General features: G+C 41.5%; 2 protein-coding genes across 2 annotated transcripts; one reads left to right on the top strand and one right to left on the bottom strand.

Annotated features, from left to right (window-relative positions):
- Window positions 1-25,414: 25,414 nt before the first annotated feature.
- Window positions 25,415-32,779, top strand: LOC135497236 (uncharacterized). The gene is made up of 4 exons (XM_064786998.1): window positions 25,415-25,637; window positions 27,382-27,446; window positions 29,000-29,238; window positions 29,678-32,779. The coding sequence occupies exons 2-4, from the start codon at window positions 27,401-27,403 to the stop codon at window positions 29,930-29,932; spliced, it is 540 nt and encodes a 179-aa protein (XP_064643068.1). The 5' UTR covers window positions 25,415-25,637; window positions 27,382-27,400; the 3' UTR covers window positions 29,933-32,779.
- Window positions 32,780-37,965: 5,186 nt separating this feature from the next.
- LOC135496494 (uncharacterized) lies at window positions 37,966-39,871 on the bottom strand. Its single transcript, XM_064785854.1, has 2 exons — window positions 39,509-39,871; window positions 37,966-38,490 (listed from the first exon to the last, which is right to left on the bottom strand). Exons 1-2 carry the CDS (start codon window positions 39,869-39,871, stop codon window positions 37,966-37,968), a joined length of 888 nt encoding a protein of 295 aa, XP_064641924.1.
- Window positions 39,872-51,236: the final 11,365 nt, after the last annotated feature.

Below are 51,236 nucleotides of genomic sequence, written 5' to 3'. Positions count from 1 at the left end.
ACCATCGTGCCTGAAAGGTCAAATCCTAGTCAACAAGTGATAGAAAGAAATATCTACATTTTTCATGGTTTTGTATTAGTATCAAAACACAGTATTACATACCTGTTGTACATATTGTGTTGCCTTCATTTACCAATAGAGTAATTATGACTTTGCTGGTTGATTGCGTTCTCTCTCCTCTTATTAATTTGGCAGGAAATCAAAGCAAGTACAGTCAACTGTACCCCCCCCTCTCTGTTTTTTACTATGAATTTGGGACCAAAAAAATCCAAGTGTTTTTGCCTCCCCCCGTAACAAAAGGGCAGCTGCACCCCGTTTGTTCGCCAAGTATTGTTTCAACACTGAAAGGCTATCAGTAAAATCAAAATCTCTGCAAAGACTTTATAGAGATTTGCAGTCAGTGTGCGAGTAGCTAATACCTAGTACAAACTTGTGCAGCCTATCTATATCATTATACCATACGGGAGCGCAATCAGTCTGATTCAAGGGCTCACATACCTTGAGTACAAACTCCTGTAACTTAGTCTCTGTCATCACCATACAGGAGCTCACATACAATACAAATCTTGAGTACAAACTACTTTAATTCATCTCCTTCGCTGCCTTTTGAAGTTAAATGGCAGATTTTGCTGCAAACACATGTTACCTGGCTCTGTTGTTACCATGCAGAAGCTCAATAGGTCTGATTCAAGGGGTTTAAAACATAACTTGACTACAAACTTGTATAGCTTGTCTCTGTTAGTATTATACAGAATCCCAAACATATTCATTCAAGGCTTTACTTCCAAAATGAGTACCGGTATTAAATAATGTTTCCCCAACACCTTCTTCATGATCAAATGCCAACTGAATTTTATTTGACTAACACAGCTTCCCATCAAAGACTTACATACCTTGACTACAAACTCCTGTAACTTGTCTCTGTCACTGCCATACAGGAGCTCAATCAGTCTGATAGTTCTTGTTCCTGAGGAGCAAACATCACAACCTGGGCTGGAACCATGATGGCTTTTCGACTCTGAGGATTGAGAGCCATACGACTTCATCAAGTGGGTAATCCGTGCATTCCATTCTTCAGCAGAATTCGGTGAAGCCCCGAGAGGGGAAGTGAACGACGTCTGACAAGAACTTCGTGAATCGCTGGTCCCTTGGGCCGAGCTGGCTCTTTGGGTTAGGATGGGAGAAGTCAAACATGTAGCTGTAGGAGACCAGCAAGCCAAGTTTGGAGATGTGTTGATGTTCGAAGAGGCCATAGGAGAAGTGAGTATCACTGACGACTCAAGAGGGGACTGGTACACATGACAATTCAAATGGTGCGACAAAGCTGGTGAGGACAAGTCATTCTGCGAGAGATATCCCCGCGTCCTCAATTTAATTGACCCAGTTGTGGGTCTTAATCTTGGAGATGATTTGGACTGCAGTGAGGGTGGCAAATATGTTGGAGATAGAGATGCATATTCATCTGTTTCTTCTGAAGAAAGACGCAATTGGTTTTGCAACTCCTGCGAGCGGTTCAGCAATGATTCAACGTCAGAGTCACCCTCCAAGAGACTATCATGAGAATATGCTAATTTCCTTTGAGCGGTTTTCTTTAGTTGGCCAGAATGTGGTGGTACCAGCTCTGCCGAGACTGGAACAAATTCAAGGTGCTTCTTTTGAAAAGTTTTGTCTAAGGTATCAGAGCCATAGGTTCCAAGGCCAGCTTGGAGTTGTCTCCTACCCATCTTATCCTCTGTGTTATCTTTTACAAACTTTGGAACAACTCCAGGAATTTGAACGTTTGTTTGCCGTTTTTTATCAGAATAAAATTTCAACCGACTAAATCCACTTGCAGAGAAGTTAGTACCTACGTTCGTAATTGCAGCATTCTCTGATGGTGAATCTTTTAACCTGGGTGGACTGACACCATTGCAAGGCGAAACAAGTAGGTTCCTGTGAGTGTGGTGAGTTTGACTGTCTACAAACTGATTATTTGAATCCGTCTGCAGTGTTTGTGAAGATGATCGACCAGCACCCCCTAGTGGTGAGCGTGCTTCATTATTCATGTAAACCATGTCAACTGCAGGACGAGTTGGACACTGCGGACGGCTTTGCCTTGCAGCATCAGATTTGTTGTCTGGAAGATGTTTTATGGCGGATGCACTGGAGAATCCATGTGGTGAAAAGAATGAAGAATTTCGCTGCCTTGATGAGTCGGGTTCCTTAGCTTTAATAAAATTAGCACCATCTTGAGATGAGACTGTTGTGGAAGTGTCCATTTCCGTTTTTCTGAAATTTCTTTCTGAAGTACTACCCTCAAGTGGTGAGGTTAGTAAAGATGACACAGGGGAAGTTGACAATGATCTTGCCACCAAGTCCTTACTTGTGTTGAGAGGTCTTTGATGAAGCTGTACTTTTCTGTCTTCCTGGTTATGAAAACAGCGAATCCCTGGGTCAGAAAATGTTACAGACACTGGTTGTTGATACCTTTCCACTTTGAGACTGGAATTGATGAATCTACTTTCATGCTCTTGAGTAATGGCACTGCAAGACTGGCAATGCACCCCTTGGGCAACCTTTGAAACAAGTTCTGATTCAAGATATTGTGGGGACATTCTGTACTCTAAATTGCCCTCAGAGCAAAGACCAGTTGAGTCCTTACTGCCAAAGCTTTGTGTTCTATATGTTCTCGGCAAAGACTTGACATCAGCACACACAGAATCACATCCATTTTCTGACAAAACTTTGGAAGTCTGTTCTCCAAAATCAGATTGAACATGACTTTTTGAACTTTCTAGATCCTTGTGGAGTGAATTTAATTCTAATTGGACTAAATCAATCCTTTGTTTCACCGGTGACTTCAACTTGCCAGTCTTAGGATAAGGAATATATGAGCGAGGTGAAGTATCTCCATTTTTAAGAGATTCCTCTGAAATTTCTTTACAGCCACGCCCCAAAATGTCATCCACACCCCTGCACTCCTCCAGTTGACTGATTTTAGACAGATCCCACTCCAACTTTGAATCCCCAATAGTAACATGCCTATCCTGCTCATTCAAGGAATCCAACTCTACATTTATATCCAACAGACGTTTCTGAACTTTTGCAATCCTTAGAATCTGACGACTGAGCTCGACTTGGTCAGGGTCCATAGTGTCATCATGGAAATCGAGCTGAGAAATGCTGAAGTTTGGCTCATCATTGATTTCATTCACCAACACCTCCCTTTCAGAACATTTCACGACTTCATCACATTCAGTGTACATATCACCGTCACCTCTATATTTACCACTATCTCTATTTATCACATTGGCAGAGTGGACACCGTTGTTAAGGTTACCATTAACATTCTCACGAGAATCTGTCGAATGGTTACCATGGAAATGGTTATTGCTTTTTTCTGCTCTGCTGTTGCATGCAACTTTTCTAGGGATTCGACATAAAAATGAATCAATCTTAGGTGATGCGACATCATTAGCAGAAAATCCATGTCCGTTTCCCTGGTTACGGATACACAAATCAGGATGTTTATGCCCAGCATCACTTGAGCGTGTTTTACGATAATACTGATGATGAGTTTCAGAGTGATAATTGTTGGGCTGGGTCAGGGTGTAGGGTGAGTCACCTTGTCCTGGTTGTAATGGTGATCGAGGACCAGGGGCATTTGTATCCTGTTGTAAGAAATTAAAAGATCTATCACAATTATGTTGAGTATTTTCCATCCGTGGCAAAATTGTCTCAAGTCTTTGAACGTGATTCCAAGAAGGCATAGAGCCATTACGAGTATCTCCATGGTTTTGGCTCGGGCTGCAAGTACCACTTTGGTTGCCTAGGTTATTTCCTTGGACATTCTCGTGATACGCCCCCTGGTGCCTGGTCAGGCGCTGGACTTGCCCCGGGACAAACACATGAGAATGTATCTCATACTGTATATGAGACCGGGTGTTGGATGGTTGTTGACTCCTCCTGGGTGTAGTTCTCTGCACCTTTGATTTAGGTGTTGAGGTCTGGACCAATGGACCTGAAAATACACAGAGATCATTGGTGGCGGCCAGGATATGACTTCCTATAGCAGAGGAAGAACTTAAAATCAAAAACTTCTGTGAATATTCTATTCTATTAAGTGCATTACTAATATTTTACCTTCAGAAATATATAATAATACACAGAAGAAGATATAAAAATGTATTTGATGATTCTTTCATCAGGTGGTCATGGTTGTGGTTTTTAAATTCTAAAAAAGCTCTGTTAATTTCAATTTTGATACCAGAGCACATGTCCAATTATACACCTACTATACTATATACTCGATCAAAATATATACCCAAGTGACACACATATGAAGATGATCTGCCCTCCCACTGGAGGATGATAAAAGTACAGAGGTTGTGGAATATTTGACTCAAACATAGAGAGTGAATGACACTCGTCAAATGATAACTTTGATTCCACTGAAGTGACAAACGTTTTCACACTGATAAACTGTGTGTACCAGCACAATAATATTTTTAAATTCGGGATGGGAGCTGAGTATTAGGTAAAAATAATGAAGTCATGGCGTACAACTTGGATAACGCCTTTGTTATATCCATCTTGTGCACAGGTCCAATTTAGGATTCGACATAATAATAAGATCAATATGAAAATCTTTGTAAATTTTAAAATCAAATCGTAAGCATTGTAATTTAACCTTGAAGTTGAAGACGAAATGGGTGTCGGAAAGGGTGTAAAATTTGCAATATATGCTGACGAAGTCTTGGCGGTGACTGAACATGGCTAAATCACACGAGGCAAACTGCTATGTCATGGACACTGCTTTCTCTGTTATTAGGCTGGTGATAACATACTGGAGAACAGAAATATTTGTTGCCTGCCGGATTTATTTTTTTGCTTTTTTTGCGAGTCGGTCTTTCTCACAAAAATATTCTGTGGCGAAAACCTCTTGCTTGTCACTAATGTCAGCAAGAATTCAATTTTAAGATCCTAGCCAATAAGACCAATAACATGTGTTCTGCTCACTCAGAAATTTCACAAGGGTGTTTTGACTATTTTATTATTTATCACAGTCAGGGAAACCATTGACCAACAAACTACTCACTTGAAACTGGGCCAAATTATTGATTGTGTTAAACTAATTGAGTCACTTGAAACTGGACCACACTATTGATTAGCGGCCTTACAGTTGCCAGATATATGAGCTGGTTTCATATACATGTAAACTCATGGTACACAAACATGTATACTTCCTCCAGACAAGCTGGAGTAAACCCATGGTATACATCTGTACTTAACTCTAGATTCAGATGTACATGTAAAGTGGTATGTTAATTCATGATACACATACATGTATTCTTCCTCTAGACAAGCTGGAATAAACCCACGGTATATATCTGTACTTAACTCTAGATTCATATACATGTAAAGCAGTACGTAAATTCATGGTACACGTACACTTCCTCTAGAAATGCTAGAGTAAACCCATGGTATACATCTGTACCTCATGGTATACATGTACATCTGTACAAACATGTATACTTTCTCTAGACATGCTAGAGTAAACCCTACTTTAACTCGTAGAGTAGCCTCGAACCTGTGCCAACCCCTGGTGGTGCCAGGGGTCACCAGGATATCGACCCAGTACCAGTTATTGTTCAGTTTGTGAGCTTCATTGATATCTTTACATGCTTTAATTCTCAGGATTTTTACAAGCAAAAGGGACTGAAGAAACCCTTGTTGAATGTGAATGGTTGCACTTGGGATCAGGTGATCCTTAGATTAAACCCTGGGTGAACCCAACATTTCTTAACATTTTCTTGTTTACTTTATTTATTGATACATGCATTATAAATGTGACTGAATTCCACCACCTCAAGTACACACTTAAAATCTTCTGAATCACAATTTCTATTTGACTTTGAACTATATAAATGGTGGCCGTTGTTTCATACTGGTGCTCAGGGACTCATCAATTAGATTTTCGTATCCAGAACAATGTAATAGCATGTTCATACCTGTCAGCACACATGAACTGGTCTCCCAATTACTCTCTGGAGGTGAGCTAAAAATTATTGTACAGTAACTGTGGCTGACAAAATGAAATCTGTGAAGATAATTGTGTTGTTTTTAGATTTAGTTTGAATTTGCTGAAATGGATAAGTATCTGCATCAAGTTTATGTTTTGAAAATATGAACAGGAAAGCACTTGCTTCCTGAATCCACACCAGATGATTGACTCTGCTAGAGTTGTATCCTAAATGGATCCGTCAGTGTGTGGGTGGAGAGTAAGCTGTATGTTGTCATAGTAATGAAAAAAATACTTATTCCAAAGTTATTGTGTTGCTAGGCTTAGCTGCAAGTTGTAAAGAATGTCTTCGACTGTCCTATCGCTGCCTCTTGCGTAGGTGGATAACTTCCTTTCTTAGAAATAACTATCTTGACATATCTTTACTGATTAGTTAGTTTCTGATTGTAAACTCTTGGTGGTCCTAAAAGGAACATGGCCTGGTCTCTCCGAACCCCACCTACTCACACCCACGCTTATCATATTAAATCAGGAAGTTTTGATTAGAGAAGTTAGTGTTAAAGTAAATTCTGAAGTGCTATGACCTCCTGTACTCCGTGAATGTATCGACGTCGATTGCAAATGAAATAATGTTCCTTGATGAAGTCTAATGCATGGATTATTTAGAAACTGTAGTTTGTAATTCCTCTCTGCGAAACAACCAAAGGATGTATGGACTCCCTGACAGAGCAGTAACCTCTCTATAAAACGACACCATTGGGACTGACAAATATGACCCGTTCCAGAAAAACCAGTCGCATGTTGCTCTGAGCTCGGCAGGTTGAGACGGACTGTTTGTTCATTTCACTATTGTGTGCCTTTTGTGAAATCTGATGACACCAATTTCTTCTAAGTTCTATTATCTCCTGGTGTCATCTGGGCTCATCTTATGTGTGACATGCAACTGGTTTTGCTAGAACGGGTCACAAATGCTGTCATTTTAAAAAGTTTGTTTTTGGTTTTAACCCTTTGCCTACTAAGCCACTACCCACCTGGGACACGAGAGCACTTTTTCCATAATTGTATTTACCTGTGAGAAACACCATGAGTACTCGCCATTGTGTAGTTCTAATGGCCGCAGAATGTTTGGACTGGCAGCCAGAATCATTAGAGTATACGAAAGTTGTTAGCAGCTGGCAGTACTATGCATTCACTTAAAACGCTTTTTTTGGAGTCGTACCCAGTACGCGTGACGCGTCCTGGGATAGAAAATTACTGTGTACGGGGTAAGCATTATGTTGGCAAAGGGTTAATGAAATGTCCTGGGGACATTGAGCTCACCTGGGAATCATTTAGTTGCAGATGAAATGACATATGGAGGTTAAATTGACTTTTAGATGTGACAAAATGTGGCACTGTCAATGACGCTTTTAGAGTTTGAACTCTGTGAACTTGATAAACAAGGTCACAACTGACCTAAATTGGGTCAACATGTACAGATGCCCAATCGGTTTCTACAAATTTAAATAGTCTTGGACAATTAATGACGAAACATGCAACCTTTGCAGAAATTTTAGAGTTTGACCTCTGTAACCTTCAAAAGTAGGTCAAATCAAACCCTGTATATTATGTCATGTAGTCTCATTAGAAGTATTGTTCTAGCTATCAGTGTTCATGAGATATTGACAAAATAAGGTTTTCAAAGATGACTGCCTGGAGCCAAGAAAGTAGGTGTAATGGCCATGATTTTTTTGTGTCAAGTCATGTTGTCATAAGACATCCACACAACAAGTTTCAACTTTCTAGACTCAATACTGAGCAAACATGCCCCTATTGTTGACAGACGGTCGGACGGCGGACAAGACGTAACGAAGTAAAAAATGCCTCTATAATGCTTATTTTTGGTCCAATTTTGAGTTGAGAACGGAGATTTTTCCATTCAAGCTATCGAATTTAGCATTTTCTCAAAAGAAGAGTCTGAAATCCGCCTTAACTCAGATATTTGACATCCCTGTTCAACAGATGGAGGCAATACCACGATAATTTAGGAGCAATTAAAGTTTGTCCACTGTGGCTGAGAGTGACTAAAGACAATGACATGCAGTTTTTCAGCAAATTGACAGTTGACCTGGACTGGTCTGAATTGAGAATCTGGTCCCCTCCTATTTCTTATAACTAGCCAATCAAACTACATCTAGGCTCACTTATGGCTTTGTACCCCCTTTAACTATAGTGCATAAATGAGTGTTAAATTTATGAGATTTAAAAACCTTGGTGGTCAAGAAAATAACTGTGAGCCGCCAAATTTGTGTGCGGGTGTTTCAGTATAGTGGTATTTAACGTCCCGGAGAGCGAGCAGGAGGAGACTGAACTCAGAATTGAAGAAGACCGAGAGAAGTTCAAACAAATCTGTGATGCCATTGATCAAAACGAGGTAACATTTGGTAAAATCAGGAGAACTGGCAGAAAAACCGAAGACTATCCAAAGAAAATGATAGTAGAAATAAAGGACAGTAAGGCAAAAAACCGTATACTCGGGGCAAGTGGTGCCCTCAAGGATCACCAAAACCCAGTGATGAGGAAGATCTTCATGAAGAAGAACCAGACCCCATTACAACAGAAGGAAGCCAAGGCATACTACGAAATGATGAGAGCCAAGGAGAAAGAAGAGGAGAGGAGGTAGAAAATGCACAAATTTTTAGAGACAAAGTACATACACGCAGTTATAATTTATTTTCAGCACCTACTTCAGAAGTTAATTTAGATGCACGTTCAAAATTTGGATTCAAATGCCTCTCATTAAATGCAGATAGTCCAGTCAATAAAAGGCCGGAACTTGAACTGTTAATAGAAAGTACTGATGCAGACATAATCAGTGTGACCGAATTAATACCAAAAAATTCACGATATGTAGTACAGGCGTCGGAGTTCAATATAAATGGTTTCACCTTTTACTCAAACTTAGGAAATGTTACAGGTCCCCACAGAGGAGTTGGCATTTATGTACGAAACTTCATCTCAACGGTGGAAGTTAATCTAAAGGAGAAATTTGATGAGAGTGTATGGCTTGAGATAAAATTGCGTGATAATGACACCTTACAAGTCGGATGTCTATACAGATCTCCAAATTCTACAGAATTAGCTAATGAAAAACAGAGAAATGCGCTTCGCTCAGCTAGCAATCGTAAATATAGTCATTATCTAGTAATGGGAGATACAAACCATCCTGAGATCGACTGGACAAATATAATGTCAAATGCAAGCCCAAACCATCCAGCAAGCCGCTTCCTAGAAACCATTAGAGACTGTTTCTGGTTTCAGCATGTAACGAAACCTACTCATCATAGAGGTGAAAACCGACCAAATGTATTGGACCTAGTCTTCACAAACGAACAGGACATGATAAATGAAATCCATATGCTTCCACCATTAGGAAAAAGCCACCATTCTTGCATTAACTTTTTATACAGATGTTATGTCCCAGGGGACCACTCAGAGTGCATGAAATCTGCTTTCACCAAGGCAGACTTTGACAGTATGAGGAGAGAGCATGCGGACATAGAATGGGATAAACATATCAGTAACCTGGATACTAAAGATACTTGGACCTTCATAAAAGACAAAATACTGGAGACGACAAAGAAGTATGTGCCACTAAGACGACACAACCCAACAGCCAGACGAAAACCATTGTGGTTAAACCCTAAAGCCCTAGCTAAGGTTAAAAAGAAAAGGGAAGCCTATAAGAGGTATCTAGAAACTAAGGAGGGTAAAGACTATGATATGTATGCTAGGCTAAGGAACCAGGTGAAGTGGGAGGTCAGAAAGGCAAAAAAGAATCATGAAAGGGAAATTGCAGAAAATGCTAAAAGAAACCCAAAAGCTTTCTATCAATATGCCAGATCAAAAATGAAGACAAAGTGCGGAATACCAAATCTGACGAACAGAGATGGAAACCAAACTGAAAATGATCATGAAAAGGCAGAGGTTTTAAATGATTTCTTCACCAGTGTTTTCACCATTGAGGATAAAAGCAATATACCGCCCCCTGATCTAGAGCCCATGGACCCTAATGATATAAACCTAGAACTTTTCATAACTCCAGCAGAGGTACGGAAAAAGCTTGAAGAACTCAAGGTATCTAAATCACCTGGACCAGATGGCATCCATCCGAGGGTTCTAAAGGAACTTAGTAATGAACTGGCAATACCGCTAAGTTTACTTTTCAATAAGTCATTGAATGAAGGAAAACTGCCGTCCGATTGGAAGAAGGCACAGATCACAGCCCTACATAAAAAAGGAAGTAAGTCTGACTGCGGAAATTATAGGCCGATAAGCCTAACATCAATAATATGCAAAATCATGGAGGATTTTGTAAGGACCAGGTTAAACGACCATCTAAGAGCTGCTGTATCCAAATCTCAACATGGCTTTCAAAAGGGAAGATCTTGCATTACACAGTTACTTGAATCAATGGATAGAATAACCGAAATCCTTGACAAAGGACATCCTGTAGACGTAATCTACCTAGATTTTTCAAAGGCTTTCGATTCAGTACCCCATGAGCGGATTGAAAGTCAAGCTGAGAAATTATGGAATAAAAGGCAAGATTTATGATTGGGTCTGTGACTTCATTACTGACAGAAAGCAAAGAGTCATGGTAAATGGATCTGCATCGGCATGGACATCATTTAGGAGTGGAGTCCCCCAAGGCAGTGTTCTGGGCCCAACATTGTTTGTCTACTATGTAAATGACTTACCGGAGTGTGTTGAGAACTTTTCTGAAATGTTTGCAGATGATGCCAAGATTATTGCAAGGATTCGAAGCCCTGCAGATAGTATAGGATTGCAAAGGGATTTGATCAGCCTAGATTACTGGTCACTTAAATGGCAATTAGGTTTCAACACTGATAAATGCAAACGAATGCATTATGGGCGAAATAACAATCATAATGAATACTTCCTGACAAAAAATGGTATAAGAAATGAAATTAAAGAAACTGACATTGAAAAAGATTTAGGAGTCACCTTCGATAACAGACTTAGCTTCAGCAAGCATGTAGAAACTGTGGCAAATACAGCCACCAAAGTGGTAGGCATGATCAGGAGATCTTTCGAATACCTGGATTCGAAGATGTTTGCCATCCTATTTTAAAAAAGCCTGGTGAGACCTCACCTAGAATATGCAAACGTGATTTTGTCGCCCCATTTGAAGAAAGACGTAACAGTGCTGGAATATGTACAAAGACGTGCTACAAAGATGATTCCAGGTATGAGGGACAAAAGCTACGAAGAGAGATTAAAGCTCGTAGGTTTACCTAGTCTTGCATATAGAAGGTTACGAGGAGATTTGATAGAGGCGTATAAAATCTCACATGGATTTTATAATATTGAAGGAGAAAAACTACTCAGACCAGCTGATGATAAACACCTGACCAGAGGGCATTCTTTTAAACTCAACAAACCTAGAGCCAGGATGGATACACGAAAGTATTTTTTCTCAAACCGAGTCATTGACCCATGGAACAGCCTACCAAACCATATTGTAAACGCAGAGTCTCTAAATATATTTAAAAACCAGATAGATGCCCACTACAAATCTGAGTCATATTGCCTGGACCCAAAACCAATCCTAAACCCTCGCTTCCACCCCACCGCACTCCCGCAATCAGCAGAAAAAGTTAAGAAGAAAAAACCTGCTACAGGCTAAAAAGCCTATTTGCAGTAATATATGTAATGTATGTATTTTTGCAAAACTGCATAAAATCCGCAAAAAACAAAATGCCTGTGCAGATTTTTGCTATTTTCTTTAAATCATTGGAAAGAACACAAGAAATTTCAATATCCAAAAATAAAAGTTGTAAAAACTGCATTTTTTTCAGAATTGTTTGCAAGTCACAAAAAGAGGGAGATGTGAAAAATTAAAATTTCACCGTTCAAAGTGATCATTTCCACAATAAAAGACTGGCAAAACAGTACACGACAGCAGATCAATTATGCTTACACTTCAATATTGAGTTACGTAAACAGAGAGTGATGATAGTTGGACACTTTATAACCTGATAACTCTGGATAATATTGACTTACATTTCATAAGCTTTCGGACTCAGCTGAGTCCTTGGTCACATGATCACTTGTGACGTCATCAGGCGTAGTGATCATGTGACCAAGGACTCAGCTGAGTCCGAAAGCTTATGAAATGTAAGTCAATATTATCCAGAGTTATCAGGTTATAAAGTGTCCAACTATCTATCTACCTGGATAGATGAGTCTCCATAGTGATATTCGATGCGAGTATGGAAAAGACGGCGTGAAATTAGTGCGGGATTACGAAAGTCGCCCGATTCCGAAATCATCTCCGGTTCAACCTCCATTGTAAACATGGCGTCACACCCTTCAAAAGTAGGTCAAATCAAAAACCCGTACATCATATTATGTAGTCTCATCAGGCGTATATTGACAGTAAAAATTTCATTGTTCTAGCTATCAGCATTCAGGAGATATTGACAAAATAAGGTTTTCAAAGATTGCCGCCTGGAACCCAGAAAGTAAATGACGATGTTTTTTTCATGTCAAGTCATGTTGTCATAAGACATCCTCACATCAAGTTTCACATTTCTAGACTCAATAGTGAGAAATCGTGCCCCAAGATGTGACGACATTAGCTCACTCACGTGAGCCAAAAATCCCCCTCCCCAAAAAAGCTCAAGGGTGCCCGTGGGCATCACAGTTTTGTTCTACACATCAACAAGAGAGAAACTGCAAGAAAATACGTATGTACACAACTGAAACGTTTGCCTTTCACTGTGATGTATTCTTCCCCAACCCTGGTACTCCACGATGATAGAATTCTATCAATCGGGCAAACTGTCCAGTGTTACTGCGTGTAATGAGAGAGTGCACAGACACGTTAGTGACAACCCAAAGAACATCATGCTACCAAAGACAAGAATGAATAAAGAGCACTTGAATTAAATGATAGTTTTACCTTTCTTGTCCATGGTGCAACTATATCATTTGAGATGTCCATAAATTTCCACTGATCCTTTTCTTTCGTAGCATTACGTTATTTAGCTGAATTTCTAGCCTGCAGTGAAGAATAAAGATATACATTTAGTTTTAACTTTGCGCTGTTTTGTTTTGCACTTCTACAGCCATGCAGCTCCATTTTGAATGATGTTTTAATTGAACAATGCAAGGGAAATCTTACAATGTATAACTTCCTTGAATATAGTCAAATATTATGCGTAACCAGCTAAGCTACTATTATAGTACCAAATCAATAACTGTAAGTACCATCTTGCTCATAAATGCAGCTTAAAGCTAGAACATGTAGAATAGCACAGGCGAAATAGCTTATCGGTCACTAGATACTTAGTTTTCACCCCATGATATATAAGGCATTTCAGTTCACTGGAACACAAAAAATCACATGACACAACAACTTTCCTGAGACAATGCTCATCAATGCTAAACACACTTGTTTAGCACCAAAAGCCAAGATCAATGATAAGTGAATACCATTGGCCTCCAAAATAAGTTTAACTTGCAAAATGCAAGAATGGATGAACATGTTAAATGCACAATTTACAAGGTGAGGACCTTCCAACTATTTATGTAGATAACTGTGCGACAGCAAATCAATGGCAGTGCACCAAAAATAATGCGAGTGCCAATAAAGGGGCTGAGTGCTAAAAGAGATCCAGTCCTGCCACAAGTCTTTATTTAGAATAGCTAAACGTAGTAAATACAACTAAATTGCTGACTAGCTCTTATGAAGTTCATTGACTGGAGTCACATAATCCCATAATGTTATGCAACGTTATGCAATGTTACCCAAATTCCCAGCTCAACTACCTGGGGGAACTCGAAACTGCTAAGTTTTATCAATGGAAGCTCATTCCCGCCTAAGGTTTTAACCGGGCCGTTCAAAACTCCCCATATTTATAAGCGTTTCACTACAGGTTTCAATTAAGGGTTGATCGTAGGCACCACCATTTTGGCTCAAACTTGAAATTGTAAAGCAAGTAGAACTCTGTCAGAATGAAGTGAATGTCAATTTGAAGGGTTAGAGTCAGTTCTTTGTTTTCCAGAGAACAGCCCCCAACCCTTGAAGCTAGAATTCACTTCATTTTGAATGAGTTCTAATTGCTTTGTGATTTCATGTTCTAGCCAAAATGGTGATTGGTGGTGCCTTAAACTGTCAACCCTTAAGAAACCATCCCATGGATTATGATGGTAGCAAAACTACCAGGGTGATTTTTCTGAAGTTTTCATGGATGACACCATGGCCCCAAAAAATCTATTATGGTAAAACAATGAATTAAAATTGACCTAACTAATTTTGTTTGTCCTGCTTAAACCCAAAAACGAAGGGTAAATAGTGGGAGCTTTGTATTTTTAGACATTACACAAGAATCGCCATGACAAACTCCTCAAGATAGTGATAAAATTATTTAACATCCAGTACCAGTTAAGTCAACATTTGATGTGTATAAACCGACCTTTAATGGCAAATTGTGTGTATGCCGAAATGGTCAAATTTTGTAAGGAAACAATGTACATTACATGTACATGTTGAGGAAAAATCAAAAAAATTAAAAAATTATTCCCTGGTGGCCAAAAGGTGAACACCGGTAATAGGATTAGGTCATCAATTAGGAACTGGTATCTACAAACTTAATAAAAGTAGCCTGGTTGATATTGTTCAGTGCACCATACATGCCATAGGTTAAATGGTCAGAATAACACACCAGCACCAATTGCTACTCAAACCAAAGAACCAAATGGTGTACATGTGCAGCCAGGTTGACAGTAGTGTGCCTGCAAAGAGTCAACAAAGTCAAAGTCGAAAGTCTGACTTTCGACTTTGAACTTTGAACTTTTAATACCCGAGGTGTTCTTTCGGAAAGAACACCTCGGGTATTAAAAGTTCATTTGGTTGGAATACACCCACTGGCAACTAACATTTTACCACCAATTTCAGGAACCGATTTAGACAACCAAATTTGGTATGTGTAGTAAGATTGATCCCAGTGTGCCACTGAGGCTACATCAATTATTATATCTGTATAGCGGACAGATTTGCCAAAAATTAATTGTAGGTGGGAGGAATAAAAATAGAAATAAAAACTTGTCAAGAAGACACCTTTGATAATAAAAGTAATCTGTCATCAGAATGAATATCTGCAAACTCAATTTCATTTTTATTCCAAAAATGGCAAAATCAATGTAGGAGGTCCCGCTATACAGATAAAATAATTGGTATAGCCTGAAGGGTAACTTATCAAGGACAAAAGGTCAGACTCAGAGTTGAGGGCCAAGTGGTCAAAATTACTCACGCTGGCCAGCAAACTGACAGACCAATTTCTAACACACTTTGGGCTCAGATGCTGGCAACCTTAACCTAGAATGAAATCGGGGTTCAGTAATCGCTCCCATTTTCACCACACAGGCTGGGTGCCTTACGAGGAGAATACAAAGTGATGCTGGCACGGGCAGGTCAGGGCAATAGCACCTAAAGGAAGAATTTATCCATGAAGAAGAAGAATTATCCATAAGAATGAGCACTATGTTATCAACTGCAGCAAAACTAATGATTATGAGATGTCCTTACAATCCAACACTCACTATGTGTATTCAAAATCAATTAGATCAATACTGCAGTGATCAGTCATTTGTGATCTCTCCGTTATCACTCAATACCACACATCACAGTGATGCGGCTTTAAAACCGGTCAATATCACAAATTTATTTCAACACCTTAGGATAGAGTGCAAGCAGTCAAGACAAGCATGTGGCAGTATCCTTCATTTACATCAAAATATGGTGAATACAGCAACAAGCAACACTGACGGACCACTGGCTGTCCTTTGAATACGCTCTGAATGCAATTTTTCAAGTCATGATGAAGATATAGTATTCATGATATTGAAGAGAAAACTTCCTTCTCACTCTCGGTCTCAGAACCTTTTTTGTTATCTTACTTTTGCTGGTTAACCTGCAAATTATCTATCGATAGACATGATAGAGATGCAATATGGCTACCCAGACTTTCTAGTCCACATCAGAACAAAAGAATCCATGAAATACATTGTAGCTCTGGGGTAGTTCTAATTCCTTTCACTGTACATACCTCATGTTAACTCTGAACTTGGAGTGGAGTTAGGATGGCTAGGCCAATCCTTGAACTCGCTGAATTCCGTCGTGGCATGCAAAGAGAACACTTTTCTTGTGACCGCTGGAATCCAATTGTTATATATTTCTAAAAATGTGGAACTTTTAAAGAGGTATCGGAGTGAAACTGACCCTATGGTTTCCCAGTTTGGAAATAACCACAGCATTCTATAGACAACTCCTAGCAAGCAACTGCAGTGAGACCCCGGTCAGCGACCACCCCAGTAACATGACCACCCTGCTGTGACGACCAAGAATTGCCGGTCCCGAATGGTTTCCTCTCTAACAAGCCATTAGGCGAATATGGGTCGTCGTCTTGGCTGGGACTCTTATTCTTAAGATACCACAACATGGAAAGGATGCACGGAATGTCACTAAATGAAATGGCCAGGGCCATTGTGCTCACCTCTTGTGAAGGGAAGATGGATGAAGCATTTTACAATGAAATTAATTAATCCTGCATTTGCCTAGGCTTAGACTATGACATCCCACTTAGCAGCATTTCAAGGCACCCTTAGGGGAGAGTCCACTATTAACATTTGGGGCCGAGAATCAGAAAAAGACTGCAGTTTAGTCTAAGAGTATAGGGGTACATTCGTACCAAGTTAGGGATCTGTAGCTAAAGCAGTGACAAAACGTGCCGTCATTGTAAAATGGCGGTGCCATAGGAAAACTTTGACCTCTGTGACCTTGAGAAGTAGGTCAAATCAAAAACCCACATTTATGAAATGTATCCTTGCTAGGAGTACCTACCATAAAAATGTTATGAAAATCAGACCACTATTAAACGAGCAATCAAACATTTTAACTTTGGACATTAAATTTGGCCCCCGGGTGGCCAAACTAAGAATTTTTCGAGATGCCCGCCTGGCACCCATATTGGCTATCACATTTGATATTAAATCAAGGATTTAGTAGAGAGTACATAGATATACATCCAGATCAAATTTGGTTGCAATCCGATCATTAGTTTCGGAGTAATAGTACAGTAGAACCTCCCTCAGCGGACACCTCTGCCAGGCGGACACCTCTACATTACGGACACGTCCGGCCAGTCCCGATTTTTTCTAAGTCATTTCCAATAACAAAAACCTCTGTACGGCGGACACCTCTCTATTCCGAATTGCGGACAGGGCGATAGCCAATTTTTGGTCCAATTCCCTCCCAATTACGGACAGTAGGCAAAAACAATGGTTTCCCGCGTGTGCTTGGAGAGTCAAGTAGGCCGGACAGGTGTGATATTTGCGTAATTAATCAACGTAATTACCCCATGGCATTGTGTTTTTGTATCCTAATTAAGCCGCAGCATTTGTTTACTCATCTTTTCAACTAATCACATAGGCCTATTGCATGTATTGTGTCAACGGACACTCATAAATCCACGCGGTTTTGTCAGTGTTGCGGCGAATATGCGTTAGTAGAGAAATAAGAAAAAATTAATTATTAATCAAAGGTGCTGATGGACAGAAATTATGGTGTTTTTTCACACATTATGACATTTCGAGGAGATTTTGCAATACAAGGGGCACCTTTTACTAGAGAGATTATTCACGCTCTGAGTTCCAAAGTAGCTCACGTCATTCAACGCAACATCACAAGCAAATACCGATCAGCCAACAGGTTTAAAGTTTCTACGCTAGATGTCGACACAGAGAAAACCAAGACCTGCAAGGCGGGAACTTCAAATCCACCTCTCGTACGATTTGGCATAACCTCTCTAGGGCGGACACCTCTCTATTGCGGACACCTTGGCCCAGTCCCATGGGTGTCCGCAATAGAGAGGTTGTACTGTACTGTGTTTATTTTTCAAGATGGCTGCCTGGCGGCCATATTTGATGTCCGAACGGCCGAAATTTTAGGGGTGGAATAGAGAATCCCCAGATACATGTCCACACTGGTTTAAAACCTTCCAGCTAAAATAGATAGGAAACATGCTACTGTTCAGTGAATCAGCAAACTTTGACCTCTGTGACCTTGAAAAGGAGGTCAAATCAAAAACCCGGAGGATATATGATGATGCACCTTTGCTGGAAGTACCTACCATATTTTTTTCAAAATTTCCCGACTACTATTAAGGGAGATATTGCATATTTTCACTTTTAACGTTTGGCCCCCTGGTGGCCAAACCATGAAATGAATCGGACCGAAACTTGGTCTCCAAGGTGTCATTACATAAGGGTGCATGTGTACCAAGTTTCAACTCAATAGCTCTAACAGTTACGAAACGTGCCCTGCTAACGGACGACGGACGCCACGGTATGGGATAAGCTCACCTCTGCTAAGAGGTGAGCTAAAAACGCATAAACCATCTCGATATAATTCATTACATATTTCGACACTTTGACACGCATCTTTTTCTAGTGAACATACAGACCTATATCATCGCTTATTGTGACGAACTCGGATATCAGTCCGCTAGAGAAACCCGGCCCGAGAACAACCCATTTACCGCCATTTCCTGGACACAGCACACCCTCGCCGTGCCAGGCTAATCATTCCACATTTTACTATGCTCCAATGATTACCCTGGCCCCAAATGTTTAATCACTATTACAAGAAAATTGTAATACTTTATCAATCAAGCAAAAATATCGCATTTTCTCTCGATAGAAAATTTCAAAATGTTTAGAAATTGAGATTCCATTAAAAAGATCCGTCATATTTGGTCAATTAATACCCTTTTTTGATAATGTTTGTCTGCACCATTTTGCGAAGGGCTACACACTTCGCGGCAGGCGATTTGGATATTGCCTGTTCACTCAGTCTGCAGCCAATCAACAAGCAGCCTGAGATTTGAATTTGTTGTGATTTCTTTGGCGTGCAAATTGGACACAGCAGACGGGCTAACCATGTGACATGTAGTCTGGAACATGTCATGCCTGCTGATTTACAATCATAACATGGAGCAGTTGTGGTCGGAACTTTTGAATGAATTAAAACGCAGGGACATGCTGTAACGATCAATTTGAGGTAGGTTTGGTGAAACTCCGAGAGCAAATTAGGAAAATGAGAGCAATTCTCAAGATTTCTGAACATCTTGTCCAGATCAAACTATAGTCAAATGTCAAATGGCTAGTTGGAATCATGGCGATATAAACTGTAAGAGACGACCAGTCCTGTCCGAACATGTTGTTAGTGGAGTTTTTCTCATGCAACATTGCTTTCTTCAATGTGATACAGTCCTGTTAGGTGAATGAAAGTAAAAAAACATAGTAAGATATTATTGCCAGTTATTCACATTGTGAGGACAATCATTTTGGTCAGTTTTGATTTACGGACCTTATTGTTTTACAGGTTGTTACTCAATGTAATGTAACTAAAACCGTCAGCGCTGCAATGCATCGTGATGTGACGACGGCCAACATTATGTAAACGTTGTCCCCAATTAAGAGCATGAATATAGATCATAGGTGCGTTGACTGATTAAAAAAGTGTAGGCCTATATGGCCTGTTGATAACGGTCAAATCACAAAAATCCTAAGATGCCAATCATTCATTTTCTATTGAGAACATTGACGAAAAGTAAGAAATTTTCATGGCTGCACTGAACATTTGGGTCACGTCGTTGGACGTGATGTGACGTCTTTTGGCCAACAACCATTCATTTACTTGGAATTTGCATGCGAAAGACGTCGTCAGATCACGTCATTATGAGTGGGAACATGTTCTGCGGGTCCACCTAATGCGCGCCCGGAACTCTGTTTGCGCGTCCGGAGCGCGTCCGGAAGAGAAAGTGCGCGTCCGGAACAATTTCCTGTGTAAATATGAACCTATTGTTGCATTAGATGGCTTAAATAGCATTTTAATTCCATGTAGAGAAAATAAAATTGAAAAAAAATATTTTTGGTGACTTTGTATTTTACAATTTTCAGCAAGGTGGTTAATTACTGATGCCATACTCATATCCCAACTTCCTATCGCGCCTTCTCCTGTTGTGGTCGTCTAAGTCGGTATGAGTTTGTCTGGGATTTGATGGCTGTGTAATACCCAAATCACCCCGCTGAAAATTGTAAAATACAAAGTCACCAAGCATGCCAAGGAGATTTTTTCCAATTTTATTTTCTCTACATGGAATTAAAATGCTATTTAAGCCATCTAATGCAACAATAGGTTCATATTTACATAGGAAATTGTTCCGGACGCGCACTTTCTCTTCCGGACGCGCTCCGGACGCACAAATTGTTCCGGACGCGCATTAGGTAGACCGTGTTCTGCACATAGATTTGGGAAACATAAAACCATATTTAGTTTATTCAGCTATGAATGGTGCCGAGGATTTTAGGAATTAGGCCTACTCTGAACAACATTTATTAAGTGTAGGGCCAATCATGCACGTCTGTGACCTGTACTACTTATTTAGCCTAGCCTATAAGTATAGCCCTAGTTAGTTTATCAGCTTTTTTGGCGTGGTGTAGTCCAGGAATGACTAATGAGCACTGGTCAATTGAAAAAGAGATGCAAGGCCCAATCTGGGAAACATTGCCCGCTATCAACTTCCCACGGCTATAGTATAGGGCCTAGTAGATCTTATCATCCATGCATGAGTCTGATGAGAGCCATAAAGCATATAAAGCCATGTCGATGACGACCGGAGAGAGGGTCAGAGCTGTGACGTGAGAATGTGAGAAGAGAATGGAGAGTGATATTCAACATTTCTGAACCTATGATGCCGATCCGGTGGCAACTTCCTTGATACGATTACCAAAAGCAAGAAAAAAAAGGATCAATTCATTACCTGAACGAAGTTTTTCTTCTTTTAGACGATGTTTGTGACCCCAATTAGAAGGTTTTCCGTCCTCTACACTTTTTAAAATATGTAAACAACCCCGCCATAAAATAAAACCTTCCTTCCTCCAATTAAGTTGCAGGTGGAGAGCGGTTTTAAAGCTGAACTATCGACAACTTTCCCACACACTCAACTGCTCGGGTGCATCCTGAGATACAGGTTTTTGATACTCCTACATCGTATACAAAATCGTTTGAAATATCGAGAGGCGGAGTATATTTAAAACCACTGATTACGTCAGGATGCTCAGGGTGCTACCTTAAAGCATTGACTGGAACCATTTTTGAGTAGGCCCTACCATAATTTTCTGATATTTGGGAATAGATTTATTTATTTACTTATTAGGGATGGTGTTGGTCTCCACCTTGCGTTCCTATGATTATGATACCAGAACCAGAATCAGATCCAGATCCAGATCACTTCTCTTTGTGAAAACCATCTTATTTCTGAGGCATCTGTTCAGGGCCTAGCTCGACCGGTAATGTACATATGTATTGTAAATTTTATATGACATGATGATCGCCCACGGTTTTTCGTTGTTTTTTTGGGTTTACTATCGCAGGGTTTGTGTCTCCCTTTGTTTACCTGCACATGTGTACAAACTGTTCTTTCCGGACGATCTACCCATGAACTAGGCTATATGTGAACATACTAATATGGATGAATCTAGAGGAAAAATTCTTTTCTAAAATATACGACGTGGCGATGCGTGGCCGTAATACAATTCCCGTACACTATATAGGCCTACACTGTCACTCAAATTTTGGTTGCACTTGCGCATCCGGGAAATTAAATTTTTGTTCGCGGTCACCATATGGAAACAATACCATGATACAAATATCTTCATAAACTTCATTTCGTCAGCCACAGGGTGTGTATAAAACGAAGACCCGAAGACCGATGATGGAAGACATCTGAAAAGGTAAAAAACGAAGACCAATAGTGGTAAAAAAGGAAGACCCTGGGAAAGAATCAATGAAGGCATTGAGATATTTCACTCTAATTTCAGTCTCATGCATGGTGCAACACTGTGACACCAGAGACTGCAGCATCTCAAGATAAGCTGCCAAGTCAACCAAGTGTGTTCCCTCAGTAGTTTTGCTATTTTCAATAATTGCTATGGTCGTGGCAAGTGCATCCCCTACAGCACTCAATTGAAACATTTTTGCCAACCTATTAACAGAAAGAAGGACATCTCAGAGAAAGTAACGTGGCTATGACTTGATACCCAGAAAGGAAATCATGCTTGCATTAATTTCTAAAAAATTGAAAATTTTCTATCGAGAGAAATTGTCATATTTCTGCTGGATAACGTTTTACAAGTTACTTGTAATAGTGATTAAACATTTGGGGCGAGGGTAATCGTGGGACCATTGTAAAATGTGGAATTATTAGCATGGCACGGCGGGGGTGTTGCTGGCGATTCTTTTTTGATGGAGAGTGATGGGTAAAATCTGTAGCTGAAATAAGAGTGGAACATCTCAATGCCTTCATTAATTTTTTTCCAGGGTCTTCCTTTTTTACCTCCAAAAAGTATCCTAATTTGGATAATATTGGGGAAAATGAGAAAAAAGCAAGTCTACTTGATGAAACAAATGGCCTCTCTCCTCCTCTAATGTCCTTGACACATTTGATATCAATATTAAAAAAATCCTGTACATAGAAAAACTTTGTGTGCATTTGCCTTTGGACTGTTTTTTTTCTCGCCCTGTATAATCTTGAGTGTTCACTTGCTGGCGATTCTTTTTTCAGTAAAGTTGACGAGTGATGGGTAGAACGTGAAGCCGAAATCAGAGTGAAATATCTCAATGCCTTCATAAATTTTTTTTTAATGGTCTTCCTTTTTTACCACAATACAACAGCGCAGTGTCCGTCGTCGTCGTCGTCTGTATCCTGTTTCAAAAACAGTGGCACGTTTCTTAACCGCTAAGGCTATGAACTTGAAAATTTGTACACAGGACCCCCAAGGTCAGCTGACCTCTCACAATAAATTTCGTTCCGATCTGATTTTTCGACTTGGCCACCAGCGGGCCAGAAGTGAAAACCTAATAAGTGTGAAATCTCTCTTATGAGTGACTCGTTTTCGATAAAGTTTTTATGGTAGGTTCTCCTAGCAAAGATACATCACACATTTTACGGGTGTTTGATTAAACCTAATTTTCAAGGTCACAGGGGTCAAATGGTGTAAACTGTCCGTTTGAGTATAACTATGGCACGTTTCTTAACCGATAGGCCTATGAACTTGAAATATTGGTTCACATGACTCCCTACATCATGTTACCTCTGACACTGAAATTTGGTCCGATCTGATTCTTGACTTGGCCACCAGGGGAAAGAAGTGAAAACCTAAAAAGTGTGATATCTCTCTTATCAGTGACTCCTTTTCGCTAAAATTTTTATGGTAGGTTCTCCTAGCATGGATTCATCACATATCTTACGGGGTTTTGATTTGACCTACTTTTCAAGGTCACCGAGGTCAAATGGCGCAAATCGGTCGTTTGAGTGTAACTATGGCAAGTAAATTCTTAACAGATAAAGCTACGAACTTGAAATTTGGTACACATGACTCCCTACCTCGTGTTACCGCGGATACCGAATTTCGATCTGATCTGATTCTCGACTTGGCCACCAGGAGGCCTAAACTAAAAAAGGTAAAAAGTGCAATATATCGCTTATTAGTGACTTGCTTTCGATTATACGTTTATGGTAGGTACTCCAAGCAACGATACATCACCTGTCAGACCGACTTTGGTTTGTTTCTTAACCAGGATAAATTCCAAACCACCAAATATCTATGCGGTGAGCACAATGACCCCTGGCCGTTTCATTTACCTTTTTCAGAGGTCTTCCATCTTCGGTCTTCGGGTCTTCGTTTTATACACACCCTGTGGCTGACGAAATGAAGTATGTGAAGATATTTGTATTGTTTTTAGATTTAGTTTGAATTTTCTATATTTGATATGTATCTCGATCCGTATCAATTTTGTGTTTGTAAATGAACGGGAAAGCATTTACATCTGGAATCCACGAGATGATTTATTCCAATTGAGTTGTTAGGGCCTATAGACCTAATTGGACCCGTCAAATTCAGGATCTTAAGTTCTTATTGTGCGTGGGTGGAGAGTAAAGTGTGTATTGTCGTAGTAATGAAAGACATACTTATTCCAAGGTTAATGTGTTGCTAGGCTCGGCGGCAAGTTGTAAATAATGTCTCGATTGTCCTCTTGCGTAGGTGGATAACTTCCGTTCTTAGATATAATCTTTTCTGATTAGTTAGTTTCCGATTACTCTTGGTGGTCCTAAACGGAACAAGGCCTGGTCTCTCCGAACCCCACCTACTCACACCCACGCTTAGCATATTAGGTAATGAAGTTTTTATTTGAGAAGTTAGTGTCAAAGTAAATTCTGAAGTGTTATGACCTCTTGTGCTCCATGAATGTATCGACGTCGATTGCAAATGAAATAACGTTCCCTGATGAAGTCTAATACACGGATTATATAGTATAACTGTAGCATTTTTTAATTCCTCTTTACGAAACAACCAAAGGATATGGACTCCCCCGACAGAGCACCCGTCATTTATGTCGTTTTCAGTCAGTAGTGTGATGTGTACACGCGAGAATATAGGCCACTAAAACATATTAAAACATGCTTTTGTGCAGTTTACCTATGTTTGAAATCAATAATCCTGCCTGCATCATATTTTTCGTACTGAAAAAGACATTTTTTTTTTATTTGGCCCTTTTGTTCCTTTTATAACTTATTAGTATGGCTTGCGCCAGACTAATAAGTGAAGGTCTGGCTGCTCGAGACTAATGTGATAAAAATGCCCATTACAGAGACTCTGTGACGTAGGCATATACTTTTTACAATTAAAAATGCTCTGAACATGCAAGAGAAGAACCATGCCTTCCCCGAGCTTCACGCGAAATGGACCATTCTGGGAAAACTAAATGAGGAAGGTATTCTAATTAGCATAATCTATTATTAGCCCCTGCTCGAGGTAACCTTGCACAGTTTTGCTTCTGCCCACATACATCGTGCTGGAAAACGTCTCGTACAAAGAAGGTCTGGAATGCGCCAGACTAATAAATGAAGAACTTCTCGCTGCGCGAGACTTCTGTGATAAAATGACCATTGCACGCATATATTTTTACAATTAAAAATGCTCTCCAAAGACGATATGGAATGATTTTTGTTAACATTTCTTGAACTATAATCGTTCTAATTATCACATTACATGAATAGGTCGGCGTTAGGTCGCGTGCAAAATAGTTACAACCCCACAATCGCGCTAAAAGTCCATAATAAGGCCACGTTGACCCGTTATAAAAGTTTCGCCAGAGCCACTATTTTGCCGCTACGCGGCGCGTTGGGTCCTTGCGTCAAGTGGTGCCGCTAACCCCATTATTATATCGCATGGTCCGGTTGATATGGGTTTCGTATTGATAAAACTCATTATCATATCGAACAGTCCTGAATCCCCCGTGTTAAGAACATGTTGCTGAAGTATTTGATGAACTCCAAGACACAAGTTCTCAAATATGTTCTTGTCGGTGTAGCATTCCTAGGGCTGCTCGGATGGAACGCTGTCCTCCAGAGACGTTTGGCTAGACTGGGCGCAGATGAAGGGGAATCACGACCGCGACGTTCTGTAACTGGATCGCTTGATAGGCCTTCCTTCGGTCCATCTGGTGAGTATGATCATATGGCAATCATCTGGCGATGACAATGCTGTGAGGTTTTACGGAAAAATAGTGCAATGTATAGGCAGGAACTATCAACTGGGTGGGCCAGATGAAAAAATGTTTTACAATGGCGCAGACAATTTTTCTCTATATCATTGTTCATTAATGCTTGTGCGATGAAGCGATATACATCTACTAGATCAGATCCTTAACTGTGCTCACTGATGAAGATCAAGTAGACCCCAAGTCTCTCGTACAAATTTGAAAAGGAGAGATTTGATAGTGTAAGGCTGCTTAGCCGTAGAATGTTCCCTTGTGCAGTCCGCAAGTTTAAAAGGAGACTGTGCTTTAAATTCACACATTTACTCATCCTGCCATATTGATTGATGCGAATCTGTGTTTTAGCGTTGACTATTTTAAATTCTAACGTTGAAAAACGTAAAATGCCGGCCACATGCAGGCTCTACAGATATTGTCCAAAAACAAGTTAAAAGGAACTATATGGGCGATCTGAGGTACAAGCTCTGGTACGCGTTGATATGAACACTTCAAACGTTCGTGAAACTACCTGAGAGTGTGTCTTGCGACACTTCATTTTGTCCTTGTACTTAATTTGCTTAATCATGATTGATAGTTAAGAAACAAGACCACTAATGAATATTCATAGGTTGGAGGGTCGAGGCCTATCAATTAGACGAGTGCATGTTTTTAACTCTCAAGTACATATTTGGAGAGGTATTGAAAAAATATTTGTTGTGGCAAGTCTACAGATATAAAGAAATTATTTGATGAAAAATTCTAAAATACCTTGGTACCGTAAAGTTAACTTTTAAATGGAAAATGCATAAGCCTCGTTCTGAGAGGGTATTTTGGACACGCAACCAAGATGCTCTACCAAAGTTCCCTCGGGTTGCACTAAAATATGGAATTTCAGCTCACTTCAGAAGTTTGAGGCTCTCAAAACACTGCTTCAAACACAAATCAGCCAAGGAAGCATCAACCACCAAGTTTTTTAATGAGCACTACACATATTTGCCGAGAAAAACGTTCCAAACAGCCCATTTGCGCGGATTTTAGCATCACTTGAGCGAGCTGATGCGGACTTCCTATGCGCGCTGTACAAAATGTACATGTCTCATTTTCTGTAATGTTGCCGTAACATAATGTAAACAATGGCGCTACCGGCGCTCCGGGCCGGCGATGGATGGAATTTGCCAAATTCGCACATATTCAAGTTATTCTCATGGCCTATCTTTTTAAGTCTGAGGTATTTCAGAATAGAAATTGAACCCTCGGCTTCGGACCTTGGTTGAGTTACCAAGACACTCTCGGATGGAGCTAAAATTTCGTCCAAACCCTCGCCTATCGGCTCGGGTTTCGACTGTATTTTAGCTCCACCCTCGAGTGTCTTGGTAACTCAACCACCTCGGGTTCAATTCCTTAAATTAATTTCGAATTTTGCTAATTGGGTAATAGGGGGCGTGTTTTGAGATTTTTTCTGCCAGTTGGCTGAAAAGAGTGGAAATATCAATGTCGGTCTAATTTGTCGATTATTAAAAAATTCCCGTGGTCAACTACCAGTTTATTTTTCACCATTTACTTGCCCGACTGTCCGGAATATCATATCAAAATTTCAGATTCACAACCCCACGCAGTATTTGATGCGTCGCGGTCAAACATTGACAATTTAACTGCTAAAAGTCTTAAAAAATCAATTGTGGTCTTGTCTCTTAACGCTTTTTTATTCAAGGGGGTGCCATGTTTGTTCGATGGGGCCGACGTGTCCGAACGGCGAGTCTGAACTTGTGTATTCAGGTTAGTATGAAAAAGACGAAGTACTGAACCAAATGAAAAAGTAAGACGAGATCTATGGGGCGGCCTCTGACTATACCAAAAATCCCATGATGTCAATGATGTCAATATAAATGCAGGTGCATGTAGTCTAGTACTGACATCATGGGTTTTTAAAGAATATTACTTATTCCATGACAAGTCAAACTATTGTGTCGTGTGATTGTCGTTTCACCAAATCAACACTGTTGTTAGTTCTGATCAATTCAACCAGTAACACTACAGGCAGGAGCAGATGTGCTAATTTGGTCATTTTCAGGGCCCTGCATGGGTCATGTCAGATTCAATACAATACAATACAATACAATTTGATATTTATAACGCGCCTTTCCAGGTCGCCCTGCTCAAAGCGCGGGGAAAAAACCTCCTACTAAATACCGTAGTGTTTTTTGAAAAGCCAGGATTTTAAAGCGGTCTTGAATGAATTGATGGTTGGGATTGATCTTATTTCAGATGGTAAATTATTCCAAAGTTTTGGGGCAGCCACGGAGAAGCTTCGGTCCCCATAACGTGATTTTGAGCGTGGGACAATGAGAAGCTCTGAGGAGGACGACCTGGTCTGACGCGCTCTGGTCTGATTATGCAGCAGACAAGACAGATATGCGGGCGCAACACCACATCTGGCCTTGAAGCAGGTCAAGAGAATTTTAAATTGAATCCTGCACTTGACTGGGAGCCAATGTAATTCATGAAAAGTTGGCGTGATGTGGTCGCGCTTTTTAATGCCACATATCAGTCTTGCTGCTGAGTTTTGCACTTTCTGCATTGGTGCTGTAACATCATCTGGGAGTCCATAGAGAAGACCATTGTTTACATCAAGCTTTGAAGATATAAAGGCATGTACGAGGCGCTCAGTGCTTTTACGGTCAAAGTACTTCCTGATCCGCCCAATCTTGTGCAAGCTGAAGTACGCTGCCCTACACTATACCCAGCACTATATTTCTCGTACAAGCGTCAATCATTTCGACGTAGTATGAGATGTGAGAGACACCTATCGGCGACTACGTGTAACTTTATCTTGCCTGCCTAGCTGCTGCCTAAATTGTCCCTTTAAAGGCCTGGGAACATTGGAAGAAACCTGGGGATTTTTAAAGCTTACGTTGGTTTATACCGATAGTACCAAATTAGCAAAATACCTGGCTGCCAACTCAACATAGACGAGTCACGCATATGTGCCATGCCGATTCCTTAATCCTTAATTATCTGTCTCTCTGCGGAGAAGAAATACTGCATGAGCATACCTTCATTTAAACATCCTGAGACCATAGTACCATATAAAAGAGCAGTGCTATACCTCTATCGAGAGTGCCCAGAAATGTTCGAACCATGGTTGCAAATGCATGTGGCATTGTGTCGGTCTGTTTCCCGACTTAATGCAGAGCTGGGAACAGTTCACGACGTCTAGTTTAATACACGGGAAGAATGGCGGTACATGTAAACAGTTGGCTTGACAAATTGGTCAAATAACAACTTTTACTAATCAGCGGGTATTGCAGTTGAATCTTTATCCCGGACAGGCATTGTTGGGGCATCGAATCACCTCGAGACGGGAGGCTCTGCCGAGTACGCCTGCCTGACCAGGGAGCCCCAGTACGCCAGTAAGGTTACTGGCGTTCTCAGCGCGGCAAAGATAATGGGCGTTGAGTTTGAAGTCTCGTCGGGGAACATTTTCGACACGTCGAAAGCAGCCGGAGGCAACCTTCATAATGCCGACGTGGTGTGTGCGGTGTGTCGGAGCCAGGCAAGGGCAAGTCAGGTGAGATAATTCATTATCAATATTCGACAATTGTGGGTTTAATGAATAAGAACACTTTTAAACTGGTAATCTGAATTTAAAAAATCATTGCGCTTACCAAGATTAGTACATACATCTTTCATTTATCTGCATTTGTAACCGTTAAGTAAAAATATCAAGCACTGTAAAATATACTTATGTACACAATCCATGGGAAATGGCGTTTTGTACACGCATGTACCTATACCTTATAAAAGTTGCCAACTTTGTGATTTCTCGGTCAATTCAGTGAAATATTTCGCTCGGAAATTTAAAACAAAAATCAATATCTGTGCCTGTGGCCCGGTACGTACGAACAAGAGTATGATATGTACCGTACAATGTCAATTCGAAGCCAGCCTTAGAATCCACAAGCGCTTATTTATATGTTGATATTATTTATTCTTCGGCCTAAAAATAGGTGATGATTCCTGGCCTTAAAGAATGTTACCCAGGGTGGAGCTTAGAGTACTGGGGTTACTTGATGACTGGACACTACGGACATAAAGCTCAACACAGCTGGGCATGCGTGGATAACACTCCTGAAGGCGACGAGAAGGGAGCACGTAACGACGACGGGGGCCTCATGTACCTGGTGCATGGAGTATGTGGATCACTGCCATGTCCAAATTACGTCAATGGCCGAGAACTCACGTGTGTTGTGTGTACGAAATAAGGAATCGCGTCTTTAGGATGCACAAGCCGATATGCAGTAGCGGGGCACCTGGCTTGATTTCCAATTGTAAAAGAAAGGAAAACACTTCCTCTCGAATACCGACAGGCCATTTCAGCGAATTCTGACGCAGTATTTTACCCCTCATGAATTACACCATAATTCCGTTTAAATATGGGCGACACTGTCAATGGCGGCCGATTTTGTTTTCACGCTCGTATTAATCCCGGCAAAAAGCAGCCTCAATGAACGAATGGAAAAATAATTTCTATGGGTATATGTCTATAAAGACAAAGTCAAAACACCCGGCCCAAGAAACCAGGTTTCATTCCTGTCGTTTGCGTGCCACAAGACTATAACTGTTTCGCCCCAAACCCGAGGCTGGTGTACTGTGGCCATGTACATGTATGCCGACGGTCAGCCATATCGGTCGACATTACGTAATACACGAACAAGTTAAGAACTGGCCGCTGTTCTAAAGATCCGTCACGCTTGACAGAGCACCAAAGAACGACCTATTCGTGGCACCGGAGACTTGTTGATCAACAATTCAGGACAATGGCAGAATCAAAACAAAAATCAGCTGACTTTGAAACGTTTGTGCTGTGGTAACTGGTGCCCATCACTTGTCTTGTATAATGTATTAATCCTCCACTCATGTCATGATTGACAGCTTCCTCGTTCGTTCGTTCGTTCGTGAATTCCTCCCGCTAGAATCGAGAAACCCTTATAAAAGGTCATTGTATTTACAGTCTCTGGCGATATATAGTCTGTGGCATATTAAGTTGCATAGCGAGTTGGCCCTGTCAGTGTTTGATTTTAATGAAATTATAGGAGTATTTCGAATTGAGCTTGTATTAATATTTTTGGTGTTGCCATTCAGTTTGTGTGTAGTGTAATAGGTCAGTACATCCATCCTGTATTCCCAGCCGTTCAAAATCGCATAGCACAACTCTGTCTTCGTCTGAGGAGGGGGTAGTCCGTCTCCTTGGTATAGACTGCATAGTGCCGAGATCAGATTCCCTCGATCCTTCTCAAGAGATGGGCATGTGACTAGAAAGTGTGGGGCATCTTCCTCTTCCGAGCGACATAATGGGCATTGAGGATCAACCTCTTGCTTGTTGAAGCGTACTCTGTCCTGTCGTAGGCCAAATCTACCAACCAGGAGTCTCGCTCTTGCAGTTGCCTCTGTAACTAGATACTGCTTTCCTTTACAAGCTTGCCGCAGAGGGTGGGGGCGACCTATCCATACCTGGTCGAGGATCATCCATTGGAGGGTCTTTCTGGCTTGAGCTTCAGAAACTAAGGCGTTGGTCCACGAGTCCTTAATCAACATGATGGTGTTATCTTTCCAGTGGCATTTCTTCCAGGGGTGTTGAAGTGCCTGGTGGATGTTGATGCCATACTTTTCGGCTGTTTTACATATCTTGTCGAGTCTTGTGATGGCTCCAAACAGGGAGAGTTGACGTGCGTGAGTTGTTGCCTCGATTGGTATTGTTCCAAGCAGCAGGTAGATGGCCGACTTAGCTGTGCTTTCCGGTAGACTCTGGATTAGTGCCTTTCGGTGAAAGAGATCGAGTTGGGACACTTGAGCTGCCGACAAGATGGTGGCTTCCAGACCATCCAGAAGTCTTGGGATGACGAAGGTGTCATAGATTTTCATTGATGCGGAAGGGTCTAGACCATTATAGCTGTGAAAACCCACACCCATCAGGGCATATGCTGTCCGTCTTGCCAGGGTAATCCTCGGTGAAATATCAGGGGACGTCTTTCCCTTTTGCCAGTTTAGCCCAAGATGTACAAAATCCCCCGCTATAGTAGCTGGTTTGCCCCCCAGGTGCCATTCCTGAGCTTTACTTGAGCTTGCTTGCGACTGGTGGTGTGGACATACTACTGATTTCACTGGATGTAGTTCATAAAGATTGGTGTTTGAGTGGTCGTTGCTGACTGACATCAATGCTTGAAGTTCCATGGGACTTGATGTGAGAAGGAGTAGGTCATCGGCGCAGCCAGGGGATCCGATGTATGTAGGGCCTATATGCAGTCCCAGCCCTGCTTTAGTGAGGGATGATGCCAAATCGTTGGCATACAACTTGTAAAGTGTCGGAGACATGACTGCACCTTGCTTCCTTGTCGGACTGCATATTCCCTGCTGTCTTCACCGCACCATCTCACAACCTCTGTACTGGAGTCATACAGATCGTCAATCAGACACCACAGAGATTTCTTCATTGGTGTACCAAACATCTTGAGTTTGAGGCGAGAGTGGGACACAACATCAAAGGCTTTGCGAGCATCCAGTGAGCAGATCAGCAGGTCCTGTTTCTTTTCCTTGGTTTCGGCGATGGCTTCAGTCACAAGAAGAGAGGCCATTGATGGTGATCTTCCGGCTGAAAAGCCATACTGAAGTCCGCTCTGCCCATCTGTGAGGTCTTTCTCAGTGCACATGAGGCAAATCAGCTCCAGTAGTTTACCAAAGATTGACGTTATTGTGATCCCGCGGTAGTTATCTAGCAAAAAGGAGTCCTTTCCTTTCTTTGGAATTGGGATCTTGTACGCCGTCTTCATTATCTTCGGGGCCTTTTTCGCCTTCATGATGGAGTTGAAAATGGCAGTGAGCTTTTCCATGGCAAGTTGGGAGCAGGAGAGTAATTTTAAATGTTCTGCTCGGAATCCTTCTCTATCGGCCGCTTTCTTCTTACTCATCCCGTCAATCGCTTTCTTTATCATTGTGATGTCAATTTCAGTACCGTCATCCTTAATCTTTATCACTATACGATCACACCCTCTTTAATATTGACCAATCATGTTAATTGTAACCTTTTGTCTTGTTTTATGAATTATAGTTAGTCACGTTTTTGGAACCATGGCGTTCACTTCATTCCTTGCATGAACTTATTAATTATCTTTCCATAAGATCCTACTCTTTGTGCCACCAAGGCGCACATGGGCGGAGTGCTTTTGCTGAACTCGATAAATTAATGAAACAGCTAACCACAGGTCAGTCGAAACAAACTGTGCAGATCGAGCAGTTAAAGAAGACTGTGAACAAACATGCGAAATATCTTAGTAACATAGAAACGCACGAAGAGCAGATTTCGTCCCTCGGAAAAGACGTTTCTGAACTAAAATCGATGCAAAAAACAATGGAGGAGCAAATCCGACGTAATAGGCAATTAGAAAGTGATTTAAAATCATCTAAAACCTCTGTGAAACAGTTGGAAGACTTGTGCTTGGACCTGCAGGCCGTGATTCGCAGGTTGGTCACAGACAATAAGCCTGAAGACCCTTTTAATGACGTTGACACTTGCCTTATAGTGGCTAACCTTGCATACACAGAAAATGAAGATATAGGTCTACGTACGCAAGACCTCCTAGTGGCAATAGTACCAGATAACACTCCCCAAATAGCTAAGGCTATAAGGCTCAAGCCGCGTGAGGGTAGTGGTATTACAGTGTGGTTAAGATAGCCCTAGCCTCTAGGAGGACAGAAATCGTATTTTAAGATCTAAGTCGGGGCTAGCAAAACATGCTGAGTTCAAACAGGTGTACATAGACACCTGCAAGACCCAAAATGAGCTTGTGAACGTAAATAACATGCGGACCCTACTGACAATGGTACCAGAGGGCAAGAAATATCGAGTAAACAGGAACGGTCGAATTACCGAAAGTGTCACTGAAAATCGTTCCGTGGCGGGGGAAAACATCACTAAGCCGAAACGTCGTCGTGTTGCATCCGGCGAAAACACAGAAATAAAATTGCGTCATCTGGGACAACTATACGAGGATAATATGGAAACGGTCAACGAGGAGGAGCAGTTGTATAGTGGTAGTGGATCAGACGGAGACGGGGAAGGCGAGTCATTGCCATTAGGGGCGGAAAACGCATAGATAGCCGGTCCCATGGAGGGGACATTTCGGTAGGGACATGGAATGTAAACCGCTGGGTAGAATCGGAAAATGAGGACGAATGGATACTAAGGGCAGAAATTGTTCGCAAAATGGATTGTGACGTAACCGTAGTGTGTGAAACACATTTAAAAGATGACGCAGAACTGTCCATACCAGGATATCAATGGTTTGGGCACAACCGTACAGACCTTAACCCTAGGGCTACGCGCGGATCAGGCGGTGTTGGTGTGCTTATAAGACATGAGATCATGGACTCGTATTCTATTCAAATCATCGAGAAATCATTCGAAGGAATTCTATGGCTACGTTTCACCGATAAAATGTCAGGTTTCTCTTTCTTGTACATGTATGTGGAGTTTATCTGCCTCCTGAGGGGTCCTCCCGTGGGGATACCTCTCAACAGTTCTACGATGCGCTACTTGCACAATTCTACTCCCACTGGCAAAATGAAATAACGCTGATCTGTGGTGATTTCAATGGGAGAATCGGGAGAAAGTCCGACTCTGAGGACAATGCATTACCAATTAGGTATCCACTCGACATCGGAACAAACAGGTTTGGTGATCGCTTATTGGACTTTCTGCAGGATACAAATTTGTGTATCATAAATGGTCGTTTTCCTACTAATGATAATTTCACGTCCGTCTCGGTAAAGGGAAAGTCGGTTGTGGATTATATGCTGATACCTAGCAGTTGTTTCGATAGAGTTAAGGGCTGCGACGTGACACTCATGAGCGACGTTATAAAGGAAATCGGTTTTGCATCGCGAAGAATACCGGATCACTCATTCATAAAAACTGTCATACAATGTGATGTATACACTGACGACATAGGTACGGCACCAGATTCTAACTGTTATGTAAATCACCGTAGATATGCTATGGATGGTGTACCTCTGAACTTCCTTGAGAACCCTAGGCGCAGAAATGCAATAATAAACGTATGTAATAGGCTTATCAGCGAACATTCGGAACAAAGGACGGTAGATAGCGCATATGACCAAATAGTTAAGGAACTGTGTGATGAAATGGATGATACTTTTACGTTTAAAGATATCAAAATACATTTCAAAGACAGGGGTAAGAGGCTGGGAAAGAAGCCATGGTGGAATACTCAGCTAAAGGACTTATGGTCAATCCAAAGACAAAGTGAACGCTAATATCTAAGGTGGAAAGGAAACCGTAAAACGAAACGTGCTTTACTGCTACAATTTAAAACCGATCGATCGAACTTTGACAAAACATTTAGGCGGCTGGAGCGCAATTTCCACAGAATATACTGTCTTCTCCCACTTAACCGAGCGCCAGGAAAATGGCTCGAAAATGACTAAGTCCAGAAACATGGCAGTCTGTAATATTTTACGGGTGGGCTGCAAACATTCAATATGACAGCCAATTATAGTGATCAATGGATACAGGAAGACAACCTTGTAAATGTTGTCAATTCAATAACGCCTTGTCGCGGCCAGGGCCAGTAATCCCTGCAGTCATGGTGATGATTATTGAAGTTACGTAAGTATATTAGAAGTCCATGTAAATGGTTGACCGATCCAGAGTCTTTTAAATGAATTTATTTTATCTAATCGATTATGGAATCGTTTCCTTGTGGGGAAAATCCAATAAAGGGAACTTTCGTGTCAAATGTCATAATTGTTTTCTGCCATCTTGCTTTGACCACGTTCTTCTGGTAAGATGCACGCAATCCGATGGAGTTTGTGGGTAGGCCTAGCAGGCACCCTGATGATCTTACTACGTATGGAATGGAGTATGGAGATGATGTTGACAGCCCTGACCCTGATACCACTACTGATGATGATGATGTAGATGATGCTAACCAAGCTGTACCGGGTGCACGTAGGCACCAGAAAAGCTACAGTCTCAATCAGAAGATTGACCTTATCGAGACATACCAATTGGAGCATGCTGTAGGATCACGTCATGCTGAAACTGCGACATCCTGTGCTAGACACCACCACATAGCACCGCAGACATTTAGACGTTCGATAAGCACACAGGATGACTTGTTTGCCCTCAGAGATAGATCAACTCAAGACCATAGAAGACGGAGGAGACAACGGCAACACGGAACTGATGCACAAGGTAGTTTTTCGTCAAGCATTCTATTCCTCGCTAAATGAATTTCCTTCTTTGTTGGCCTATACTGACTGGAATAAGTCCGCTTCTGTGTCATGGACGGAAGAAGGTGCGGCTCCACATGACAGTAAACTGTCGACAGTAATCGAAAAACTGTCGACAGAAAACTATCCATAGCCCTTCCACTATGAAGAAAAAATCGCAGATAGTCACTGTCTGCGAGCTCTGGAAACGAGCGAGATAGTTTCTATCGAAAGCAACTGTCGTAAGGGCCATCCACGTACGGTGGTTTTGTATGATAGTTTCTGTCTGACAGCCGTATTTACCTTCCACGTGGCTGTCTTCATTCAGCATGTTGCCAGCAAGAAGGAAACAAGTCGCCGCGGCGATTGTGGTTTACATGACACTGCGTGAGCGGAGGCAAAAGAGGAGGCACAAGCTTTGGGTACATGAATGGTTTCTTAGAAGGGAGCAACACGGTGCATACCACTGCCTCCTACGGGAGCTGAGATTGGAAGATTCGAGTCGTCTCAACAATTTTTTGAGACTCTCCGCAGTTGACTTCGAGGAGCTTGCAGTGCTTGTTGGACCCAGGATCCACAAACAGGACACGTGTATGCGGCCTGCAATTCCGGTGAGGGAGCGCCTTGCCGTGACTTTGCGCTTTCTGGCAACTGGTGAGTATGCTTATTTCCCCACTATCTCATGAATAGAGCACGTACATGAGGTACTGCACTGAGGGATTTCAGCAGAAGAAATAGGTAAAAAGGTGATAACTTTCCAAATATTGCTTTATTTCACGGTTTATTTCCCAATAAACAAACCAGACACAGTTCCACTGACATAACTGAAATTCAATGAATAACCGGTAATATGAAGTTCCATTTATGTCATTATTTTATTCACTTCTGTCACATCAGATGTTATAAAACATCTCGGATAAATTTTATAAACATCTGGGCTGGGTTGTACAAACAACGTTAGCAGATAACATGGCGTTAACACAGATTGGCGTTATCTTTCCGAGACCAACCATGGCAAAACTGGAAGTAACAACTGAATTGACTTTTGCAGGATGTAACCCCTGCTATCGAAGTTCTAGATGGCAGATTAAAATTTGGTATCAACCCTTCAAGTGAGACAGGACTAGTGTGAGAAAGATAACGTCAGTTTGGCTTAACGCCACGTTATCTGTTAACGTTGTTTGAACAACTGGCCCCTGAATGTTAAATAATTAATTTTGTCTTGGTGATTTAAAATTACCAGTGAGATGTTTTAAAAACATATGATATTTGATAAACATCTGATGTGATATAAATCGAATAATTATGACATGAAGAACTTCATAAATGAAGGCCATGTAAATTCTTAAACTTTCCTTTTTATTTCTAAATTCAGGCGATTCATTCGTCAGCCTGATGTATCTCATCCGTATATCTGCCGTAACGATATCCCGTATTGTGTCTAAAGTGTGCAAAGCCATTTACGAGGCACTCAAGGAGGAATTCCTGAAGGCAAGTCGGTACCACTGAATCGCATGACCGGCGGCCACGGCAGTGTTCTCTGGAGTTGAATTCATGTCATAATTATTTGATTTATATCAAATCAGATCAGATGTTTGATAACTCTTTTCGGTGAGATGATTATTAAATATCCGACAGATAATTTTAAAATATCGCCCACATTTTGTTTGAATTCCCAGGGAATATGAAAGCACGGTTGCGATTGGTTGGTAATTTTTGGAAAGTAACGAAGGCATTCGGGATCATACGGAGTTTGCCGAGATGAAATGAGATTTTTTAATATATAAGATGTTTTATAAACATCTCAATGGGACGATTTAAAATCATCTGATGTTTTAAATTTATCTGATAATTTTAAATCATCTGGACAGAATATAATTATTTAACATCAGATCTATAGGTAATGTCTCGAGATGTTTTATAATATCTCATGTGATAGAAGTGAATATAATTATGATATGAATGGAAAATATAGTGTTCGGTCACCTATTATATTCTGTGACACCAATTAATTATTCTTATCATTACACATGACGTTTGTCTGATCCTGAAGCATGTGTAGGAAGGAAAATTGATTCGGAATTTGCTTGTCGTCCGGGCCTGTGTTTCCCTGCTCTTTTTGGCTGAATCCCGTCAACGAAGGACTGCAAGTTGAGCTGCGAGAAGTGCTGGGCGTCAGTGTGGTTGTCATAGCTGCGGCGTCTTCATCGTCCTTCTCAGCTGCTTCAAGAATGACCCTTTGAATATCCCGTTTCAATTTCTTGCGGTTCGACTCTGATTTCAATCCCCTCAACTCAGAAGCAACAAAAGCACCAAATGTGTCCAGTTCATCGGTCTCCCTTGACATAACTTCACATGCCTTCTGAAGGATTTCATCAGACGCACGACCGACATCCTTTCGTTTTCGAGATTTCGACGGTGGCGGGTTGGGTGTGGCCACGGAAGATGGTGATCCTCGAGGTTGAGTGCAGATCTCGTCCTTGTTAAATAGTGTTGCATCTGGCGTATCATCTGGCGCTTGTTCTTCTTGTTCCTGAAAATATATATTTTTTCTGTTTGAATATTGTGGTACAAGTACATGTATAGTTACGATTTTTTAATTTTTTGCAGTTTCCTTCCGACTCCGATGATTGGTTACAACTTGCTTCCGAATTCTTTGAAAGGTGGAACTTCCCCCAATGCATCGGTGCCATAGAGGGAAAGCATATTACCATGCAAGCTCCAGCAGCGTCTGGGAGTTTTTATTTTAATTACAAAGGGTTCCACAGTATTGTGCTGATGGCATTGGTTGATGCGAAATACCGCTTTACGTTTGTCGACGTCGGATGTAATGGAAGGGTTGCTGACGGGGGCATATTCGGCAGGTGTTCATTATCTTCGGGTCTTGAGAACAAGACCCTTTGCCTACCATCACCAAGGGTACTTCCAGGTCGAAATATGAAGGTACCATTTGTATTTGTGGCCGACGATGCTTTTCCATTGCGGGAAAACATAATAAAACCATATCCTCTGCGAGACATTCCCGGTAGCATGCGCATCTTCAACTACCGACTTTCGAGAGCGCGTAGAATCGTCGAAAATGCATTCGGCATAATGTCCAGCGTCTTCCGCATATTTCGAAAGCCGATAGCTGAAGATGCACAGAAAGCAGAGGATATCGTTTTGGCTTCCTGTGCATTACATAATTTGATGATCACGAAGAAAGACTCGCGCGCACGCTACGCTCCACATGGTACAGTCGATATGGAAGACATGGCTACTGGTGTCATTACCCCTGGAGCATGGCGAAAAGAGGGCATGCCAGCAAACAACCTGCTCCAAATCGAGCCATTCACAAGCAACCGTCATGCTCAAACCCCACAAGACATCCGCCACGAATTTCGAGAGTACTTCCTCTCACCACAGGGTGAGGTTTCGCGGCAGTACAAGTTCATTTGAGGAAGCCGTCCTTAAAGTGGGCGGAATGAAGAGCATTTATGACATGAGAGCCTGAAATAAACCTGCAAGAGAGAAATCATGTAACAAAATTAACAAATAAAGATAATTCTCACCAAATTGGTCTTCGATTTTCGTTCTCCAATAACTCCCCTTAGAAAAGAGAATGCCTTGTAGTACATCCACTTTGGGGTGTAAACGTCGTCAGTCCCTTGCCCAGATTTCCTCTTGGTGGCTTTCTTTAATTCTTGCGCATACTGGTTTCTCAGGTTGTGCATTTTTCTCGTCACTTGCACTTTATCTCTTTTACAATCCTTCGCCAGACTTTTCCATGCATCCTCTTTCTTCAACCTGTCTCTATATTCGGCAGACGTGACATCCCATAGTGCAGGCCTCGCTCTGTAACCTTCAATGAGGTTGCTGACCACATCTTGCGACCATTCACTCTCCGCAACTTCAACATGAAATTCGTCTGCCATTTCTCGTGTTGAACTCGCACTGATCTGTTCGACGGATCTGTACGACAGTTCTATCCCAAAATAGAGCAAGTGCTAGTCTATAAAAGCACTGTCTGACACTTTTATAACCAACTTGCATAATCTATGTGGCTCACTTCCACACGACAGAAATTGACCATCCTACAATCTTTCGGACAGTTATCTATTGCTGTCATACAGCCACTAGCTGAACAACTTCCACGGGATAGTCATTGGACAGTCACTATCTGATAGCAAACTTTCGACAGAAAACTGTCAAGTGGAGCCGCGCCGACTGACCCTGACCATGCCTTTTACAATCAGTATTATTGTTCCAGGGACCTTTATTCTTAGGACTAACATTGCGTTCATACCAGTGGTCATCACCAATATTTCAAAAGATGTTAAACGTGTTAGCTTTTTTATTTCAGCATACTCGCCCGAAATGGAAAACAATTTGAACACTTGGTTCCTTGAGCGCCGAAGACTTGGTTTCCCTGTTCCCGGTGAGGATATCAAAGGGCAAGCTGGAAGAGAATTTCGGCAATGGTTGGCCTAGCTTCCGAACGAAACAAAGGCCGAAAGACAAGAACGGAGACCCCTGCGATACCTTTTCCATGCATCTGCACATTGGCTTAGCAACCCTATGGAAAGGTGAGCTTTATTCCTCTGTTGCACGGATCGGCCTTAACGTACGGAATGGATTGTATTCGGTGAATTTCAATGATATGCAAATTCCATTTCAGGAAACAAATCAGCTATCGAAGGAAGACCAAATATTCAAGGGGGTTACCTGATGACAACGCCCAGGCTTTGGTTGCCAACTACCGGGGAGAGTTTGCCGACCTCATCAGAGACGCTGATTTTGATGTCATCATGAACATGATCATGAACATTTGATATGGTGCCAAGATCAACAATGGAAGCGACTGGGTATCAGAATGTTGACATTAGATCATCCCAAGGCAACTCGAAACTTGGATGCACGGTGACTCTAGTAGTTATGACAGATGGACGAAAAGGACGAGCCGAGGTCAACTTCAGAGGCTTGGCACCAGATGGTGACGTCATTCGGCAGCTTCAGGCGAGTGAGTATTGGCATAGTATACAAGTCCGTGGTTGTAGTACAGGACATGTACCTGGCATCATCAGTGTTGTCATTGACGGTCAGACATTCTAGTTTATGGTAGTATTTTTTTATTTTTTAGGAAAATCAGAACTCCGATGACTAAAATTGTTGTAGGTTTGTCATGGATGCAACCAAAACATTGTGCGTGTCTGACTGTTCAGAAAAGTAATGTAAATGTTCATACTTGTTGTTTGCTTTTCCAGGTAACTGGTAGTCCACAGGGTTTGGCCCGACACCAGTCGCTAATCGAGTGGTTGCAGGCCCTGATTGTGCCATTTGTAGCAGGGGCCACGTTCCTGTTACTTTTAGACAGGTATCCGGCGCATCGAAATCAGCAGTTTCGTGATGCAATCACCGCAGAGAATGGGACAGACACATTTATCTCGGGACAATGTAGAGGTAGAGATGGTAAATGATGAGCTTGAGCAGTTTGTTGAGGGGATTGAGTTTTCGGAAGGAGAAGAGGATAATGATGTTATTGATGATGACGTGTGAAACCCGTTTGGATAATAAAATTGATTGGTAAATTGATAAGTATATCTGTGATCTTCTTTAATTTATTCGTTGACAACAATACTTCTTTATTGGGACATTCTGCATACCCATCAAGCTGGCTTTATCATAGACCCCAGATTAAAAATTTCTGGTCAACCAAGACTATAGGCATAAAATGAGGACGCTAGTTGTATTGTATTCATTCATTCAGTACAGGACTACCCCATGTCAATGTTCATGTCTTTTATCAACTTATGTGGAAGGCATTGGCATTGCCCACGAAAAGGGAGTCAATAATCAGCTGTGGCTGTTCTTTCTAATATTCGCCTGCCACCAGTAAAATCGGCCTATTCATTTGGACTTAGTCATTTTACGATTCAGCCGCGCTCGGTTAAGTGAGAGAAGACAGTATATGGATCGGATAGAACAGTTACGGACAGATGATCCAAAGGCATTTTGGAATGAGGTGAAAAACCTTGGTCCAGGCAAAAAACGCCATGATCTGATTGATGCGGTGCGCATGCCCGACGGATCTATCTAGCATAACAAGGCGGACATAATGACCGAGTGGAAAAATACATTTGAGACGCTTTATAATGGTGAGAATGTGCAATATTTCGATCAGAATCACTACGAAGCAATTCAGAAGCAATGGGAGGAAATCGAAATGACTGACAATGCTGATGGTCGGCCTAACGCTCATACTCTAAACATTGATATCTCACGAATTGAAGTGGTCAGAGCTATATGTAAGCTTAAACTAGGTAAAGCGTGCGGCCCAGACAGAATTCCGAACGAGACACTAAAATCACCAAAAATGACTGATATCTTATTTCGCCTTTTCAACCGGGTTTTTCAGAGTGGAAGGATACCAGGAATTTGGAAAAACAGTATTATTCACCCTATTCTGAAACCAGGGAAAGACAGTAAAGACCCGCTCAGTTATCGGGGGATAAGCTTAAATTCTACCATAAGTAAGGTGTATAGTGCGGTCCTGAACAACAGACTTATGAAATACTGTGAGGAAAATGACCTGATCGTTGATGAGCAGAATGGGTTTCGTGCAGATAGGAACTGTATTGATCAAATATATGGACTAACCACAATTCTGCGCAACAGGAAGTTACAAAAACAGTCAACATTTCTATGTTTCATTGATTTCTCTAAGGCCTTTCATGATATATAAACAGAACTTGTCTTTTCACCAAACTGCACAAGATGGGTATCCGAGGAAAGTTTCTCAGAACAGTAAATGCTATGTACACGAGTACTAAGGCTTGCGTGAAGGTCAATGGCCACTTAACAGACTACATGTGTATTTCCAAACGACATCTGGCGTCCGTCAGAGAGACTGTCTATATCTCCCACCCTGTTCTCTCTATATATAAACGATTTGGCACGCGAAATTAAATCCAGTGGATAAGGGGTAAACGGAGAGAAGGTCTCTATCTTACTGTATGCAGATGACATTGTCTTCTTAAGTGATTCAGAGGAGTCCCTGCAGCAAATGATTCGAATCTCAGAAAGATGGTGTGCAAAATGGAGAATGCAAATAAACGTTGACAAAACACAGGTGATGCACTGTAGTAGGAAAAACGATCCGAAAACTGCTTTCAATTTCTTGTTCAATAACGCGCAAATAAAGCTAACCGAGCAATACAGATACTTAGGAGTACAAATCCAGGACACGCTTGATTACACGATTACGGCAAGCATTTAAGACAAGAAGACTAAGTTATGATACATACAGTAAGCTATATGAGGCCAAGGTGGCCCCGATCTTGGATTATGCTTGTATGTAGTGTGTGGGGTTTTAAACCATACAAGGAGATAGAGAAAGTACATTATAGAGCAATGAGATCTTTCCTTGGCGTGGGCAAATTTGCAGCCCTACCCTCTATAGAGGGGGATATGGGCTGGGCTTCCGTTACAGTCGGATTCCAGACAAAAATAATCGGCCTATGGATACGGTTATGTAACTTGCCGAGAGACAGGCTTACAAAAAGGATCTTTCTCTGGGGCTATGAACTCGCCCGTAAGGGACTGGATAACTGGGCCAGGAGTATCAGAAATATTTTTGTGAAATGTGATATGGCCACTTTGTTTGAATTACTACACGGTCGTACAAAGGCAGAATCGCGAATCCTGATAACAAGTGTTAACGATCACCTGATATCGGCGCACGTAGACCAATGGCGCGCACAAATTAATGAAATGCCCAAACTGAGAACATACAAAACATTGAAAACCTTTTTTGGCGTTGAGGATTATGTGAAAACTCCATTGAATAGATCACAACGATCAATATTAGCAAGACTGAGGAATGGATCTTTTTCGATAAACATTGAGATAGGACGCTACAGAGGTATCCCTCTAGTGAATAGAATCTGTCATAAACGTGACTCCAATACGGTAGAAAACGAAGAACATTTTCTTTGTCGATGCCCTGCATATGAAACCCAACGCGTTGGACTTTTCCGAGTAATCAAGGACAAAAGGCGAAATAAGATATCAGTCAACAAATATAAACTTTGAAAATGCTTTGCCAGGCGACATAATGAAACACGTTTTATCAGACTCTAATATTGCCAGAAGTGTTGCCAATTACGTAGATACTATATATCGCATTAGACATGAAATTTAAGTGCTGGTGGTCTGCGAATCACTCGAATTTTCGTTATCTACTGCATGTATTCAGTGGTTTGTGATAGCACCGGTTCTGCGTCACTTTAATAGAGCTGGTGTAATAGAACAGGATGCCCTATGCACAGGATGCCCGGTAGGCTGTTAACCATTTCCTACTCATTTTCCTTTTAAAAAAACATGCATTATCCCTCAAAACAGGCTAAGTCTTTTGTCAATTTTCGTGCATCAAACAGAATTATCACTAAACACCGCCTATTGAAATTGAAAGTACATGATCTGAGCTACCTTTTCATGCCTTTTGTTTTGCCCCAGGTACATTGTGTAATGGTTACGTGTGTATAAAGTGTAAACAAAATTCATATATCCATCATGTCCATCGAATCTGAAAAAATTTGTGCAGACCCATGACAGTTCCGGTTCGTGCAGTTTGTTGCATTCCATACGGGCCGCGCTTGCCGATCCTGCTTTCACGACGCACCGCAACCACAGTTACCATGATTCCCATTGTTTCCTTCCTCGTGACGTAATTATTTCATGACGTCATGAGCCATTGACCATTCACGCAAGTAGATTTATTCACACCGGCGCCACTGAAGTGCGGGTGTGGGACATCATGATTTTAAAAATCGTCTGCTAGGACATATGTACAGGACAACGTCGGCGGAGACAGATGTGACATTTTATTGCAGACCAAAGCAAACGTCCTCTTCTTCTCGATTTACGTACTTTACTTCAAAAAAGTCAGTTTTAACACTACTGCACAATTATAGAGTGGTCTTAAAGTTCCATTTGGATAGAGATTTGACGGACTGATTTGTGTTTCAGAAATGAGAAAAAGCTCCTGGGTGTCATGACATGCATGATGTGTCTTGCCTCTGCATTTTTGTACTCAGACATGTCAGAGGGTTTTCAACTTTCATATCATTGAAGAAATAATTCATTCCAATGGTATATCAATCACATCATTTATTTAAAAATCGTCTGCTAGGACATACAGGACAACGTCGGTGGAGACAGTTGTGACATTTCAATTTTCATTGCATAGAGATTTGACGGACTGATTTGGCAATTCATTCCAACCATGCAACTGTTTCAGAAATGAGAAAAAGCTCCTGGGAGTCATGACATGCATTCAATTATTATTTCACCACAAAGAGCTGCTTCTTTCAGCAGATATGAGACAGCTACCGGGGCGGGGACTATTTCTTTATGGGGCCTTATTGTTCAGCGTCTCCAAGGAATTCTATTTTTAGAGTCCAATGGGGGGGTTGGGGGGGGGGCCTTCCCCCCAATGTACTGACTAAAACCTGTCACTTTCAGAGAACGGGGAGGGGGTTTGGGGGACTCATCCCCCAATGTACTGGCTATATATGTCAGAAGGACGGGGGTTTGGGGGCTCCCCCATGTCAAACAGTTGTGTGAGTTCACTAGAGATTGCTCTTTACATATTAACTCACACAACGTAGTGAGTGCAATGGTTACGTGTATGTATAAAGTGTAAACAAAATTCATATATCCATCATGTCCATCGAATCTGAAAAAAAAAGTGCAGACCCATGACAGTTCCGGTTCCGGTACAGTTTGTCGCATTCCATACGGGCCGCGCTTGCCGATCCTGCTTTCACGACGCACCGCAACCACAGTTACCATGATTCCCGTTGTTGACGCAATTATTTCATGACGTCATGAGCCATTGACCAATTACGCAAGTAGATTTATTCACACCGGCGCCACTGTCTTGAAGTGTATCTAAAAATCGTCTGCTAGAACATACAGGACAACAACGTCGGCGGAGACAGTTGTGACATTTCATTGCAGACGAAGTAAACGTCCTCTTCTTCTCGATTTACGTACTTTACTTCAAAAAGTCAGTTTTAACACTACTGCACAAATATAGAGTGGTCTTAAAGTTCCATTTGGATAGAGATTTGACGGACTGATTTGGAAATTCATTCCAACCATGCAACTGTTTCAGAAATGAGAAAAAGCTCCTGGGTGTCTTGACATGCATGATGTGTCTTGCCTCTGCATTTTTGTACTCAGACATGTCAGAGGGTTTTCAACTTTCATATCATTGAAGAAAGAATTCATTCCAATCTACAAGTATATCAATCACATCATTTATCTAAAAATCGTCTGCTAGGACATACAGGACAACGTCGGTGGAGACAGTTGTGACATTTCAATTTTCATTGCATAGAGATTTGACGGACTGATTTGGAAATTCATTCCAGCCATGCAACTGTTTCAGAAATGAGAAAAAGCTCCTGGGTGCCATGACATGCATTCAATTATTAACTCACCACAAACGCTTCTTCTGTCAGCAGATATGAGACAGCTACCGGGGCGGGGACTATTTCTTTATGGGGCCTTATTGTTCAGCGTATCCAAGGAATTCTATTTTTAGAGTCCAATGGGGGGGGGGGCTTCCCCCCAATGTACTGACTAAAACCTGTCACTTTCAGAGAACGGGGGAGGGGGTTTGGGGGACTCATCCCCCAATGTACTGGCTATATATGTCAGAAGGACAGTTGTGTGAGTTCACTAGAGATTGCTCTTTACATATTAACTCACACAACGTAGTGAGTGTAATGGTTACGTGTGTATAAAGTGTAAACAAAATTCATATATCCATCATGTCCATCGAATCTGAACAAATTTGTTCAGACCCATGACAATTCTCGTTCCGGTACAGTTTGTCGCATTCCATACGGGCCGCGCTTGCCGATCCTGCTTTCACGACGCACCGCAACCACAGTTTGTTTCCTTCCTCGTGACGCAATTATTTCATGACGTCATGAGCCATTGACCATTCACGCAAGTAGATTTATTCACACCGGCGCCACTGTCCTGAAGTGCGGGTGTGGGACATCATGTATCTAAAAATCGTCTGCTAGAACATACAGGACAACAACGTCGGCGGAGACAGTTGTGACATTTCATTGCAGACGAAGTAAACGTCCTCTTCTTCTCGATTTACGTACTTTACTTCAAAAAAGTCAGTTTTAACACTACTAAATCCAGATCCAGTCACGTGATTTCTAGTAACTGCCAAACTCGACCCAGTGCCAGAACTGTGAAGTAATGATGTAGGTCACGTGGTCGGAGTGCAGGAGTTCCCGTACCGCCTGGCTATCCGATTTAGCATCTACCGTTCCGGAACGACATCAGCGCCTCTAGTTTCAAGATCGTAAATTTGCCATTCTTGATTTTGGCGCCAAACGAATCCAAAAAAAACGCGTTAAAACAATTAAGAATATATCAGCTACAAAAATTCGTTATTAACTAACCGGTGAAGAAACATACACAAATATCCAGGCTAGCAGGTGGAAAATTCAATTATTATTTCACCACAAAGAGCTGCTTCTGTCACTGTCCGCAGATATGAGACAGCTACCGGGGCGGGGACTACTTCTTTACGGGGCCTTATTGTTCAGCGTCTCCAAGGAATTCTATTTTTAGAGGCCAATGGGGGGGGGGGGGGTTGGGGGGGGGGCCTTCCCCCCCAATGTACTGACTAAAACCTGTCACTTTCAGAGAACGGGGGAGGGGGTTTGGGGGACTCATCCCCCTATGTACTGGCTAAATATGTCAGAATGACGGGGGTTTGGGGGGCTCCCCCATGTCAAACAGTTGTGTGAGTTCACTAGAGATTGCTCTTTACATATTAACTCTCCTTTAGCTCCAACACTGCAGTTTTTTAGGTGATGCCACTTCCAGGTAAGGAAGTCAGAATGCTGTTTTTTAATTTGCAAAAGAAAAAAATCCGGCCGCCCTTGCGGTTTTCCGGTGAGGGGGTCGAGTCGCGCCCTTCTCACTGGTGCCCATTTTTTGCCCATTCCCTCAGATAACTGACGAAATACACATGCTTTCCAAATAAAATTACATTTTTAGATGTTAGTGAACCCCCCTCTCCCTTGCCCCTCCCACACACTCCCTCAAACAACCTAGAGGCCTTTATTACCCCTCTGGAGGCTTAGCGGTCTAGGCGGAAACGAACACCAGCAACGACAACAACAACAACAGTTACAGTTACAATGCATTGTGTACATGCACGTGTACATTGTGTGATAGTCTATTGAAAATGGAACCTGAAAAATCACAGTTGAAATGTGGATTTGCTGTCATATCCAAGGATATCGAGTGTGGTACTGACGCTTCATACCCCAATGACAAGAGTGTGATCCCCTTGAAACAATGTAAGAAGGACGTGCACTCCCATTTGATGCGTTGGATGTCCTCCAGGAAAGCCAGTCAAGTCAAAAGTGAATGGGAGCTCATAGCACTTCGTGCTGGCGTGTTTGATATGAGTTCTCCAGTGTGGACACCACAATATGCCCGAACCACCGATACAAGTTGAGTTTATCATGGAATCAGCAAAGGAGATGCCAGCACCCACTTCATCAACCCTCTAAAACAAGTCGGAAGCCCAGAAAAGATGGTGGTTTAGTTTATCGAGTGATGTCTCGGGGGGAAATATACAATACATCAAGTGGGGAGTTTTTGTCCCAGTTGGCTCAGGTAAGGGATCAGTCTCAAAATCACTGAAGTAGAAAAGAAGCAGTAGGCCTGTAATGATACCCACTCTGGCTAAACCTAACTTTGGTGCAAAACCAACTGAGTGATAACGATTTACCACTTCACTTGTGTTCTTCCTAGAAAGTTGATTGGAGCCTTGGCTTGATGATCAGGAAGTCCGAGTTATGATTCCCTGCCAGTGCCACTGGAGGTGATGCTTCACTGCCGTACAAAATCAGCATGGCCGGTCGCATTATCAAAACAAGTCTATCATCATCATCATGTCCTCACACTATTATATTGCACATCATATTATCATTACCCCCATAATCTGGTGCCTTTTCAGCTCTGTGTAAAGGATGTGAGGCTAAACATCGAGTATCTGTGGCAAATGCAGAACCAGAAGTAGAACCAGCACCCATGGATACAGAGGTGAGTTGAATGAAAAAAAAGGGGAGAAGATTCGGGGCAAGCCAAAGTGAATATTGGTTAATTCTGCCTGCAGCGACTGACTTACATGTAAGAAGGTCACTGATGAGAGAGGAGGGACTAAGCTGAAAACCTTGATGCCATTCTGGCTCCCATCTCCTTGGCAATGAGGGATTCTAAGCCAAACCTGATTCTCCATCAATATCTTTTTTCAGTCCGCTGTTGCCTCTTCCTCTGTTCGACCAGCCGACGCCTTAGAAAACCCAGCAGACGGGACAGAAGGGCAATCTCTCAAGTCAGATATACATGATAGTTTCGTCAGTTTTTGAATTTTTCCCTTTTTTGTGCAATTTGATGATGGAAACTTTGTGCAGAATAGGAGGTGACTAGGCAGCCGAGGGCTTGGTAATATTGCCCTTAGTTACTATACTGGTCCTTTAAGGAATACTGGTCTATTATTTGTGGTGTACGTTTTCTTATCATCAACATACTCTCATCTTGAAAAATAAGACAATGTTTACGATCAGTGCGACCAATTTTTTACAGTCATTTTGCAACATTATTGTTAACGCGTCCCTTGCGGATTCGTAAGGTACTACATGTATTTGGATGTTTTGAGACAAACTGCCTAGTCTAGTTGTGAATAATCGAACTGAGGTATTATTTGTATTTTGCAACATACTCCGAATAATACTCATCTAAGATGATCTCAGATGAGTAATAATTTGATGGGTAATGTTGTTGCAACAGTATCATAAGGACTGCTGGTCAAGCACTCTTGAGCTGGGAGAGAGAAATGATAAGAGGGTGGAGATAGATTTTCTGAAATGTTGGTCTTTGAGTCATGACTGGGCAGAATTAGCCCAGTGAAAGTTGTCAGCTACACATCAAGAATTCTTGATTTAGAATGAAAGGGTACGACTTTATTGAATGTACATTCATAAGGCTTGACCTGAGATTTTCCACGCCATTAATTGCAAATGCATTGTTCGCATTCTACAATACATCTCTCTTTTTCTAAAAATGAAATGGCCAGGGCCATTGTGCTCACCTCATGTGGAGGAAAGATGGATAAAGAGCATGGTATTGTGTCATGTAGTGTTAGGTTTGATGTAGGTCCAAGCAATTACAATTTCCCCAAAATGGCCAATTTACAGTACATTCGACCTCTGTGACCTTGAAAAGTAGGTCAAATCAAAGAAGACCCGGGTGACACATTGAATGGTTGTTAGAATTAGATGTACCTATGATATAAAATTGGTGCCAATCGGGCAAGTCATTACTAGGAATAATGGCATTTTGAAGAATTTAGGATTTGGCCGCCTCCCTGGAGGCCAAACGGCAAATCAGATCGCACCAAACTTCGGTACCTGAGATCACCTGACCAAGGGGTATATGTGTACTTAATTTGTGATCAATAGTCATTGCAGTTAAGAAACATGCCATAGTTACGGCCTGACGGCGAATTTATGCCATTTGACCTCTGTGACCTTGACAAGAAGGTCAAATTAAAAACCTGTGTGACATATACTGTATGGTGGTTAGATGTACCCATGATATCAAATTGGTGGCAATTGGGCAAGAAGTTAAGGAATAATCACATTTTTAAGGTTTTTGGATTTTGCCCCCTGGTGGTCAAGTGGTTAATCATATTGGACCAAACTTCGGTCCCTGAGATCACCTGACTAAGGGGTAAATGTGTACCAAATTTGGTATCAATAGTCATTGCAGTTTAGAAACGTGCCATCGTTATATCCTAACGGCCAATTTACACCATTTGACCTCTGTGACCTTGAAAAGGAGGTCAAATCAAAAACCCGGAGGATATATGATGCACCTTTGCTAGAAGTACCTACCATATTTTTTTCAAAATTTCCCGACTATATTAAGGGAGATATTGCATATTTTCACTTTTAACGTTTGGCCCCCTGGTGGCCAAACCATGAAACGAATCGGACCGAAACTTGGTCTCCAAGGTGTCATTACATAAGGGTACATGTGTACCAAGTTTCAACTCAATAGCTCTAACAGTTACGAAACGTGCCCTGCTAACGGACGACGACGACGACGGACGACGGACGCCACGGTATGGGATAAGCTCACCTCTGCTAAGAGGTGAGCTAAAAACACATGGTGAATTTCCTAAAACTG

The sequence above is a fragment of the Lineus longissimus genome, chromosome 12 (genome assembly GCF_910592395.1).
Source record: "Lineus longissimus chromosome 12, tnLinLong1.2, whole genome shotgun sequence".
In the NCBI taxonomy this organism is placed as follows: domain Eukaryota; kingdom Metazoa; phylum Nemertea; class Pilidiophora; order Heteronemertea; family Lineidae; genus Lineus; species Lineus longissimus.
Note: the sequence above shows the minus strand (reverse complement) of the source record. Positions and strands in the feature narration are given on the sequence as shown.

Bases quoted from the DNA above. Each gene is read 5' to 3' on its own strand.
- LOC135497236 (XM_064786998.1), top strand. From the start codon at position 27,401: ATGGGGCCGACGTGTCCGAACGGCGAGTCTGAACTTGTGTATTCAG. The intron at 27,447-28,999 runs GTTAGTATGAAA...TATCCCGGACAG, and splicing joins GTCTGAACTTGTGTATTCAG to GCATTGTTGGGGCATCGAAT. The intron at 29,239-29,677 runs GTGAGATAATTC...GCCTAAAAATAG, and splicing joins GCCAGGCAAGGGCAAGTCAG to GTGATGATTCCTGGCCTTAA.
- LOC135496494 (XM_064785854.1), bottom strand. From the start codon at position 39,871: ATGGCAGACGAATTTCATGTTGAAGTTGCGGAGAGTGAATGGTCGCAA. The intron at 38,491-39,508 runs GTGAGAATTATC...ATATATTTTCAG, and splicing joins GAAAATCGAAGACCAATTTG to GAACAAGAAGAACAAGCGCC.